Raw genomic sequence first — 61,475 nt, 5'->3', positions numbered from 1 at the left:
GTTAAAAATATAATAAAAGTACACTCTACCATTAGTCCTTTTCAGATGTTTGATACAAAGCTGATTGTATTATTAGTGACTGTAACTCGTTAAATTCGGTAAGACGATGTCATATCTGCTTTCAGAATATTTAATTAGGTATCGAAATTTCATCCGGGTAAGATCTGGATCTAATTGCTTGACAACATAATTGTTTAGTATGGTTTTTGCCAAATAAACTAGCACGATTAAATCTGGATAGGTTGGAAATTGAAATCAATGTGTATTTCGCCCCATTGAGAATGGATAGGGAAAGGATTTTTATTAACAAGTAAGAACATTTATTTATAAATTGTTGTTATCTAATTTTGTGATTGTTTTTGCTATTTAAAAAACCATCTGCTGTTGTAAAACTTTGAAAATTGTATCTTTCTGACTTTACGATTGCCACTTTCTAATACAATATCTTGTGATAGTTTATCCTATAATTATTTTTTTTTGTTAATATCAATATTTTCCAACGGTGTTTTTAATGAAGTTTATACGTTTTTTGACAGAGCACTCCACTATTACTTGTGAGATAAATCTGGCTGTCTGATGCCTACAACAATTCTTGATTGTAAAAACTGACACGCTCATGGAACGTTAAAATAAACAAGGGAAATCAAATTTGGTTTTCATTCCTTTAACGTTTCTTTGTTTTCTCTTTTTTTGATATTGGGATTAAAGGTAGGCCATTTTTCAACATATTTCCCATTATGTAACAGTCGGCAGGTCCAAACCTAACCAGTGTTCCTGATTCTTAACCAGACAAAATGCTTGTTCCCCGCAAGTACTGCCAACTTCCTACATGAATCAGAGGTGGAGGTCTAATGATTTCAGACAACAACTATGCTTCAAAATTAGTAAATTCGGTTTAAAGTGTAGATACACCCCAAATTATTTCGTAATAACTTAAACTCGATTTGACAGAACATGCAACTTATTGCGAGAATTTTATGTCCCCGTAATTGGATTCAGGTCGTAACGTTTTCTCGTGTGGTACATTTATCAAAGTCGATCAGCTATTTATTCTGCTTGTTTGTACTTTATTCTGACAAAAGAACCCCAATTCATATATATATATATATATAATTTTTATTTAACAATTAGCCTGCTAAATTTCTAATGAACTTGTCCATCCATATTTTAATTTGGATAGTACCATTTATGATTGTTAAAGGGGTGCTTGTTATAAAATATACTGACTGGATGGCAAACAGTGCATACCATATCAGACGGCACTGTCACAAAGGGCAGACTCATTGCCGCACATTCTAAGGGTTAATGTAGTTTATAAGGGTAAACATATGATATCCATAATAAGATCAATACGTTATGTTAAAATGTTTAAGAAATATATCTTGCTCGGTTTCCTTTATTTAATCGGACTTATAGTGGGAAATAAGCTGGATAATACTGTTATCTGTAAAGCCTGTTCATATACTGGTTGTCTGTAAACATAAAAGTACACATAACAGACTAAAACTAACATCACTGATATACTATGACAGACAGTGTTTTCCAGTGTGACACAATCTAATGTCAATCCAAACATTTTTTTTAGCAATTACATATCTAGACAATTCTCAAAGAATAAATCAACGTATACCTGAAATTCACAATGAAAAAAAATGCTTCTACGTATTTCTCAATACAATAAGCCATAAAACTGAACCAACAGTATAACTTTCATATCCTCATATGACCCATTACACCAGATGTTCACATCAACTGTATGGAACTACATTTTGACAACTTCGAACTCTCGTAGTTCCACTTCTGTTTTGTGTAAGCAGTAGCAGAAGTGGGAATCTTGTGTCCAAGAGATCACTTCACCAATAGAAAACATTTCGGACACCAAGTTTTTCAACTATTTCGTCGTAGTATAATTTTTGGTGGCCGTAACTTGCAGTCGCATAAAATTTCGAAAAAATTGTAATGTATCAATTTCAAGTTCAAATATGATCGACACAAACCTTCTATGTGTCCCCTCCGACTCCACACACCCTCACCTCCCTCATTAATAAAAAGAATAAAAATTTAAAGTAGAAAGGTTTTTAGAGGAGGGAAGATGTCACTTTGATTAAAGTACCATTAAATCCTCCACCTGATTCGTGTGGGGAAGTTGGCAGTTACATGTAAGAACAGGTTTGTACTGGTAAACTGCCGCCGTACATGAAACTGAAATACTGTTTTGAAAAACGGCGTTAAAACCCAAAACAAACAAAGAAACATTGATTAAGTCGCCGTAGAAACCGGCGGACTAAATTTGATACGTTAAGTGTAAGGGCCAGATTCGCAATTGTACGTTGTTTTTAAATATATAGACAGATGCACTTTAAAGGCATTTATATTCGACTGGTTATTTATGATGTTTTATAAACTGAGATTCTTGCGTAACCAGTAGTTATTGTGAAAAGTAAATATGTGCTGAATCGTTTTTTCCTAGCTCCGTGTAGTGGCCCGTGTCTAAAAGTTGTTACCTGAGGTAACGGAATCAGACTAAACGGAAACAGTCATCCATCCTCCAGAATTCAGCTCAAAATTGCGGAAAAAGTTTATGATACACTTTTCTATTTCTATTCCATCATTATTTTTGTCTGCTGGCCACAGCTTTAAAAAATATACAGTTTTTTAGGTCATCATTTGCAGATAACACGTACAGGTCGCGCACAAAAAAAAGTGTACATAGGCCATTTTTGCCCTCAAAATTTAGTGGTCTCTGAAACCTGCGTTTTTACTCGTTTTTAACACAGAAGCAACAGAAATCGCAGACTGAAAATGTTGCATAATGAGGGCGCTAAGTCTACGCAATACATGCTTAACCATTTCATTGAATTTACAAAATTAGATTTTTCATTGAAATTTTTTTTCGCGACTGGTAATCAGCGCAGATTTGTGGAAGTTTCCAAATCCGTTTATCCTTTGGCCCCATTTAGGATCCTGCAGCTGGTAAGAGAAGTTATTAAAATGTGACAATAAAAAATGAAATCTAACATAGCGGATGCACAGACAGGTCTTGATCCATGCTGGTCACAAAGCTACTATGTTGGTTTTTCACAGGCGCGGCTCATAATGTAAATAAAAGAAAACAAAGGAAGCTCATGATAGATTTTATATAATTACATAAAGGAATTAGAGTCGGAAAAATTGCCTAAATTTTATATCAGTCAATATGTAGGTTTTACGAAAATAGGAAAAATGTATAAAGAACTTGTCCCTATATTCCATAACAAAGCCCTATCACGTGCTCTGAAACATACGCATTCTCACTACACTGCAGAGAGAATGCTTTACAATGGTTTACAACCATGTCAATTAATAACCTCAGTTATTTATTTTCTTACTTTTTCCCCCCCCCCCTTTGGCTTTTAAAGATAATTAAACAATTAACCCTCAACCTACAACAAAAATCCTATTTTTGAATTTTATTGGATAATTGTGAATGTTTTTCATCTGTTTTGCTTCTTTACATTTCGCCGAACATGTGCACACTGCTGTTGATTTCTGGACCGGATGTTCATAAGGGAGAGTTCCACGCAGTTTTTTTTTCCTTTATCTTTGACGAATAGCATAAAATATGTGAAGTCTCTATGCAATATGAAATATCGAACAAGTGACTAGTGCACAAACGGAAGATTTAATTCCAAAGGTTAAAACAATGCGTTTTACATTAATGTATTATTTTAAAATTGAATTGAATACTAGCAACCATCAAATAGACAGTCATGGTGCTACATATCATTAACTGTAATGCCGACCTTTCTAATTGATATATAACCATGGTTTCCTATGTTAGCCTGTGAATGTCAGTCTCTCTATATTGAGATCTAAAGCCGTTAGCTGCCTAAGGCCTTAGTTATTTTTACATTATCTTTTATATAGACAATGTACATTATTGCAATTCTGCCTGCATTCTGCCCCGTGAGCCCCCCCCCCAATAATAATAAGAATAATAGCAGAGCTACCGGCGCCCGTAAGCGTTCGCATTACGGTAGACGTATCAAAAGATTAATGAATAAAAGATCTAACTGTGTATACTCTCGAGTTGAAAATCCGTGGTACTTTGGAATCGGTGCTGTCCGATTTTTTTCAAGTACACTATGCACATAGTAATTAATCAGTAAAGACGTCAGTATCCGCTTACCCGTTTACGGTTGCACAAAAGCGTCCTCAGCTTACAGCTTTGAATATGAATAGAAATGTAAATGAGCGTTTTGTTAATAGCGAGCTCGAAAGCAGACCCGAAGGGCCTGCCGGAATCGGAGCTTTACGGTAACGCAAATTTACTTTCACACTTAAAATGGATTTGAAAAGTTTTTCGTCGGAAGTTTTAAAAAAGCGCACCCTAGCGGACTGGTGCTCACAGAAGGACTTCTTTCCGGAGTGAATACAGAACTTCATTCAATGCTAAAAATTATTCATCACTCAACAATAATAAAAGAATGATTTCCAGATGTTTGAAAAAAAAATAATATGAAATTAGGCGCTACCTAAAAGGCAGAGCTCCCTTGAAAAATCACAGTGTCCCCTTAAAAATTAAAGAAGTCGGGTATGGAATTGCTGGAAATTATGGAACGTTTATGAATTTTATGTTCCATTAGACTATTAAATTAATAAGTATTAGACTCTAATGAAATTCTTAATTTCTGAATGCATTTGTAGACGCATCAATTTAATTCTTGACATTAATACTCGAAAGATTTTGTATATAATTAAAAGAAAGTTGGATATAGATTAAAGTATCTGCACCAAGATATATCTGTTCTAGTTCTGTGTGTGTAACCCTTTTTTTCTTTTTTTTGGAGTTAGTTACAGAATGCTACATGCTGTGATGCAAATGTTTCCTCAGCAGTATAAATGCTGTTGTAATATGTGACTCTTCTATTATTTTTTTTTGTAGTGTCAGCTAAACTTGTTTATGTTGCTTTAAAGTGTTCCTATCTGTATGTGGGAAAATTGCTTTCCCCTTTTCCTTTAATTTGCAGTACTATGTGCTATTTGTTTAATGTGCTGTAACATGTAAGTGATAATTTGTGATTTGTTTATCACAGATGCACGTTTTTTGTTTTAATAAGTGCTTTAAAACAATGTATCTTTTTATACAGCAGTTTTACTAATTTGGCTTATTTACATGTGTTTGTCGTATAAATAGCTTTAGCAGGGTTCTATGTTTTAATACTATCCGACGTTAAAAAAATCTTCTTGTATCTGTATCTAGAAAAAACAAGTTTTTGAGTAATTTCTGTTATTCTAATTAAAAAAACGTACAGCATCAACAATTTTACATAAATTATTATCATAACTGGAAACCAGCCACAAATGATAACTCCTTTCAAATCGAAAACTCAAATTTAAAAACCTAACAGAAGCTCATTAGGCCTATACCGAAGAAATTCTGTCTCTTTATGCGTGTGAATGTTTGGCAAATAAGGACTTAATGTAAAAAGTTAATTGCCAATTCCAAGTTTAATAAAAATCAGAATTTACGTAATCCTGGAAATACTATTGTAATTCTTTTAAATGTCATTATTGTCAAATTTTTGGTTTCTTTCTGAAAGGAAGAAAGATTGTGACCAACTTTTCAAGTCATAATACTGCTATTGAATAAACGCCTGGTATGGGAAAATTACAATCATTTAACATGACTGTACAAAATTGTTTTAAACGCAAAAGACTAGCATTTTTTAAAAGTTAATGATCAAAAGAATTTTAAGACCTTGAGAAAAACAGTGTTTGCCACCGCATTCTCGGAAACCTGTTTATTTACTGAAACTTCTAAGTTAACTTTCTATGGCTTTTTTTTAAATTGTTAATCTTTTAGCACTATAAAATAGGGATGGTAGTAAAACATTTTTGATGTTTTATTGATAATACATCGCCAATAGTTTTAGGTCTTTTTTGATAAACTTGTGGTCAGTGATTTAAAGCTAAAGGATGAATATACTGCCACGGGAAGAAGAGCATTATTTGCTTTTCACAGTTTAAATGGCGGTATATTTTTGATCCTAAAGCCTGTAGTTTTAAGTTTTCATCTGCAATCAGCTCTACATTGGAACCTGAACAATCAAAACTAAACACTGTTTAAATTTCACATGAAATGACTTTAGTTACGAACAATATTTTCAAAAATAATAATCATACAAAAAAAAGCTGAAATAAAAATGGAATTGGAAAAAGCGGTCCAAGTGAGGTACGAACTCACGACCTCCTGGTTTTCCAAACGCTAACTCGCTACGACACTACACCACTGTGGACTTAAGACGTCATCGTTACAAACAAAGTATATTATTAAAAAGTTTCTGGTAATGGCAGCGTGACGAAAGGTCGTTTCAAAATAAAAATCTTGTATTTCATTTCTTTTTCTCTTCTAGATAATGTATTTACACTAATTTTTTTATTATCAAACGCGCATTTACATTTTTATTCAACGCAGTAAGCGGACGCGTTTGTCAACTGTAAACAGTAAGCGTCTACTGACGTCTTTACAGATTACTTACTATGTGCATAGTGCACACGGAAAAAATCCGAACAACACCGATCCAAAAAGTACCAACGCATTTTCAACTCGATAGTATACTCATGTTAGATTCTCCTCTATTCGTTTCTTGTTCATAGAACGTCTAAACCGTAATGCGACGCTGTCGGGGGCCGAAGCTCTGCTATATATTGCAATTTAAAAATCAAGCAATCGGCCAGAAAAATTGGAAAAAAATGTCATTAATAAGCAGAAAAGAAACCGGAACGCGAAAATGGCGTCACCGTGACACTGGCTTCCATAATATTTTGCATCGTATGATATTTAGTATGTGAACACTTAATGTAGAACATTTTCAAGTGATAGTCTCCTGAATATCTTGTGACTAGTGAATAGTTTCTTTGTGACAAATAAATGAATACATAATATTTTTTAGATAAATCCGATTTCTTTGACTCGCTTAAAAGGCTTTGCCTATAGTTCATATTAAAGAAATTAGTTGCTAAAAATACATTTTTTCTACGAACTAAAAAAAAAATAAAATTTAATATTTCATCTTGAAACGACTTTCGTCACGCTGCATACTGAAATTTATTATATAACTTATGATTGACACCCCGATGACGGTCAAAAGACCACAAAGGTGAGAGTTTAGCATTCGCTTGAATCCAGAGATCGTGAGTTCGAACCTCACTGACCAGATTTTTTTTTTAATTCCTTTTTTAATTCATTTTTTTTTCTTGTATTATTATGGGTTTAATGAAAATAGGTTAGACACTAAAGCCTTTATGTAAATTTTAACAAGTGGTTTATAGTTTTGATTCAGTAGACCAATGTAGTGTCTGTGCAGTAGTCGAGACATAACATTTAAAACAAAAAAAGCTTTAGATCAAAATATACAGCATTGAACTGTAAAAAGGCATATAATTCTCTTCTTCCCGTTCACATATATTCCATCCGGTAGCTTAAACTCATAGATTGTTGACACATTCTTCCTTCCAAAAAGAACCGAAAATTTACATAATGAACAATTAAAGAATTTCAATTTAGTCATTTCCAGGATAAACGTAAATCATTTAACTTGGAATTGCGGAAAATTAACATTTTACATTAAGCTCATCATTGCCGAACATTCAAACGCAAAGGCTGTTAGGTTTGAAAAGTTCAAGGTTCCAAGCTTTTTTCAATGACGGATTTATCATTTTGTGACTGGTTTCCAGTATGATAACAATTATGTAAAAAACATTATGCAGTACGTTTTAATAGAATAACAAAATTCAGATACGTTTTGCTTCTTAATCTTGTGCAGATGTTTAATCTATATCGAAACTTTCTTTTAATTATATACAGAATATCTTTCGAGTATTACACCTGTCAAAAATTAAATTGAGCAGTCTTAAACATGCATTCAGAAAATTATGGATTATCATTAAATACTATAATTTTAATAGATCTAATGGGAAAACAAAACTTCCTAAACGAATCCATAATTATTCCAAATAATTCCAACACCACTCCTTTTAATTTAAGGTCACTGGTGATTTTTCAAGGGAGCTCTGCCTTTTAGGTGCCCTAATTTCATAATAATAATAACCAATAATAATAATAATAATAAAAATAATATTACTAAGTATTGCATCCAAATCAGACCTACTCAAGAAGAAAAAAAACAATGCCTCAATGGACATCAGGTTGACCACGTTCTTTCCAACTTCTTGAACCAAGTCACGTGCTAATAAGCGAAAAGCCTCTAAATGGCTGCAAATTTACAACACGTTGTTATGCATCTTCATGTAACTGCTATTTCATATCTCCTATACCATATTATGCAGTTTCATGCAGGTATATAAGTAAAATGTTCATTTTATTCACCATTGAAAAGAGGAACGATTTTCTACGTCATCACTCACTTCCTTATTGTGTTTAACCGAGGGCCAAGGACTGTGCCTTGTTTCATCTTGTTGACTGTTAAACGTACAAATCAGATTTGGACTACATACATTAATGTCCGTAACTTCCCATGCTCGTAGCGGCCATTATGAAGAAGAAGCTGCGTAGTGAAATTTTGCATATAAACACCATCAGAATGGCTAATCTGATAGGGTTCAATAAATAGTCTACCTCATTCATCGTCGCTTTCACATGCACAGTCATTTCTTACTCTATTGTGTAGGACATCCAAAATGTGGCCGTTTCACAAGTGGCGAAGATGTTCCTAGGGTGGGCATATTTCTGCAGCTAATAGCTTTTGCCGATACTAAAAAAGAATGTCTTGAAGGAATTTTACTAAAAATATGACCTCAATAGAAGAAATGAAAGCTGCCATTGAAATACCTTTTGGACGTAAAAAGTTATGTATGGTACATTTTAAACAGCGACTCGTGTATATCCACATAGACTTTGATTTTAACTGAAAATTTTCGGATATAAGTGCTATTAATTTAAGCTCAAGCATTGTAGCCATTGTAGTTGTATGAGATAGATGCAAGCACAATATTATTACTAGCTAAAATTAATTCCATTTGCTTATCACGAAGCCGCATGAGGATACTATAGTAGCAGGTAATTATCACTAAGTTTGCTATTGGCTCATTGATCTAACTCGGCCAAGCATTAAGCTCCTGCTGTTAATACACTGGCTCTACAATTCAGAGCTCTTAAATAATAATATTAATTTTTAAATTTTCTTAAAATAAACGGATCTGCAATTTTCATACCACGCATTATAGCATCGTATTTAACTTGTCGCTAATTGACTGCCTTTAAAAAATAAAAGTTCGGTAATACAAGCAAATTAAAATCTATCCTCTGGATGTCATTATACAGATATATCTCTGTTTTATGATTTCCTTTATATTAAATCTCAAATTCAGACAACACAGTAAGGAAAGAGCCGAATATTTGCAATCAGTACTAGAACGCATGTTGCCTGCGTGATCAAATAAATTCCAGTAACGATTATTGAATGAATGAGAATCCCATTCTAAATAGTTGTGTAGTAAAGTAACGATAGAAAAAGTTTTTGACTTGTCTAATTAGAATAATATAAATCTAATGTTGTTTTTGCGACGAGCCTTTCAGTACTTTGGTATACTGTCTATTTCATAAATCACGGTGTATATCTCTTAAACAAATCATATAAATAGTCGGTTCATCTGCAAATATATTTCTATGGGACTATGTACTTGTTTATAATCGAATTTCATTTTGATAGACATAAATCCTTCGTCAGGTTTGACCTATAAATTGCACAGTTTAAATCTTTGAAATAGAATGTATGACTGAATTATTATAAATGATTATGTTCGAATAAAATGTGCAAGTTCGAATGAAAGGGCCCAATACAGATTGTATATTACGCAACTGAAAGACTATTACTGAACATGTTTTAAAACTTTACAATAAATAAGTCTGCCAATAGGGTAACATGAATTATAATCTAAGTTTTTGCCAAAGAGCAAGAAAAATAAATATATTTTATAGTTCTTTGGGTTTTTGCAATTACTTTTGACATTTAACGAAAAGTAAATTGTGTATTATAATTAACCTGAACGCAAATGACCTTTGCCCTTGGCGAATAATAAGAAAAAGATATACCTTTAAAAAAATAATTGACAATATGCCAACAATTTCGTAGCAAGAACAACACGTCTGATCTGAAAATAATTTTCCCCATGCACAACGATATCATTTTGCAAATGTTATAGCTGAACGATGTCTTTAAACAAATTGATTTCATTAGTTTAATATTGCCGATATTTGTATATTATGTTCCTCACGTTATGAATAAAAAAGAAATAAGCTATTTATCTCTGTTTGTGGAGAAGTTCCTTTTGGTAAAAAATCCCGCCTTGTCCTGTCCATACGTCTGCTGTCCGGTCAGACTTTGAAGTCTTTTAAAAGAAATATAATTTCATTTGCTTAAAATTGGCCTTGTTGCACATTAGTCTCTAGCATCAGAACTTAACGGAATGATTATGTGACTCCGAAATCTTTCTAAATTGTCGCGCTTTTTTGTGATGGATACGGGGGGGAAGAACTCGTTTGGCACCCCCTTAAAGTCTGCGAGTGACCCTGAAAATATGCAGACAAAAGCAAATTAATATCAATTTTAAGGGGTTAAAGTATCGCAGATAAGTGCAAAAGGATTGAAACCTGTTGTTAATGTCTTTAGGCAAAAGAACTCATTAAGCATCGCCTTTTGAAAGTCTGCGAGTGTTTTTGAAAATGTTGAAGAGCTATGCAAATGACTTGGAATCTGTCTTGAGAGGAAGAATTTGTTTGGTAACGCCTCCTGAAAGTCTGCGAGTATTCCTGCAAATGTCGCAGATCAATGCCAATGGATTTCAACCTTTTGGTGATGGAAACGCTAGGAAGAAATCGTAAAGCTCGGCCTCCTGCAAGTCTGCAAGTGTTTCTAAAAGTGTCGCAAAACATTGCTCTTCTCTTAAACACTTGCAGGAACAATCGCACACTTTCAGGAGGCGATACCAAATGAGTCTGTCTTGCTAAAGATTTTCAAAATAGGTTCCGATTCATTAGCGCTGTTTTGCGACTTTTTCAGAACACTTGCATAACTTTCATGGGCTTATTGAAATCGTCTGTCGCATATTTATCTACATATACTGAGCAAATAGAGATTTTGCTGTTATCAGAATAGTGGGACACTGGTGAGATATTAAACTCACAACAACTCCTGAATTTAATAAGCAAGTAGAGCACACCTATGACAAATATATGTGGGCAACTTATAACAGATACGTAGAACTTTGACATTTAAGAAATAGACTTTTATACAAGATTTGAAATATTAACTAAAAGTACCAAATTTCTTTTGGCCTCAGGTTTGCAATACATGCTAGGGTCATAATTGGCACTATCTATTGGATTACTTGATTTTTTGTATGAAAAAATCTTCAAAGATCTACCTCACCTTAAAATAATATAGGGTACAATTATTGCTGCATGCGTCCACTGTAACTTTGTAGCGACAATTTGTGTGTGAGAAGACCGCGAAAAAGCGATATTTAACAAATGGATTCGGTGTAATTTAAAGCAAACCTTGATATTTTGGTTAGCAGATTATTAGTACTTAGAGTTATGTGGAGTAGATTTTAGAGCTTCTCTGCCACCTATTCTGAGTTAATTGTATCAGAGTTCTCAATATTGTAGTTCGAACCTCGAACCATTTTTCACTTTTTTTAAGATGATGCATCTGGAAGCAGCATTTTCGACCAATCTTTTAAACTATGAGGCTGACATTTGTCGCACCTGTATGTGACACAGTGCAAATTCTGTATTCAATGATATACAATATTTCGTATTTGTCTTTTCATAATTGTTTTTGAATTTGATAAACTCGTCGAATAAATTAAGAAAGTTCGCAGCTCTCCCGAGCATTTTATTAATGTTATTTGATGAGTTTAATAAGTCAACATGGAAAGACACAAAGGCAAAAATTCTTTTTATCAAAAGTTTACTTTTCTGCTGAAACATCGAAATTTCTTCTGTAATTCGTGTCAAAGACAGTCAGTTCTCCAATACGTAAAACCACGTCAACGTCAAGGTGCTAATATACCATCGAAAAATTAAAATAATAAGATGATTTTATTTCTCTTTAGATTCTATTTGCATACGGAAGATCTCAAAGTTAATGGGACAATTGAGGGACAACCATGTAACATATTTCACGAAGTTTGATTTTATCTTTTGTAATTATTTTCTAGAAACGCTGGTGTCGAGAAATTTTACTTTTTTTCTAAGAAACACTTAAAGATTTTTATTTTACACCTGTCCTTTTAACCAACTGGAAGCGTTTCTTTCTATCACGTGGCAATATAATATAAACCAGTATTGTACTGCGTGTCACATTTTTAGTTTCCTTGTTTATAGCGACAGCAGTAAATTGTTTAAATAAATGCAATAACTTTCTTATTTTTGAAGAAACATGTTGTTGTAATCACTCAGTTTCTTAGTTAGAACTTTTCCTATCCAGTAAGCATGGTTTCGGCTCAAAATTTCACGAAAAGTTGATTTCGAAATTTTTTGTACTGAGCGTATATAGATCTACATGTATGTGTTATCAGAGAAGAACATATTTAAAATTACTATGTTTTGTTGTTTGCAAGTTAAAATGTATAAAGTATTGTTTTCTTCATCTCTATTTTTACGGTTTGAAGAAGAGGTAATTTAACAGTGTAGAGTACAGTAATAGAGAGTTTGAGATTTCAACCTTCGCCTTCCCCTTCAACGTCTCTCATATATATTTGGGGTAACACGTCACCGATATGCGTGTATTTTATTTATATCAGACGTTGCAACTAAAGTTTTTACTGTAATAAGAAGTAAGTCTAAGACTTCTTTTTATTACTTTGTGAAATAAAAAGCTTTGTTTCAGATTCTGCTTATAAAGTTATTCATTATCCATAAGTATAATTAGAGACTAAAATTAGATGCGAAACATCACCATAAGTATTTTCTAGAATAAACGAAGTTTTAGTAGGCTACTACTTGTAACATAATGCATTGCACGAACCTGGAAAAAAAGTTATCAACTGATTTTGGAAGCATTGAGAGTTTGTACAAAACTAAACTTCTTCGGCTAATTGTGTCCCCAGGCGGAATTGATTATACTAGATGGGCGATTTTGTCGTATGAATGAAGTTTTGAACGTCCCAAAGATGTGAAATCACGAAAGTAAAAACTTCAGTATTTTCTCATCTACTCTGTCCACAATATCGCATAAAAAGACTGAAATCTGGAAGAGGCACATGGCAGGACACATCATTTACATGAAAAATAAATATATACGCGCGATTATCATTTGTGAACTTTTTAACATTCACTTCCAGATTAAAACAATCCGTTTCTGTCTGACACTTTACACGACAGTTTTCCGTTTTGATTATAAAACATAAAATGGTACTAGTAAGACGGAAATTTCTTCAGAAGTATCAGACAATTTCAATCTATAATATCCTGATGCGAAAAGTTTCCTGTTATCCATATTGGATAACGCCATTCTTCATATGCACGGACCCAAGCCTGCAGAGGGGCAATGTGGGTCAGTCCCCCCACGATTTGGTATGACATGGAAAATCGTCTTGTAAACTCGGCGTGAACCCATTCCCCCACCCTGCCGGCTCCACCACACACACACTTTGGAAATGCGTGATCTCCTCATTAAAGTTGGTGCCACACCACTCCGGTAAGTGACAAAGCAAGTGACCAACCCCCCCCCCCCACCCCCCCCCCAAACGAAATTCCCTAGATCTGCACATGAGTTACTTATAAAGTAGTAATTCAAACAAATACATGCATATGCCCACGTTCGGCTAGAAACAGGTGACCTGACACGTCCGTGCTGGTCCTTAGAAGTTGGCAATTATACAGAGTCATGCACCCCCCGCTTTATGGTGACAAAGCGTTTGATATCATGAGAAATATATCTTACATTTGTTCAATTCCGCTTGATAAATGTAAGTGCATAACTTTGTTTATATTGCTCATGTTATCAACATATCTTTTAAAAGGTTAAATTTTCGGCAGGTTCTTTGTTTATGAATGTCTACAAGTACAAATTCAAGCTGAAAAAAAAACTTCAAGAAAAACTATAAAATACTAGTCAACAGCATATCGGATGAATCCTGTCCTTTATATTTTATGGTCATGCCTTTTGTGTTTGCTTTATCGCATATATTAAACTTAATTTACAAAGTTCAAATTATTCAAGCATTACAATACCGTTTTATAACTGTTGATATCAAAATGCACAATAAAAACGATCATAATTACGGATAAATTGAAAGGGCGATTATAAGAAGTAAGGTTCATGCAAAAGATTGAAATCGCAAAGGAATTTATTAATCCGAACTTCAACTTTATACGTTAGCCTTCGCAAGAGACGCTGAAGGGGAAGGCGAAGGTTGAAATCTCAAACTCACTAACAAATACAATTGACTCGTTCACAGAGGTAATACCTATATTTTGGACTGGCATTCACCTGTATTTTAGATAACCTCATATTATTCGACATATCGTACATCCTGTTTATGGACATGCCCTACTGAAACCTGAAGTCACTTTAATGCTTATAATTTGAAAGGCACGTTTGCGTGACTGTCAAATGGATGACCTAAAATATCTCATTCAAATCTGAGCCAATGCACTTCATTCGGATCCTGTTGGGGCCATTTATAATGTTGCTTCGCGTTTGTGGGGTCGACATCACAACGAGCGAAGTGCCATCAGCTAATACGAAGGACACCCGACAATCGCAAACGACGCCGACAATAGCAAAACCCGTCGCGATATCCACTTTGATATCGTCGCCTTTCAAAAGCACGATATATCGCGATGTCACTTTGCGAGTCGAGCGTCATATCGCATTGACTCTATGTCACTTCTTAATGTCGCGATGTCACTTCGGCGTTGTCGTGTGACGAACCTTGCAAAACGCGACGGCGTACCAATACAATGTTATCAAAACGACATGCGATAATCTCAAAAGACACTCCGACAACAAGAAACGAATTTTCCTAATGTCGTTATCGTATTTCGCGTGTCGCGGGTTTAAACTCTGTGTGAAGAACTTTTTAATATTATTTCCCACTACTTGGATTCAGATTTGTATACATTTTTTCAGGTCGCGTTTTGGCTCAGAAATAACTTTAATATGTGAAATAGAATCCGGCGTGAAACCGGGTGCTAGGTTCGTGAGAGGTATTGCACTTTCATTGCCTCTCAGAACAGACTCAATCAAACGTGGTCCGTATATTTATCTGCTTGTGGCTTCTATGTTTCCCACAGGAATCTTACTGCAGATTCTAAATATATTCCAAATAATTTTAATTAAGGTTCAGTAATTATTGAGTCATTTCATAAAAGAAATGGTAAGTAGACTAATTATTAAATCAATGCTGATGGTCCTTACTTAATGTGCACGTATAGGTTAAATAAGTTTGATATACTGTATCTGTTACATAAAATACACTTACAGACTAAACCTACCGTAATGTTGTATACTTTAAAGGATAGCACAGTCAAATGTTAAACAGGTTGGCATTTTAAGTGATTCCATGCTCATATATTATTCAATCATCATACAGTAACTAATTCATTACATATGTTGGGGGTACGGACCATAGATAGCTACAGCAGACATAGTGAATGTCTAAGATTTACTACGTCCACCTACTCTTTCAGACACAGTAAAGCAGAAATGCAGAAATGTTGAGTATAGACCGCCAACATGTCCCTTTTTATGTTTTTTTTTTATATTTTGCTTTGCCAAAATAAGGATGACCTCTGCAAACAAAAGGGAGTGTAGCCCGAAGAATATTATTTTGGTTGCCTTATAAATACTGCGACCTATGAGACTTTGAAGCACTTTAGGGGCGGTTTACAAACTAAACTTTTTGTATGTATTTTACTAAATACTTCTCCATGGTCGCCAACAAAAAGAAAAACTATTTCTAACTTCACAACTTTCTTATTGCGGTTAACTAAGGGCAAAAAGTGTAGTCTTGAGCCATTTTGTGTAACTGCTAATACGTTTAACGCACAGGTCAGTTTACTTTCATTATCTGTACCACAAAATCTGACTTTATACAAGTAATCCCATTCTAATTCAGATCATAGTAACATAAAGTAGAATTACAAAGTGCACTTTTTAATCAATTGATATAGTAGTCGCAACTTGACCGCGATGGTTGACCTTAGGCTGATTATTCATATCGATTATTTCATTATAGAAATCAAGGGAGCTTAGGTAGCCCGTGTATTTTTATATGGAATATTTTAGTAAGCACTGCAGTATCACGAATATATACTTTACATTTGATCATTTAAAACCTTTCAATACAATAATTTATATTTACACAAATTTTATAAATCTTTATCTCGTGCAGCTCGTTTTTAACGTACACATCCATTTCAATAATAGGTGTGTGCCACATATGTATTAATAATAAAAAGGTCAACCCATCCGAGTCAAGTTGCGTCCATTATATAAATTCCCAACTCTGAATATTGACCAACACAAATACAATAATGCATCAGAAATATATGGAAACCCTTTTGCATGAACAAGTTGAAACCGGAAAATGTAAATATTAATAGACACAATGACCGCTTTGTACAACAGATATGGTATTGTAGTTTCAAGTATTAGACTGTTTATGAAGACAGGAAAAAACAAACAATCAGCACCACAGTGTATAACATTTTGTATATTAGTAAGTAAAACTAGACAGATTATTTTTCTGTATGAATATATCAGTGTGGTCTAAAATTTAATTTTTCTCAAGGCTGTCTTTACTGGTTATGTTTATTGACAATTATTGACACAACAGTACCATAACCCAGTTATGATCGTAATAATGAATTTAATCTGTATATGATCAAACGATTCTTTTCAACCTCAATATTTTTAAATCTAATTTACAATAATCGTTGTTGAAAATAGATACATATACATATGTTTGAAAGAAACACTGATTTTACTTATAACTGAAAAATATAAGAAAGACATTTTATGTACGTAGGGAAATTTGAACATTAAGATTAAGTCATATTGTCGGTGATTGCCAAAATGCTTGAAACATACCTTCAACATTATAACCCACTACAGTTTTCTAAGAATGAGTACGTCGAGATTGAGTTTGAACTTAGTTTCCTGTGAATTGTTTTACCGGATTTAGTGTCGCTGTATTTCTACTCATGTTATATTTTTGTTTTCATCTGTATTACCATGCGTTGAGATATGTAACTATCTCTGTCTCTAAGTCACTATAACTATAGATAAAGTTTACTATTGTTTTTTTTTCAATGACAGTAACGGCATTATGATGAATGAATGCAGTCAATTTTTCTTTTCCACTTTTTACACCATGCTTAGAGATATGTTTTGTTATGCATGATATATATTTTTTTAGGAACTATTTAACTTCAGCTCGCATTTTAAGCTTTTTGATATGTTGTGCAATTTCCCTCTAGTCTCGTAGTTGTTTCAATTGATAGGGGGGGGGGGGGGGGGGGGGGGGGGGGGGGGGGTGGGGGGGGGGGGGGGGGGGGGGTGGGGGGGAGGGTAATTGGTGCCGATTTCCATCTAGTCACATAAATCCTGTAACGTTCTGATATGCCTCTCTATGCCCGCCATCAACAAAATGAATACAATGGCTATAAGAGTTTTCTATTGTCTGTGTAATCCTTGATGACGGTATGCCTGTCGTGGCTATTCATATCTATCTATCCATCCGTCCGTCCGTGCGTCCATCCAACCCCCCTCTCTCTCTCCATCCATCCATCCATCCATTTTACTTTGGTTAGCATCATATCTGTTTATTTGAGTGACAGCTCTTGCACCTTTAAAAGATATATGGAAATTATTTTGGTATTGGAAAGTGTAATGCATACCTAAGGACTGTGTTTTTATTTAAATTCTAGTTTTATCTTTTTATTGGAGTTATGACCCTTGAACTTACTATGTATTGTTTTCCATATTGATATCACTATGCTTAGAGATATGGAACACTAATTTGTATTGTACCTGCATACTCTGTTCGGATGTGCTAAAATGTACTTACTCGACGAGGTTTATTTGTAAATAACGCTTAGATTGATCTGTTGTTTTCGTTTTGTACACATTTGTTAACATGTTGAGCCATATGGAAACTCTTGTATTTAGGTCTTTGATCTGGTTTATACTAAAAGATCGATTATACCTTGGTTTCAATAGGAGAATTTTAGCAGAGTATTACCCCTTGTATTTATCACAGCAACAACAACAACAATAATAATAGATCCAATAATAAAAAATAATAATAATAATAATAGTAATAGTAATAGTAATAATGATGATAATATTTGTTGTTGTCGACAAGACATGCTCAGGACATGAACAATAGTACTGGTTTACTAGAAAACCTTAATTAACGACGCCAAACTGAGATTTTCCATGTGGCTATGTGCACAATCAAATGTATTTGTTCAAAAATAAAATACACTGCAAATATCAAATAATGTGTTAAGGTAAAAATCATCAGTTAAAAGTCCTAAAGGTAGATATTTTATTTAATCAGTGTGCCGTCGAAATGCTGTATATCTACTTTTTTTTTTCATTTCAAAGAAGCGAAGAAGTTCTCCTAATCAGATGTTAACGGAATTGTATCGACCCATTTTTGTTCAAACTAGGGAAAAATTAGGATAATTTTTCTATGTCACCGACATACATACTGCAAGCTTTTGGTCCAGGAGAGATTGCGTTTTGCACTAATTTACAGTACGGACTGTATACCATGAATATTATATTTGCAAATCGATACAATTTGACTAAAGTTCATCTCCTTTTACGATACGCTAAGGATCTGAAAACGAGCTATCGATAGCCTCGTACTGAAGACCCTTTCGCTAGCCAGTCAGAGCTTAACTAACAACGTTTTTGCAAATCTATATTTAAGCCAAGATTATTTTCATACAATGTATTTAACAATTCTAATGACATAGAGAGTCAGATTAGCCGTAAGCTCAGACGGTAAGGGCAACTTGCTTCTGAAGGAGGCGTCCCGGGGTCGAGCGCCGAACTGACTGCACATTTTCTTACTCTCCTGATATGCGAACATGCCGTCTGATTGGTTCAAATAAAAATAGATTTGAGAAAATAAAAAATAGCAATATTGGAATTCCAAAAATATACAGAAGACAAATGTGAATGGGTCATCCTCAGATCTTCGTTTAGAAGACCAAATACTTCAGTCAGATTGCAAATCGATGTTAGTTTTCGAAAACTTCACGAAATATTCACGTATCATATATGTAAAAATTTGGTAAAACGGCTGTTAAATACCAGTCATATCTGTATAAATAATTGTGCCTTTTCAATAATATCTTTTTTTCATGTTTCAGATGTTGAAAGCATGAACAACATTGACTGAAGTCTGTAGAAACAAACATATTCTGGTAAACAATGACAAACACCGATAAGATAAAAAATAAGCCGTACAGGAACTGGGTGAGAGGAGCCCTTGGCTTGTTCTATCTTCACAAAGGTCTCTATCGCTTCACTGACCGTGTTGTTAAAGCGGAACATGCGAGAATCATTCAACATCTGACGCCATGCACAGGTTGTGCTATAGAAAACATTCTCCCAGTACATGCCGCAAGTGGAAAAGGCTGTATTCAGAAGAATAAAGGAAAGTGTAACTGTAGAAAGAGGACAAACAGAAACTGCCCCACGTGTAGCCAGATCTATGACGATATAGTACATCAGCACCGTTTTAAGGAGCCGCATTGGGTGACTGATTGTTCTACTTGGTACAGTGACCATTGGCAGTTTGCAAAATGTTTCTTGACAACCACAATCAAGGGATCGAACAATACTGCTGCCGACACGGATGTTTCTGGGTTACTCAGCATTATCATTAATGGCGAGTTCTTCCAGTCAGAACTTCACTGCAGTATTGATCCATATACTGGTACTGATATTTTTAGTCAGGTAGGAACACGATATATTATTATAAATTATGAAGTCAGTTTCATAATGTTATTAACTTACATTTTCTATCTTTCAGTTAAAATGGATTGTTAAGCTATTGACCGCCAGACAGTGTTGTTGTAGCTGTCAAAGGATGTTTTCAAATCCATAAAAACATTTCTTTTACTTATATTTTATTAGTAACTTTTATAAGGGCCATAGAATAAAGTATAGAAGTCGGATTTAATTAAAGGCCTAGATTCACTACTATATAAGTGTCCCCACCCCCCAAAATCCAATATACAACTCCTATCTTATCTGCTGCTTATCAGCGATTATGTAACAGTAACTGATTAGAGGCAATTAGCACAGCAGGGGTCCCAACTAGACCATGAAGATGTGTGCAGTGGAGTTGAAAGAAATTAATTTTTCTTCAGTGAATGTGGAATGATAATAATAATAATTATTATTTTGATATTATATAGATGATAATAACTATTACTTTAATGTTATAATAATAATACAAATAATCATTATAATTATTATTATTATTATATTACATATAGGATGATAAAAGATACAGTAATAATAGTGAAAATTTCATGAGTTCTTTGTGCTGACAAACAAATTAATATAAAATTATTGTGTTCCATCTATACTCTATTTTCATTTTCAGTATGTTGCCAAAAGTGACTTTTTTCATGCAGCTTTGCTTTTCAACTTTGAAATGCACATACTGTTTTCAATTTTAGACAAATGTTATCTACAGTATTCTGCCAGCTTTAGATGAGTGAAAGTCACATTTTTCTGAAATATCACAATTCTCCACACAGAATTTGAAAAAAAAAAACTTGCATATTTCTTTAAATAAGTTTCTCATTATTTTATTATTGTGAAAATAAATTTCTGATTATTTTATTATTGTGTTTGATCAACAATATTTTTCTTTACATAGAAATGCCCCAAAAAATACTAGTATAACTTTAAATGTTATTAATTGTTCCTTAATTTAAAATAAATTACATTGTTTCCCCTTCTCATTAATTGATACACTTGAAAGGTAGACTGACTCTCCAATAAACAATGACCCTTGTTTATTGGACCCATACTGTGATGGTCATTAGCCCCCAACTGTGCTGGTGAAGACAGAAATCCCTTGGCCCACTGCCAAAATCTAGGCCTTTAAGTCTTTACAAATATGTAATTTTTAACATAAATCATTTAGGACAAGGATATTATCATTATGTAATGTCAAAGGTATCAGTATTGTTAGGCACCCCACCTTGTTAAAACTTGATGTTATTTACCGTTTAATTTTGTGTCCAAGATTTTAGATTTTCACCGGCAGACTATACAAGTCCGCCCCTCTTCGTTTTCCCAGCTTATCCATGGCTGCTGACGGTGAACCTTACCAGTTTCAACTGGTTGTCAACTTCCTAACCAAACTAGCCCGGGTATTCCATAAAACTTGGCCCCTAGATCCTTATTTGTCTTTGAAATCATAAAACTGAAACTGAAACTAAAACTGTTTTATTTGATTAAACGCCTATTTTTACGGAAAACATATACAATGGCGTTTTACAAATACATAAAAATACGACAAAAAATTAAGATATTTAATGACATATAACATAAATGAGCATAAATATCATTGTGAATAAACTATTTAGTAAGCATTAAAAAAAAAAAGATCAGACGTCAGATAAGATTAATAAAATATTAGAACATTAAGATACGGTAAGACAGCTGTTTGTTATCAAGGTAAGAATTCGAATGTATTTACACAATAAAATCATCCAGTTCACGTTACTTCAATCTCTTAAAAAAATACAGTCACAGTTTCTAAAAGAGTGCATAGTAATTTCCAAAATAATGAGTTTTCAACTTCTTTTTGAAAACATCTATTGTGTCTGAGTTCCTTATTTCGAGAGGCAATTCATTCCAGAGTTTAGGTCCAACAGTACCAAAACTTCTGTCGCTGAACGTTTTGCGCTTGTTGAAAGGAACAACGAAACACCCAGTAACGGAATTTGAAGAACGCAAGTTCCTTGTCTGTGTTTGTTTTACGAGAAGTTCAGAAAGATATTCTGGAGAGTTTCCAACTGAACAATTATACATGTAGGTGAGCATTTTGAATGTGATTCTGGCTTTGATTGGTAGCCAGTGAAGGTCATACAGCGCTTGCTTGGAACTGTCATATTTTCTTCGATTTAGGACAAGTTTTGCACACATGTTCTGAATTCGTTGCATTTTGTTTACTTCGCTTTGAGCAATACCATATAGAATGACATTACAGTAATCCAAATGGGATATCACCAATGACAGTACAAGGGTTTCGGTAGCCTCTTTGGAAAGATATTTCCGGATACATTTTATTCTGAAGTAGTTGAGCATTGCTGTTCTACACTTTCGTTTTACATGCTCTTTTAGATTCAAGTTTTCATCCAGGAATGCACCTAGATATCGAATAAAGCTCACTGATTTCACTTCATCACCTACAATACATACTTTGTCAGTTGAACACTTAGAGAGCTGTTGCCTACTACCAAACATGATGAACTCGGTTTTGGAAGTGTTCATTTTCAGCTTATTTTCATTCATCCAGTTGTTGATTGTTTTAGCACATTGTTCAAGTTCTCGTATTGCCTGGGATTCTACTGTTGGAGATGATGGTTTAAAGCGTTTATTAGCAGTGTGGTCATCCGCAAAGCCGTAAACTGAAATCGACGGCGGAATAACATCAAACAGTGTCCCCGCATATGTCAAATATAGCCAAGGTCCTAAGCAGCTCCCTTGTGGAACGCTACAATTTAATTCGCGTGGAGATGACATGCTTGAATTGACACTTACACGACAACTTCTGGTGCGCAGATAGGAATCAACCCAGCTCAGTGCTGTTCCACGAACGCCATACTGCTTGTTTAACACATCAACAAGAATGTCATGATCTACAGTATCAAAAGCGGTACTGAGATCGATGGCAATTAGCGCCGTAACTTCTTTCTTCTCCATAGCATCCAGTAAATCATTTACAAGACGTAACAGTGCTGATTCGCAAGAATGGTTTTTCCTGTAAGCAGATTGGTTTTTTGATAGAAGATTGTGTTTGTTTACATGATCATTGAGCCTGAACAGAGCTGCCTTTTCAATTAATTTTGACAGAAACGATAGATTACTAACAGGCCTGTAGTTTGCGAAATCAAGTTCAAGTCCCATTTTCTTCAACAAAGGTCTTACAATTGCCTGTTTCCAATTTGTTGGAAAGATGCCGTCGCGCAACGACAAATTAACCAATTTAGTAATAACAGGCAACAGCTCATCCAAGTATGATTTTAGCACTTTTGTTGGTAGAATATCAAGTTCACATGATTTTGTCTGTAGTTGGTTTATAATTTTTCTAACTTCTTCCTCGCTCAGATCTTTAAAACTGTCAAAACAAGGAATATCTTTTTCGCATGGTTGAAACTTATCGAAATGTTTCAACGATTCTCGAATTTTTTCGATTTTATTCATGAAATGATCTGCAAATTTCTCAGCCAGTGTACTGTCATGTCCAGTTGGCATAGGGTTCTCCGACCTGGTGCCTGTTGTCTCAGATACAAATCTATAAAGCTTTTTCGAGTCACCTTTTGCATTAAGAACTTTTTTACTTAGAGATGACTTTTTCTCATGTTTGAGTTCTTTTTCGTAGTTTTTACGCGTCTCTACATTGCTCTACCTAGTTCTGACGCCATTACATCTTGATTGTTTACTTCGGTTGTTTCCGGTTGTGTTCGATTCTTTACAAAATTAAAATAAATAGAATTCGATGTCCTCGGAAACACCCGAAAGGCGTTCAGAGATCCTCTGCGTCATCATGTTGATAACGTATGCCAAACATCTATGACGGGTACAAATACCCTGGTTTCCGTCTCTTCTTTGACAATCAAATCTCCTCTCAAAGTGCAGGTAACCCTTACTAAAGGTCAACTCAAAGCTCAACATCATAGAGATATGTTTACATTCTATTTTTAGAAGAACTACGTAAACGTATTAGTGCCTAGACCGAAATTACTCCACCCTGAGAACTTCTATAGATAAACTCTGTAGAATTTACACTATACCGGTATCTGCTTATACCTACATGACTTAGAAACTATATTGTGCAAGAACACTGTGAACTTATACATATATATTCTTATGAATATATATGTACTCTTGTTGATTACACTTATATAATCTTTTCACTACTGTACATTATATAGAGCTATCATGAAGAAGTTAAGATACACAATAAATAGAGCTACTACGTCTATGAAGAGCTACTTATTGATTTATTAAAACTAATATCCTTGACCTGGTATTGTGTTGTGTTATATAGTGTAGTAACCACGTACTTGTATTACACACCCGAAAAAGTCCTCCCTATGAAGTAACTGTGACGCAGAAAAGAAATGTACAGTCTGACCTGGACTCAAACTCAGGCACACCGAAAAAGTCCTCCCTATGAAGTAACTGTGACGCAGAAAAGAAATGTACAGTCTGACCTGGACTCAAACTCAGGGCCAGACCCCAGACTGAGTCACCCGGCCTCTTACACTTCTATACCCTGACATCTACATACAGTAGAGTTATAGGCTTACGTAGAGCAGGTACAGATCGCTTCCTTCAGATTTAAAACATGCTAGCGCCAAGAAAACGAAGTCCAATGTTCGCGTACAAGGGCAGGTGCACGGCCAAAAGAGCATGCACATTTAATTTTAGTTAACATTTTAGTGTTACTTTTCCATGAATCATACATTTTAAGATTGACTGAACTTCAGCCGTCTGAACTATCTTATGTGTAGTAGTGGTCATCATTATAATGATACTCTATCGTTTTCAACCGTATTTATACAACGATTCTAACGTTGATCAAGATGTTGTCAATTGAATAAAGACGGAGGTCCAGCTTTGTGGATAACGTGAATAATAACGGTGAGGTACTGACCGTTGAGGGAATATAATTAATGACGCAAAATCCGACGTTGAAAACCCGCATGACATCCGGTTCATTGCTACTCGAATGGAAGAAGTCTGGTGTAATTTTATAATTTATGATCATGCTATATTGTAAATTAACAATGCCATCTTGCAGGTTATCCTCTGATCCACCAGGTTCATCCCAAATCCGACATTGAAAAGCCGCAAGATCGCCGGTTCATTACTACACGAGCTGATGAACAATGCCATCTTGTAGGTTATCCTATGATTAACCGATTCACTGGATTCAATTATTGAGTATCTGAACTCTGAATTGTGGTTAATCAGACAATAAATAACGCAATAGCCTTGACTTGACTGATTGATAGACAAATTAATATCGGAAGTTGATAGTATGCATAATTTTATTATTATTAAAGAGTGTGAGAGGATGTAATATAAGATAAAAATGCATAGCTATGTTCTGTGACATAAATACAAGGAATTTAATTGCTTTCCTTGTACAGGTACGAGAGATAAGGAATGAAATTCTACACAATTCTGAACAAGACTTGATGGATCAAGATTTAACCAGATATCTACAATCAATGATAGCAGTATTAGAAGACAAGAAAGTACTCAGCACTGATCCAGTAGCTCAAGCAGCAGCAAAGAAGTTAAAAGAGGTTTGTTGAAAAAAAATGTCAAAGTAAATATACTGGGAAAAACTGCAAGGCTTACGTGTTTAGCTCGTCAGATTTTGTTTTAAAAAGATCTACGAGGCATTGTGATTTCTCTTGATCGTCGAAGTAGGTTTATTTTTTGTTTATTTCCACCCTTTCTCGAAAAGCTATGAAACTTTGCACACTTGTTTATCATCATTAGGTAACTAAGTAGGTCCAGAAACATAACTCTGGTATGCATTTTAACAAAGACATTTTTAGTTTCTTTGTTAAAATTTTTGTTTGCGTCCACCTTTTCTCAAAATATATAAGAGGTACAGCTTTGAAACTTTGCACACTTGTTTTTAATTATTACGTGACTATTTATGCCAAACCAATAACTTTGGTACAAGTATATGTTTTGTCAAAATCATGGCATTATTTTTTTACTTATGTTGTTGTTGTTGTTTGCAAACGTTCTGTTAAGATCATGCATTTTTGTTTGTGATTTTGTAAGACAAAATGAACCAAATTGATCAAAATTATTTAAAACATCTTTTGAAACCTGTTTATGCTTAAATACAGAAAACAAATGAATAGTTCATTGGTTACATGATGTCAGCCTCGTACACGAGTCTTGTAACTAAAAACTAAACGACAAACAGACAGAAACAATACATAACGGATATCATAACACATTCCTAAATTTATAATCATGTTTGTATGGAACGCCGTTACTGTCTTTTGTAATCATTAAAATCTTTTAAATGCATATAAATTATGTTATTATGTAACGTAACCGCATTCTTTACATATTTATATTGTATCGTTATACGTTGTATTTTTGTATTTTGACATTTTTGTTTTATTATGTATATCTATTTCAATTTCAAGTTAATCTTGTTATGTTCATATCTTTCATATACTAGTAGTTCCCGATATATTACATAATGACATGTATCGATTTGATCATGTGATTTGTGTATCTTTTATAATATCATGTCCTTAATTTTTTGTATTTTATTCCTCATATATTATGTAATATTCTATAGTGCTATATATGTTATGCAAACTGTTTTATGTAGTGTAAACATAATTATAATGTAGTTGCTATTTAAAGCAGGATTATAGTTTTCCTCGACACTGGAAAATAAAAGCACTAGCATGAGATAGAGAAAAACGGTGTCTGCTGTCGTCGACGCGACTGACAAAATTGCTTCAGTCAGACAATAAATTTGTTAGAGCTGATAAATATTTTTTAGAAAAATAAGATAACCTTTGACTGTACTAAGATAGCACAGAGGAATTAAAACGTACACCACACAATAGAACCAAAATTGTACTATATTTTCATTGCTGCAAAAGACAGTGTCAGGGGGCCAAAATTCTGCATTAAAACCAGCATGACTCCCCAAAAGTCGTTGAAGTACTCTTATAATGGCGACGCATTTGATTGTATTATCATGGCTTACTGGTGAAGAGCTTGCTAATTACCTGCTTACGCTTAAGCTTTCTTAACCTTAAATTGGCATTTTCTAAATAAAGATATTAGTTATTACTGCTGTTATTACTGCTGTAAAGGGGCTTAAGCTAGCGAATATCTAATAAGAATGTTATCTGGTACTGCAGATTTTGTATTTGTTTTTAGGGTATACTTTTTATACAAATACAGACACCTGAACATTCCTGTGTCAATATGTAAGAATATGTTTTAAAAGGTCAAGAAATATTGGAATTGTAGACGTATTAAAAGGTCTTAATAATTTGAATACCAGTCGAATGGTTAGAAATGGTGTTCATTGTATCGTATAATCACACAAAACGTTGTGTATGTACACAGCAACAATATCACTTACACATTGATTAGAATTAATTCAGTGTTCATTGTGTCATGAATTATTTAAACGATTTTAACTCCACCGGCAAGTTCCTGATAACATGCAGACCTTAACAAATGTATTCCTTGATTTAATTTTACAGCTTCTCAAAGATGAATTAGTCATAACAATAAGTGAAGAAGCTAATTTAATTCAAACTGCGCTAGAGGCCATCAAGGCAGCTAAAGAACAGTCTGAAGAGAGTATAAGGAAGCTAGCAGAAGAGAAACGGAATACCATCAAGGCGTCGGAAGAAGGTATTAGAGAACTAGCAGAGGAGACTCGTAGTTCTTTACGGAAGCAGACATCGGACTTGACTTCAGAAATAGACAGTGCAAAGGAACGGGCAATGGAAAAGGTGACATCTGCAGTGTCTGCAGCAAAACCGGATCTAAATGAACTTAAACATGGACTTGCAGACCATGAAAATGTATGTATTTGCGTTTCGTTATTACCATTAAATATGAATGTTTTATTTTTTGCATACTTAGTCATAACCATTGACAATCACTTAGTTATTTGGTATTATGTGCCAAAATTGTCCGAATATGTTAACTCTGATCATTTATGAGAAAAGTTACCAGCAATATGCGTATGCTACTAAATATTTATAACAGTTGAGGAAGTAAATGAATTACTGTTAATTTATATATAAAAATGAATTAACTTCAGAGATTAAGAGCAGTTGAAGCAGAACAAAAAAATTTGCAAAGGAAACAGCTTGAATTGGAACAACATGTTGCCAAACTGAAAATAGCTGAAGAAAAGCATCATACGAGGATTGAATACCTAAAACAAAAACAAGGTAAGAATGAGCTTATTTGAATTTATCATTTACATTTATACACCGGTATATGAAACCCTGGAATATGGTAGCTTCTGACACACTTTTTGCAAAGAGAGACACCTTCAAATATGATTGCTGAAGAAAAAAATTGCCATGTGTGTTTTATTTCTTCGATACTGTCCGTATCAACTAAAATTTTCAAATATTACTTGCTTATTTAGAATACTTATGTTAAAAAGTTTAAATAAGCACCATTTCATAAATTAAACGAAATGTAGGTGCCGTTGCATAAAGTGCCATGTTAAAATTATAGTCAAAATCATTTATATCTTTTAATTTAGAACGCGTCTGTTCTGTTTTATGACGTCACTGAATTAGCAATCTTTGAACTGTTCAGCTATTTGCAATTAATTGACTTGTTCAACATTCAAATTATCATAAATACTTTAGGAAACAAATTTCTACAATACTAGGTAAAAGATACCCGATAGAATAAAGAATAATTGTTATTGATTTCAAGCCCAATAATTCGCAAGTAAGAAATACCTCAAATAAATATCCATTGCAAATTACCAATTAGTTTAACTTGAAAGATAAATTATATTTCCCATTGATTTAACGCCTCGTGCGCAGAATCTCATTTTTTTTTTATTATTATTTCTTGGTGAATGTGATATGATCCGTTATTTAATATCGCATACGCAGCAGCACTAACTTGGTTTTGGCGCATGTGATCTTATTTTTTTGCATATCTCCCATTTGAAGATATGATACTTCCGCATTGATGAAAAGACTGCAACGATCAACTTTGACTGGGCTGTTATATTATCAAAAACTAAAAGAAATTGTTTTAAGTTCATGCATGTGTATTGTGAAGTATGGAACTATTTTTGTATAGTCATTCACTTCCCCTATCTGCCCCATTTTTCCCCTTACAATATCGCTCCTTTGTTTTGGTACCCCCCCCCACCCACCCACCTTTACTTTGAGTTACCTTTCGAGTCTGCCTCTAGTTTGGCACCCAAAATTTTGCGTGAAGACGCCTATATTTCAGAAACCGCCAGATAGCTTTTTGAATAAATTTGAGCAAGAGTGCAAAATTTCAATCGCTATTGATTCCGTAAAAGAAAAATGGGGGTCACCGTTTTAGATTTCGCTCTATTTACCGTGGCAATTCCCCTACCCCCAGTAATAAATAACGAAGTCTTTATACTTATTTCGTAAATTGTCATTAATTTTCATTCCGTTTCTGTTTCTGTTGGTGGATATAATGCTATTACATTCCAGTAATGATAAAACGAAGATATGATTTAATGAAATTATTGAAATAAATGAAAGATTTCAGGAAATTGCTCTCCTATACATGACACAGAAATACAAAGAGTCCTTATTGAAACAGGATTTACGTATCGGTAAAGTGCATTTTAGCCAAAAGTTGTATTCACCTAGAATACGCTGATTTTTGAGTCGCCTAAACGCTTTCAAGCGTTTGACGAGTCCTTGCTATCGCCAGATTTCTCATTCATTAAATGGCCTCACAACACAGCGAAGTGATGTAGTTCCATTAGATTGTCTCTAATTTCAAAGAGTTCATTGATCGAATGAAGTTCAGTTATGTCAATCCTATTTGCTATGACCAATATACGTTGTAATCTGTCAAATTTATGACTTGTAATTGTGCAATACTCAAATAAAGCCACGTATTTTCTTCCGCGGTAACTCATTAAGCATAAACACGCATAACGATTCTGCGGGATTTGGTAATACATTTGCACATATGATTATGGTGACGAATTTTGTGCCCTTTTGTCACAAAATAGCAAATATGATGTTTACAAATTCAAATAAAAACTGCATATTAACTTATTAGCCAAAGTATCCATTTGTTACCCTGTCCGTTTCAAAAAATAATCTTTAAAGGCATTGCGCAAATAACAAATTTATTGCGCTGTGCATTTTATGAATTGCACAGGCTTACCAAGCTTGCGTAACATCCAGCGAAAGACAAAATATAGTTCCAGAACATACTGCTAGTATTTTATTGAGTCGGGTACCTCTGAAAGCATTGTAATGTCTCTTATCAAAGAGTTTACCACATCATTGAAATTAAATTATGACAGCTTCATTTTAAATGACCCGAATAAGATATGTGCAGTACGTTAATTCTTCCGCGAGACTTCGCGGATGAATCCTAACTACATTCTGGACACTTGCCGGCGAACACGCGTGACCTGTTTATTACAACGCTTCTACGACTTTGCGTGGGTTGAATTTTGCAGTCAGTAAGCGGATAAATTATCGGAAGTAGAAGCTCTTACTGGTTTGTTTAATTACTACTGATATTAAAAATGATTTTATTTCTTATTTTTCGAGAAATAAACAAATCGGCGAAACATTTAATTGTATTTTCTTGTAGTCTTTGAAATCGAAAGTAGATCGTCTATGTTTGGCTGCTTTGACGAAACGAAATAACTTTTTAGGAAAAGATTTCAATAAGAGGTAATTTAACCGTAAACTTCAATGTCAGATACTGCCAATTGCTGCTAAATGTCTTCGTATCATCACAATTTGTAAAACATATTGTTGAAACTGGAGATTTAGAAAAGTGTAATCGTATCCGGATATAATATTTTGGGTAAATATCGAGCTGTGTTATGAAATTTTAACATTCAAGTAGCAGACATGATAGATATTATTGTAACAGAAATGATTCTTGAATTTATTTTTATAACACCTAAATAGAATCTATATCAGATTCTAGTCCTGAGGCATGATCTGAAAGTAAAAAGAGGAAGTGACAGTCATTCTTCATACTTTGGATACTGTAATACTAAAAAGAATCTAGGTAATATTTAGAAATTGAAACATAAAATTTTTAGTTAAAACTCGCACCAAAGGCTGTATCAAGGGTCTACATATTCAAACATTTCCTGTGGTGATACCCCAAACCCTTCTTACAGGAGGAGGTATCCTCCCACACACTTCCCCCATATTGCCACTTTACAGTTTGATACATTTGCCTTTTTACCACCTGCCACAGTGCCCATTTCAAACTCTGACTGCAATTTAAAGCGGGAAGAAACACCCCTCCCCACATCCACCCTGCTACCGACCACGTAAAAATGGCTCAAACATTTTTCAGCCCAGTCTGGGCCTGTCTGTCTACATGAATCAAAATGGATAATTGACAGTGCATGGACTTCGGGATTACAAACATGATTTTGAAGGGGTTAACAGGTCTGAATTAGAATAAATGATGGTTTTAACTAAAAGAAAATTGCGTTTATTAATATCGGTTACACTATTTACTATACATAGATGTATCTCTAAACGCAAAAGTAAGTATACTTTAAATTGACACCACTTATGACATGATTGAACAAGACCTAATATATGACATCGTTATCGCCAGGCCCATTATCTGTAAAATATCTGAACAGTTCTTTTGTCCATCCGTTACAAATTGTATGTGACAATCCGCGCTGAAAAATTTTAATATATAAATTGTCATATTCAAATTTTATCATGTGCGAATATATACCAGCCGATAATTGCCTCTTTTTGCAATGCCGGAGGCAAATGTTTACTGGAAAAATATATATAGTCATGGGCAGTATCTTAGTGTCAGCTGTCAAATTGTAGTTTGTACTTTCAACATTTTTATTTCTGCGAACCACTCTTCAATTTTAGAGAAATATATTGGCTTTAAATACTTGTATAATGTCAATCAAAGTTTTACTAGGCATCGACTGAATGTCCATTTCATTTAGTGTACAAAATCTCTGTTTGTCTAAAAACAAACTGAAACTGGTAGACTATACTACCATTACATCAATCATTAGCCGACTCTCAGGCCCTTCAGGCCTTTGTTTATTTGTAGTTGCAGCTTCAATTCTTAAGCAAACTTTGTTTAAATTTGATAAAATTAATAATATTTGTCAAAACGCTAAAACCTTAGCAGAAAAGTGAAGGACATCAAATGTTAAAGTTCTAAGCAAAATGTTTGTAGTCAGTCTTAAAGAGATTCTATTACCAGATATTTTGGTGTTCATCTAAGACTTCGTTTTAGTTTATACTAATTTGTTTTAGCTCGATTTTGATGAAAGCTTCAAGCTTTATTGGAACCACTCTCGAGTCCGCTTCCTGGAAAAACCAGTACTGGTGTCATATGAGAAGTCATGGTCGTGACCCTAGTGGGGCTCGAACCCATGACCCCTGGATTGAGCGGCCAGCACCTTAACCACTAGACCACCGCTCCCCGTTCGTTTTAAATTTATGTTCACGCAGGTATGATTCATGCCAGTACTGGATATTCCCATGTCAGTGTATTTTTATCTTCCTTTGGTATTCTGCCGAACGCATGATAGGGACAAAAGGAACCGTTGTAGAAAAAATACTGCACGTGACTTGTGTGCACAAACCTCGCCGGAAGTTCAGTTGCCCAGTTCGTGTGACGTAGACAAGATGAATGGTTTATAATAAAACGCGGAAGACGGTGTGGTCTTAATAAAAATAAAGTTATTACGATAAATGAGTGCAGTTTCTACATAGGGCCTATTAAAACAATAGATTATCGGGGGCTAAAAGTGCAGTTTGGAAATATGAAGACTGATTCTTTGTTCTTACACATTCATTTTTTATATTTTATTTGCTTTGTCATTCATGTAACTACAGTAACTGTTCAATATCTCTCACTTAAACGTCAAAACATAAATGAGCCGCGCAATTAGAAAACCAATATAGTGACTTTGTGACCAGCATGCGCATCCGCGCAGTTTGGTCAGGATCTGTGCTGTTCGCTTTAAAAGCCTATTGCAATTAGAGAAACTGTTAGCGAACAGCATGAACCATGACCAGACTGAGTGGATGCGCAGGCTGGTCTGGGTCCATGCAGGTCGCAAACGCACTTTGTTGGTTTTCTCATGGCGTGGCTCAAATGTTAAGAAAATAAAATGGAGACTTTGTAAAACATGACGGCAGTATAAAATTAAATTATAAAATACGTTAATATATAAAGCCGTGCTCACGTTTTGTGAGTATGTTATGCAATTTACTGCTTAATTTCCAGCAGACATTTATATTTTTTGTCGGGATATATAGCACATGTACGAACCTGCGTCTTCTGATATCAGGCACAAACTATCCTCGGTGTTGTTTGTAATTTGTTTACCGGGATATATAAACAAAACAAGTATTTTGTTAAAGTACTCAACATTAATCAAAAGTACCACGAGTGAAACTTTGCAGTGTGAACGTCTTGGAGGTACATGTGATTCTTAACACCCTAAATAAACTTATGGGACAAATCCCTTTCTCTCCTCATTAGAGTACTGTATGCGTAATCTAAATTACTGTAAACTGTTTCTATGTAAAGATGGAATCATTAACTGCGCACTCTTCAAAATACTATATAGAGTTCGAACTTTTTATTTTATTATTGTAGTGCTGGTGTTCCACTGAATTTTATATACATGCATTTCAAAAATTAACACGGCGAATAAACTAAATAGTTAAAACTGGTGATAAGTACTTCAAAAACAACGCAAAATTCTTTCATTTAAGAGAGAAGTATTAATACACTTTGCACAGACACTTAGGCAAAATTGTCTGTAATAAACATGCCTGTTTGTCATGTATAGAACATTTTCTAGAAAGCATTCATCTGTTTGAAGAATAATATAAAAAAACGTATTCATTTTATCATTATTGTGATATCATTTCATTATATCCACCAGCAGAAACTGATATTATTTTATTATATCCACCAACATAAACAGAAACTGAATTTAAATTAATGGAAATTTACAAAATAAGTATAAAAACGTCGTTATTTTTACTGGGGGTAGGGGAAGCGCAACGATAAATAGAGCGAAATTTAAATCGGTGACCCCCATTTTTCTTTTAACTCATTAATACCTGCAGCCATATCGCCGCTTAATTACTGGCATCAATTTTCCGATACATTCCTGAGCCACTTATCAATTTATCTGCTTTGTATGCCTATGGATTTTCACTGATAATCAATAATCGATAAGAGCTAGGCATCCTTGATCAATTTAGGGACAAACATCTGTTTATAACAGATTAATAAAACTGAAATTTTCACATCTGATACTACAATTTATGATTTATTCAATAATTTTAAATTTACTATTATTTTAATTTGCATAATTGTCACGCGGCATACAGTTCTATCAGGCAGATAGCGCATTTATGCGTTCCTCGGCATACACGCCTGTTATCTTTTGACGGATTAATACGACATGCGGTACTCGATAAGAGTTAAAATGAACGCATAAATGCGATCTGCGTCCTTAATGAGTTAAGGAATCAATAGCAATTGAAATTTTGTACTTCTGTTGAAATTTATTCAAAAAACACAGTTTTTAGATATAGGCGTTTCAACGCGAAATTTCGGGTGAATCTCATGGTGAGTTTTATGCGTTTTGCGTTCATAAATCGCTTGCCTCTGATGTGACGTTGAAATAAACATGACAAATTATATATCACTGGAGAGAATTTTAATATAAACATAAGAATAAAGTATTTTTGCCGTAGTTTAATTGTATATAAAAACGATACTCGAAAAACCAGTCAAGTACGTCATTTTGCGCTCTGCTGAAAAAATGACGTTAGTGGTCATGTTTGAAGATTTACAGCAGCAAAATAGAGAATAACAGAAAAATTGAAAAAATACCAGTCAATCGGAAATATCGTCAATTTTGATTTGGCAAAATTTCATTCGGGTCCGTTTATTTTCGTTAGGTGGCGCATATTACCTTAACTTTCATCATCGGAAAGGACCGGATTTAACTAAAACAAAATGAGTATTCACATAGTTTTTCTTCAGAAATAAGAACATCACCACAGTTTTTCGAACGTTACTGCTGTTATATCGGCATTAACATAAAAACCAGGATGAATACCAAACAGGGAAAGCCTCGTTCAATAAACGCAGCCGCCTGAAATACGCGCATACATTTCGGGTTTTATCATTACGTGAACGTCCTGGCTGTGTCTATCATATTGCTTGAAAATGCATGAAAGTTCTTTACAAATTAGAAGCGATCTCTTGTTTAGAATCGTACTGTTTTTTTTTTCTACTTTTAATAATTATAAATCAATTAACTCATTGTATTGATTTTCCAGTAAACGGTTTTACCCTGTGTATGTTTTAGTATAATAATAAAAAATATTGCATTCCTGAGAGGGTAATATGAAAAATGTTCTTCCCTCGAAATATATATCGAGGTGAACATTATTCATACCATCCTCTCAGGAATGTTCCTATGTGACTTTTTGTTGGTCTGATGGTCTTACGAAGGGTATTATTTTAGCTTCACTATAGGTAAATTCACTAAACTCTTGGTGGATTTTAAAAGGGATTTTTGAATAACAAAATAAGAGAGTTTGGCTCTGCGAACACAACAACTATTGATTGTACTAGATAGTTTGGTTTCAATCATTTTCACTCCCCAGTGTACATATCAATTTTATAAACTTGTATTTTCTGGAATCTGGAATAAAAACTGAAACAGACTGTTATCATTTATAATTCCTAATTCCTAGTGCACACTTAAGGTACAGTGAGATCCTCATGACGAAACTTAGCAGAAAATGAGACAGACATACCTTCCTATAGAAACCGGTTAAAGAAATAAATTTACTAAACAAGTGTGCTTTCAGGGATTAAAATTGCATTGGCAGTATCTGTATACTTGATTTTGATGGTTCATTTTTAGCTCACATGTGCAATGCTCAGTCGTCCGTTGTCTCTGTCTGTCTGTCTGTCGCCTGTCTGTCTGTCAACATTTAGCTTGTGTATGCAATAGAGGCTGTATTTTTCAATTGATCTTCGTGAAAATTTGTCTGAATAATACCCGTGATGCAATCTAGGCCAAGTTTGAAAATGAGTTATCTGGAGACAAAAACTAGGTCACTAGATCAAATCAAAGAAAACCATTGTGTATGCAATAGAAGCTGTATTTTTCAACAGATCTTCATGAAATTTGGTAGAAATGATTGCCTAGATAAAATCAAAGCTAAGTTTGAAAATGGGTTATCTGGAGTCAAAAACTAGGTCACTAAGTCAAAACAAAGAAATACCTTGTGTATACGTCAAATCAAAGAAATACCTTGTGCATGCGATAGAGGCTGTATTTTTCAACTGATTTTCATTATACCCCAACAAAACGAGGTTTGGTGATGGAGGTGGGTGTGGGGGTGTATAATGGAGTGAGCTTGCCTGTTAGCCGGTTGGTCCATTGGTTTTCATGTTTTCCGGATGATAACTCATGAAAGGCCTAACCGATTTAAATAATGTTTGGTACATAGGTGTAACATCAGAAAATACAGGTCAGCTTCGAATTTGGAGTCAGTAGGACAAAGGACAGGGTCACAGTAACCCTGAACAGTTAAACGGTTTCCGGATAACTTGAGAACATTTGGGTCTAGGATCATACATTTTTGTACAAAGGTGTAACATTATGAAATGCAGGTCAAGTTCGACGTTGAGGTCTGTAGGATAAAAGTCAAGGTCACAGTCACTCGGAACAATTAAACGGTTTCCAGATGATAACTTGAGGATAATTGGGTCTAGGATCATAAATTTTTGTACACGGGTGTAACATGATAAAATTCAGAAATACAGGATAAGTGTGGCTTTTAGGCTAGTAGGTCAAAGACCAAGGTCACAATAACACAAAACAGTTAAACGGTTTCCTTGATGATAACTTGAGAACGCTTGGACTTAGGTGAAGGCAAATTGATAAGAAGATTGGTTATGTCCAGCAGATGAACCCTAATGACTTTGAGGTCAGTAGATCACAGATCACAGATCAGGGTCACAGTGACCCGGAACATTTAAATGATTTCAAACAGTAACTTCAGAACGCTTGAAACTAAGATAACGAAACTTAATAGGGAAGTTCTTCATGACCAGCAGATGACCTGTATTGATTTTGAGTTTTAAAGGTCAAAGGTTAGAGTGACCCGAAACATTTAAACCTTTTCCGGACAATAACTTGAGAACGCTTGGGCCGAGGATCATGAAACGTCATAGGGAGGTTGATCATGACCGGCAGACGACCACAATGATTTTGAGGTCAGTAGATCAAAGGTCAAGCATGTTTAGCTTCGACATTGCCTTAAATCTGTGACAAGGTCATATTGTGGGGGTATAATTCGTCACTCCTGCGACAAGACAACTCTAGTTAAATTTGGCCAGAAAAATTGCCTTGATAAAGCTAGGCCATTTGTGAAATTGGGTCATCTTAGGTCAAAAACTAGGTCACTATGTCAAATCAAAGTAAAACCTCGTGTATGCGATAGATGCTGTAGTTTTTAATTGATTTTAATGAAATTTAGTCCGAATGATTGCCTTGATGAAATAAAGGTCGAGTTTGAATATAGATAATATGGGTTTAAAAAGTAGGTCACTAGGTCAAATCAAAGAAAACACGTTGTGTATGCGATAGAGGCTGTATTTTTCAATTGATCTTGATGAAATTTAGTCAGAATGATTGAATTGATAAAATATAGGTCGATTTGTAAATGAATTATCTGGGGTCAAAAGATAGGTCCCTAGGTAAAAAAATAACCTTGTGTATGTGATATAGGCTGTATTTTTCAATATATCTTGATGAAATTTAGTCAGAATGATTGCCTTGATAAAATCTAGGTCACTTTCGAATATGGGCCATCTAAAGTCAAAAAAAGGTCACTAGGTCAAATCAAAGAAAACCTTGTGTATGCGATAGAGGCTGTATTTTTATCGATCTTCACAAAATTATGATAGAATTATTGCCTGGATGAAATCTAGATTGAGTTAGGATATGGGTCATCTATGGTCAAAAACTAGGTCACTAGGTGAAATCAAAGAAAAGCCTTGTGTATGCGATAGACTGTATTTTTCAATTGATCTTCATAAAATTTGATTAGAATGTTTGCCTTGATAAGATCGAGGTCAAGTTTGAATATGGGTCATCTGGGGTAAAACTAGGTCATTAGGTCATATCTAAGCAGGGTTGGCAAAATGGCAAAATCCCGGGTTTTAAAGGCCTAGATTTTGGCAGTGGGCCAAGTGATTTGTGTCTTCACCAGCACAGTTAGGGGCTAATGACCATCACAGTATGGTTCCAATAAACAAGAGTCAATGTTTATCGGAGAGTCAGTCTACCTTACAAGTGTATCAATTAGTGAGAAGTGGAAACAATGTAATTTATTTTAAATTGATATATAATTGATAATTTTTAAAGTTATATTAGTTCTTTTTTTTTTGCATTTCTATATAAAGAAAAATATTTGTTGATCAAACACAATAGTAAGATAACCAGAAACTTATTTTCACAATAATAAAATAATGATAAACTTACTTAAAGGTGGATAATCAGATTTTGGCCATGTAACGGATTTGTTCGAAACTTTAGCATCTGATCATTTACACTCATTTATGTTCACTTAACACTTAATACAAATTAGATTTTCACTGGAGGTATTTTTAAAATTTCATTTTCCTATCCTGGTTGCCCAACCAAGATAGAGTTATTTTATCATAAGTATAAATTTGATAAACATACTTTGCCTAAGGAAATGTATAAATATTAGACATACTGTAATATATTTGTAAAATATTTGCATTAAAAATTATGTATTTAGATGGAATTCATTAGAAACGCAAGTTTGAAAAATTATTATTACCTCCCTTTGCCTATCTTGGTTGCGCAACCAAGATAGATTGGAAATAAATGAATTCAGAAGCTACACACAGCTTTTAAACTTGCATTTTAGTTCAGATTGTTCAATCGTTGATATGTCAATCAAATGCAAATGTAAATCTAGACATTGTATCGAAATAAAAAGAAATACCCAGCTTTTTATATACTTTCATATTAAAGGGGAGTAATTACAAAATTTTATAAAAATAATAAAATATACATTTCAAATAGGAATCTAACTCTATGTAATCGGTCTTTTTGTTCCTTAAATAATTCTCTACCAGAATATACAAAAAGTAAAAAATGTCATTAAATGTTGTTTAAATGTGATTGACCACCTTTAAAGAAATATGCAAATTCTTATTTTTTCAAAGTATGTCTGGAGAATTGTGATATTTCAGAAAAATGTGACTTTCACTCATCTAAAGCTTGCAGAATACTGTAAATAACATTTGTCTAAAAATTGTAAACAGAATGTGCATTTCAAAGTTACAAAGCAAAGCATGAAAAAAGTCACTTTTGGCAACATACTGAAAATGAAAATTCAGTATAGATGGAACAAAATAATCTGAAGTTCAAATAATGTTGACTACATGAATACAAGAAACCCAGTTTCCAATTAGAAAAATATTGTTTGTCAGCACAAAGAACTCATGAAGTTTTCACTATACTTGTGTTTTATTATCATTATTATTTTCAATATTATTACTGTATCTTTAATCATCCTTTATGTAATATAATAATAATAATAATAGCATTATTATCATTATTATAACATTAAAGTAATAGTTATTATCATTTATATAATATAAAATAATAATTAATATTATTATCATTCCACATTTCACTGAAGAAAAATTAATTTCTTTCAACTCCACTGCACACACCTTCATGGTCTAGGGGTCCCTGCTGTGCTAACTGCCCTCTAATCAGTTACGGTTACATAATCGCTGATAAGCAGCAGATAAGATGAGAGTTATATATTGGATTGTGGGGGGACACTTATATAGTAGTGAATCTAGATCTTTAAGCATATTGCCTACCCCTGTGGGTAATACTGGGAAAACCCAGGTTTAAAAACTTAAGGACCCTGTGTAGAATTGTTTTAATGTTACTGTGGATGATTAAAAAAGATGGCACTGTTGTAAGTGCCAAAGTTGACAGTCTGAAAGTTCAAACACTGAAGTGTTACACTGTGTTAGTCAATTGAAAGGGTGTTTTCAAATTTTAGTATTCTTCAGACAAAACTCAGTTACAGAATGCTTTTTGATAATGAAGAACTAGACTGGTAGACTATCTTTTCAGACATAAATTGTTAGAAAACCTATCATACGTTAAGCAAAATCTAGTTGTGATCTAGCGAAATCTAACTATAAATGTTGAAAGGTGTTTACTTTCACATATAGATATTTTGTTGTGTTAATAAACCATAATTTTGTTAATGAAACTGTTCTGTCAGCTACCTATCACTTCACCAATGGTTTCCAAGTAAGTTAAAGTAAAACTTAATGTAAGAATTAGCTCACATTTTATAAAATAGAAACTCAATTATTTTGGTAAAACAACAAAAAATAGAAAAACTGCTTATTGCCTACTATTGCCCACTTCATCTATTTATAGGAGTATTGCCCAACCCGGGAAAGGCGGAACCAAGGAACACTGGTTAGGTTAACTGCCCGCCGTTACATGACTGAAATACTGTTGAAAAACGGCATTAAACCCAAAACAAACAAACAAACAATTGCTAAAGTTCATACAGAAATGAAGAAGGGAAGCATATTCAAGGAAATGATGGTGGGAAGATAAAAAAACTTATATTCCTAAATTGATATAATATTGATGGACACCTGTTGTATTCAGTCCTTTGTGGATAAGGATTGATGTGGTACTATGAATGTAGTAGGAAAACAGAGGTCTTTGTGAAAGTATATTCAATACAAAATTTTAAGCTTTTGTGTAAGGAAAAAAAATGTTTTTTTACAATACCAGTGGAACAAATAATGTTGTAGGTATGATATTTTCTTTCTAACGCACCAGGTTTGCTTAAACATGTAAAAATTTAACGCCATGTCATTTCAACTCGAGATGAACGCCATCTTTCTCATTGATTAAATAGGTAAACCAAAAAAATAGAGTGGGATTAGCATTGCAAGGTCATAACATGACATTTTACACAATGAATACCTTGGTACAGATATATTAGATGCTACACAGGTCTGGTGGGTTAAATGCATAATTTCGATCACCTGAAATTGATCTTGAAAAAGTGGTTAATTTTAGTTTATTAACATGGTTTTTAATTTTCCCACGACTTCTCGGCGATTCACTGCGCCCGACGAACGGTAACTCTAATAATCAACGGGAGACAACTTAGGGCTCAGCACATGTATGACTTTTAGCTCGACTATTCGAAGAATAGGGGAGCTATCCTACTCGCCCCTGCGTTAGCATGGGCGTTAGCGTCACACAAATGTTAAAGTTTGCGTAACACCCCAAATATTTTCAAAGTCCATTGAGATATTGCTTTCATGTTTTGCATACTTGTTAACCATCATGACCCATTTTGTAAACAGGAGAAGACAACTCTATCAAGCATTTTGACTGAATTATGGCCCCTTTTCGACTAAGAATATGCTTATTGTAATGTTAAAGTTTTACACATAACATTTATCAAAAAATACTACTTACAGTGGTCTATTTTGCGATTCGAACTCATTTCCGCTTTCAGTTGTGAGGCACATCCGTTATACCTTTTGACAGCAATAACAAAATACAAAATTAATTAATAAGGTCACATATAAACCGTCTTCTACTCAGATCAGTTAAAGTGTAATTGTTTTCATGAACTGCATTATCAATCAATTACGTTTAGATGATATTGCATTTACAACTTGTCTGACCCGTTTTTAGGTCACCTGAGCCAAAGGCTCATGATGAGCCTTTGTGACCGGTCAATGTTCGTCGTCCGTCGTGTGTCCGTCAACATTTTCTAAAAAAAAATCTTCTTGAAAACCACTGGGCAGAATTACACCAAACTTCACAGTAATGATCCTTGGGTAGCCCCCTTTCAAACTTGTTCAAAGAATTGAATTCCATGCAGAACTCTGGTTGCCATGGCAACTGGAATGAAAAGCTTTAAAAATCTTCTTGTCCAAAACCATAGGACCTAGAGCTTTGATATCTGGTGTGTAGCATCACCTAGTGGTCTTCTATCAGAATTGTTCAAATTATTGCCCTAGGGTCAACTATGGCCCCGCCCTGGGTGTCACATAGTTTATAAAGACTTACATGGGGAAAACTTTGAAAATCTTTTTGTACAAAACCACATGGCCTAGGGCTTTGATATTTGGTATGTAGCATCATCTAGTAGTCCTCTACCAAGATTATTCGAATTATTTCCCTAGGGTCAAATATAGCCCCGCCCCGGGGGTCCCAAGTTTTACATAGTCGTATATAGGAAAACAAATTAAAATCTTCTTGTCTGAAACCACAAGACTTAGGCCTTTGGTATTTTGTTTGTAGCATTGTTTTATGGTCTTCACCCATAATTGTTCAAATTTTACCCCTGGGGTGAAAAGAGGCCCTGCCTTTGGGGTCCCGTGTTTTATATAGACTAATATAGGAAAAAACTTAAAAAAATCTTCTTGTCTGAAACCACACGACCTAGGCTTTTGATATTTGAGGTGGTGCATTGCCTAGTAGTCCTCTACCAAAATAGTTCAAATTATGCCCCTTGGTTTAAAAGAGTCCCCGACCCTGGGTCACTTAATTATTATATGTGTTATATAGGAAAAATAATTAAAACATTATCGGATCCTATTTCCAAGTTTACTAATAATTACCTGATGACCCTTAGTAATATGATGCCACTTGATTGTGATCTTGGCCTGCTGACCTACTTTCTTGTTTTTTGTGGGTTTTTTTTTTTTTTTTTTTTTTTTTTTTTGACAGACAGCTTTGAAATTTGGATGACATGTACAGTTTTGCACACCGATCCTAAAACTGAATTTCATTGACCATGAATGTGACATACTGACTTTCTTAATATTTAAGCATCAGTTTAACATTTGAAATATGTAGCTCATATTACTCAGGTGAGCGATCTTGGGTCATCATGACCCTATTGTTTACGTGAATGTCAGCAGTCTCGTGCAACTCGTGCAAACAGAGTTATGAAAGTATGGTGGAGAATTCAAGGACACATTATAAATGGGATTAAAGTGAAAATTGTATATTTTGTCCAGTTTTGACAATTGACTTTCCTTCTGTGTATTAGTAAGTTTTGTGAATGAGATTAGAAAGTTGCAGTTGCAAATATACACATTGATTGGACCTCTCAACTAAATTCCATACCTTATTTGAGGGATTTTTAAAACAATACATTTTCAAAAGTTTGTTCAATGTGTTTTGATATTTAAGTGCATTGCAGCTCATAAATACCAAGTTGAAAATTAATAATGGAAAAATTTCTATGCCCTTATTGCAAGTCACTCGACTTCTGTAACAATAAATATTAAGGGGAATATACTCCTTTAGTTTTGGAATGTGGCCTTCCTTGACCAACATTCCGTTTCTTTTCATATGCACTACTTTGTAATCAAACTAAATACTGTGTTTTAGCTTACATAGCAATGATCAGGTGAGTTTATCTCATCGCTCAATGTCCCGCGTCTGTCGTCAATAAACATTTGGCTTGTGTATGCGATAGAGGTTGTGTATGCGATAGAGGTTGTATTTTTCAACTGATCTTCATGAAATTTAGTCAGAATGATTACCTTGATAAAATCTAGGACAAGTTGGAAATTGGGTCATATGGGGTCAAAAACTAGGTAACTAGGTCAAATCAAAGAAAACCCTTTTGTATGCGATAGAGGCTTTATTTTTAGCTCACCTGTCACAAAGTGACAAGGTGAGCTTTTGTGATCGCGCGGCGTCCGTCGTCCGTGCGTCCGTCCGTCCGTGCGTCCGTCCGTAAACTTTTGCTTGTGACCACTCTAGAGGTCACATTTTTCATGGGTTCTTTATGACAGTTGGTCAGAATGTTCAACTTGGTGATATCTAAGTCAAGTTCGAAACTGGGTCACGTGCCGATAAAAACTAGGTCAGAAGGTCTAAAAATAGAAAAACTTGTGACCTCTCTAGAGGCCATATATTTCAAAAAATATTCATGAAAATTGGTCAGAACGTTCATCTTGATAATATCTAGGTCAAGTTCGAAACTGGGTCAAGTGCCTTCAAAAACTAGGTCAGTAGGTCAAATAATAGAAAAACCTTGTGACCTCTCTAAAGGCCATATTTTTCATGGGATCTGTATAAAAGTTGGTCTAAATGTTCATCTTGATGATATCTAGGTCAAGTTTGAAACTGGGTCACGTGCGGTCAAAAACTAGGTCAGTGGATCTAAAAATAGAAAAACCTTGTAACCTCTCTAGAGGCCATATATTTCAGGAGATCTTCATGAAAATTGGTCAGAATGATCACCTTGATGATATATAGGTCAATTTCGAAAGTAGGCTACGTGTTGTCAAAAACTAGGTCAGTAGGTCAAATAATAGAAAAACCTTGTGACCTCTCTAGAGGCCATTTTTTCATGGGATCTGTATGAAAATTGGTCTGAATGTTCATCTTGATGATATCTAGGTCAAATTTGAAAGTGGATCACGTGCCATCAAAAACTAGGTAAGTAGGTCAAATTATAGAAAAACCTTGTGACCTGTCTAAAGGCCATATTTTTCATAGGATCTGTATGAAAGTTAACCTGAATGTTTATCTTGATAATATCTAGGTCAAGTTCGAAACAGGGTCATGTGCGGTCAAAAACTAGGTCAGTATGTCTAAAAATAGAAAAACCTTTTGACCTCTCTAGAGGCCATACTTGTGAATGGATCTCCATTAAAATTGGTCAGACTGTTTAACTTGATGATATCTAGGTCAAGTTCGAAAGTGGGTCACGTGCCATCAAAAAGTAGGTCAGTAGGTCAAATAATATAAAAACGTTGTGACCTCTCTAGAGGCCATATTTTTCATAGGATCTGTATTAAAGTTGGTCTGAATGTTTATCTTGATGATATATAGGTCAAGTTTGAAACTGTATCAACTGCATTCAAAAACTAGGTCAGTAGGTCTTGAAATAGAAAAACCTTGTGACCTCTCTAGAGGCCATACCCTTGAATGGATCTTCATGAAAATTAATCAGAATGTTCATCTTGATGATATCTAGGTCAAGTTTTAAACTGTATCACGTGCCTTAAAAAACTAGGTCAGTAGGTCAAATAATAAAAATAACCTTGTGACCTCTCTAGAGGCCATACTTTTCATGGGATCTGTATGAAAGTTGGTCTGAATGTTCATCATGATGATATCTAGGACAAGTTTGAAACTGGGCCAACTACGGTCAAAAACTAGGTCAGTATATCTAAAATTAGAAAAATCTTTTGACCTCTCTAGAGGCAATATTTTTCAATGGATCTTCATGAAAATTGATCTGAATGTTCACCTTGATGATATCTAGGTCAATTTCGAAACTGGGTCACGTGCGGTCAAAAACTAGGCCAGTAGGTATAAAAATATAAAAACCTTGTGACCTCTCTAGAGGCCATATTTTTCATGAGATCTTCATGAAAATTAGTGAGAATGTTCACCTTGATGATATCTAGGTAAAATTCAAAACAGGGTCACGTACCTTCGAAAACTAGGTCAATAGGTCAAATAATAAAAAAAAAATCTTGTGACCTCTCTAGAGACCATATTTTTCAATGGATCTTCATGAAAATTGGTCAGAATTTTTATCTTGATAATATCTAGGTCAAGTTCAGAACTGGGTCACATGAGCTCAAAAACTAGGTCACTATGTCAAATAATAGAAGAAACGACGTCATACTCAAAACTGGGTCATGTGGGAAGAGGTGAGCGATTCAGGACCATCATGGTCCTCTTGTTTAATTAATCTTCATGAGTTTTAGTCAGAATGATTGCCTTGATGAAATCAAGGTAAGTTCAAATATGGGCTATCTGGAGTCAAAAAGTAGGTCACTAGGTCTAATCAAAGGAAAAGATTGTATCTGCGATAAAAACTTGGTCAGAATAGGGGCTGCATTTTACACTGGAATTTCATAAATCTGGTCAGAATGTTTGCCTTAGTGAAATCTAGGTCATGTTCGAATATGAGTAGTCTGGGGTCAAAACCTAGGTCACTAGGTCAAATCAAAGAAAAAACCTTGTGTATGCGATAGAGGCTGTATTTTTCAATTGATCTTCATGAAAATTAATTTGGTCAGAACGATAGCCTTGATGAAATCTAGGTCAAGTTCGAATATGGGTCATCTGGTGTCAAACACTAGGTAACTAATCAAAGGAAATACTTACATATACTCAAGATTTTGGCTCTAATTGGTCAGATTTTTGTTCCCATGATGATCAAATCACTAGGTCAAAGATGTTTACACTGTTATGGTGTGTTGTGGTGTATTTCTCAGGTAAGCGATCTAGGGCCATCATGGCCCTCTTGTTTTTCTTTAAATTAGAATCTGTAGGATATTGATAAATGTTTGGACAAGGTAAAGCGCTATTATTTTCGCACAAAAAATATTAATTGCTGACTTTGAATATACACAAGAAGTCGTATGTAATTCAACAGTAACTTTCTTATTTGAGGGTTTTTTTTTTATTTCTATTTAAGTGAGCAATTCTTTGCGTACTTATAACAGTTGAAACAGTATCCATTTCATGCACCAAAACTTTGTAATTTTTTGCAGATAAATCATATCCCACCCACTTTTTTCTAACTTCAAAGTCTGCGTCGTAGGTCATAGATTCAAAATGCTTAAAAGGCCTTTAATCTACCTAATAATTTGAGTGTGACTAGCAGTCGATCAAATGTAGAAGGTGGAACACAACACGTATTTAGATAGGTAAGATTTAAATGTAAAGAGATACGGTCGTCGCGTCGGCAAGGTCTATCCTATATCAAGAAATGTAATGACATCATAAATTAATAAATATCTTGAAAAGGTCAAGAATTCTAGATTCTAGAAGTGTGAGTTATTTTTTAAGTTGCAAAGCGTTTCCAGTTGCTCTGTTTCGCAGTATGTTTGGAATTCTTTTGATGTCTTCCTTGTGCAAAAACAATTTATTTGGGCTTATCAGTGGAATTACACGCTTGTGTATCATTGAAGGTTCCATGTGCACCGCCATATGAACACACTGTGGATTTTTCTAAATTGTTTTTGTTCTTGTAGCATGTTCAAATGTTGAGTTCTGTCCAACCCGGGGACTGAGGGCGTGGATGGTAGCATGCACTTACTACTATTGTCCATGAATATGCTCAATCAAACTGAGCCTGCTACATTTTTGTTTTCGTCGTGTTCAGTTGCCTGTGGAGTTTATACTTTTTCTATTTAATCTATGGTCGCATAATGACGATTCAATAAAACATATGTTCATAACGGAAAATTGTGGCAGTCACTTTATAAACCAATGCATTAGAAACTTTTAAGTGTAATTTTACGTAGAATTAATAAATCTGTGCTAGATATATTCAGGATATATTCACATGTAAACATTTGCATCAGTTTATATTGTCTTTCATATTATCTTTTATTAATTAACGTATGGGTTGCAGTTTCAATAGCAATTATAACAGTGATACATTCATTTATTTTTTTTCAATTTTTGAAGAAATATATTAGTAGTTGCATTCGCTTGTGTTGTAATTCATTCATGTTGTAATGTGATACTATCGCGTATTAAAATAGGGATATATGTGTCCATGGAAAATGTTTTCTGACAGTTTGACATAGTGTCTTGCTCGATGTAGACGGAAACGTGAAACAATTTTATTTACAGTTCAGCTCTTTAATGTCGGTTTTGTGTACTTATACAGAACAATTTCTTAAATTTTATTAGGTTTTACAGAATGTCAGTATTACATGTAAATAGATCCAAGGTTTTATGTTTTTCATCATTTTGTATGCGACTATTTATTCTTAACACACTGGTTGCAGACATTTCTGATCAACACATGTTAAAATATCTATGAATAAATAATACAGTGTATAGAATCTAAATTTATACAAAGCCTAAGATCCAAATGTTTGACTTGTGTCTAGTTCTGTAAGTCAGTATTGAACAATAATCACTTTCAGATCTCCAACAACACCTGGTGGATGAATATCAGAAGGAAGATGTAAAGACATCGATTTCTCCTCTAAAGACGGAACAAAATAACGTCAACATCAGTGATGTTTATGCATCACCTAGAATGGTTGTCGGAGAAAACGACAAGGACGGAAACACAACTGAAGCTGGAGAAATCAGGGCAACAAATAACAAACATATAGAAATAGGCGACTTATTTGGCACAGTCGGAAAAAGAAATAGGAAAATTTTTATCGTAGGAGACGTGGGAACTGGAAAAAGTTCCCTTTGTAAAATGATGATGCAACACTGGTGCAGCTCCATTAAAGAAAGAAGAAACACTGACGATTCAGTCGTTATGGACGAGGAGGGCGTGACACAAGAAAAAGACAACGACACGTACGGTATGAATCAGTTTGATTTCTTATTTTATGTACCTTTACGCGAAATGCAGGAAGATACTGATGACATTGTAAATATGATAAAAGGTCGGTTAAAAATGTATAAGACTCTAGTTGACGATATATTCACAAACGATTTGGAGCGTGTTCTCATTATTGCAGATGGTTTAGACGAGTTGACACCGTCTAATTCACGGAGACCACAATGGATACCGAAATCTTCACAGGCAGGTGAATCTACAATACTTACAACATCTCGGCCATCATCTCGCGGTATCTTAAAAATGAAGTCCTCAGACTGCGATTTGAAAGTAATTCTCTTGGGTTTAAAGGATGGAAACTCTGTCCAATATATGATAAAAAAATACATGAACTTAATGGATAAAAAGTCAGATTACGCAGCCTTTAATGACGCACTTTCAGATTTACCATTCAAAGATATTGAGAATGCACCCATGTTGCTGCAGCAGATAATCTGGCTGTATTGCAATAATTATGATATAGGTAAATCTAGAACTTCTGTTTACATACACATTGTCAATGCTATACTTGGGTGGGAATATGAAAGACATGGGGATTATCCGAAACTGCAAAGTAGTAGTTTTAAACATCTTTCACTTCCAACGTCAGTTGCTGATTACCCTAGATGTCAGGAAAATCCAGAAATGCTACTTATTTTAGGTAAAATAGCACACGACGTATACATAAAGGGTAATGACTCATCATTTGTGTTCGGTCAGCACAAATTGCGGCCGTTGGGTATATCAGCTACGGATATTGATGCAATTTTAAAGACTGGTATTCTAACTGAATTCAACTGTGCCGACCCGACATACGAGAAGTCACAACTTTCATTTATTCATACATCTTACATGGAGTTTTTTGCTGCTTTATACATTTGTAGCTGTTACCTATCGGGAATTTCTGATTCCCATTCCTCGGTTACTCCACTTACTATACTCGAGGGTCTCATTGCAGTATCTCCAGAAACTTCTGTGACCGAAATACTGCGATTAGAAAATGTACTTACAATGATATGTGGACTGGTTCCAGGTCTTGTAGAAAATATTTGTGAATGCATATATAAGTTGACACCAAGCGATGAGAACATGGACCGTTGGGTAAAATGTCAGATACATGATTTGACTTCATATTGTTTATCAGAACATTATTCCGTCGATCAAGAAACCGCGGTTAAGTGTAAACTACGTCATTTATATCATAACATTATTTCTCCAGGAATGTTATCTAAGCGTTTTTCTGATTTAGTTCCTACTAGTGTCGAAACATGTTATATAGACATGAGTTCTAGTATGCTATCATATGAGGAGTGTTTGTCGTTAACATCATTCTTGTCACAAACAGTGTCATTACGAACTCTTATAATGAAAAGCATCAGATGTCGTGAGTACGGATGGGATTATACTATTGATATAACTAATCATAAAGAACTGCAGAGTGTAAAGTTATCAGACAGTAAAATATCGGTTTCCGGTATAGACCATACTTGTCTCAAGTCCTTTAAAATGTCAGACTGTGAGTTGTCGCCCGAGCAATGTTCACTGTTATCATTATACTTGTCACAAACAGTGTCACTACGAACTCTTGAAATACATCACATGGACACATCATATCCTAAGTTTCAATTGCAGTGTCTTACTATTTATTTGACTCATCATAAAGAATTGCAGAGTGTAGAATTATCAGGCAATGCAATATCTGTTTCCGGTATAAACCCTACTTGTCTTCAGTCCTGTAAAATCTCATACTGTGAGTTTTCGCATTTGCAATGTTCACTGTTATCATCGTGCTTGTCACAAGCAGTGTCATTACGAACTCTTGAAATAGATTGCATCACATGTCCTAAGGACGAATGTGAGGGTCATACTATTGATTTGACTAATCATAAAGAATTGCAGAGTGCAGAGTTATCAGGCAGTAAAATATCAGTTTCCGGTATAAACCATACTTGTCTTCAGTCCTGTAAAATCTCAAACATTGAGTTGTCGCACGAGCAATGTTCACTGTTATTATCATGCTTGTCAAAAGCAGTGTTATTACGAACTCTTGAAGTAGATCGCATCAAATGTTCTAAGGACGAATGTGAGAGTCATGCTATTGATTTGACTAATCATAGACAATTGCAGAATATAAAGATATCAGACAGTAAAACATCAGTTTCCGGTATAAAGAATACGGTTCTTGAATCATGTATACTCTCTAACTGTATGTTATCACACGAACAATGCACATCATTATCATCATGCCTATCACAAGCCACATTATTAGGAACGCTCAGATTGTACAAGGTTATATGTATTAACCCTGAATGTGAAGGTCATTGTATCGACCTCTCTGGTCAGAATCAACTGCACGACATAAGGATATCCAGCTGTGACAAAACGTCAAATTCTGAGCTACATCGTACTTGTCTTACGAATCACAAGCAGCCACACAGATTATATTTATCAACCTGTAGCACGATATTTATCACCGGCATGAATCCTATATGTATCAAGCGATGTGAAATCAGTCACTGTAATCTATCGCACGAACAATGCACGTCATTATGCTCATTCCTATCACAAGCAGAATCTTTACACAAGATTGAAGTAAGAGGGGTCAAATGTATTGAGGATGCTTGTGAAGGTCATGTTATTGATCTTACAAATCACACACATATAAAGAATGTATTTATATCAAAATGCAACACGATATCTATCACCGGTATAAATCCTACCTGTCCTCTGACTGAGTGTTACATCGATTACTGTAATCTATCACACGAGCAATGCACGTCATTATGCACATTCCTATCAAAATCCATTAATCTAGAAAGTATATACTTGACCGCAGTCAAATGTACCAAGGATACATGTGAATGTCATTATATTGATCTTACGAATAGCAAATTGTCAAGGGGATTATTTATATCAGACTGTAACAAGATATCTATCACCGGTATAAATCCTACCTCGCATGGGACGTGTACCATCAGAAACTGTGATCTATCGCACGATCAATGCGCGTCATTATGCACATTCCTACTAAAAGCTAATAATTTAACACATATAAAAATAACCGCAGTCAAATGTACCAAGGATACATGTGAAGGTCATGTTATTGATCTTACGAATCACAACCAGCTAACGTTATCTATATCAAACTGTAACAAGATATCTATCACCGGTATAAATCCTAACTTGTATGGGAATTGTGACATCAGTAACTGTGATCTATCGCACGAGCAATGCGCGTCATTATGCACATTCCTATCACATTCCAATTATTTAAATTGTATAGACCTGGCCGCAGTCAAATGTACCAACGATACATGTGAAGGTCACGTTATTGATTTTACAAATCACAAAATGATATGGAACTTATCTATATCAGACTGTAACAAGATATCTATCACCGGTATAAATCCTACCTTGGTTGGGAGGTGTGTCATCAGTAACTGTGATCTATCGCACGAGCAATGCGCGTTATTATGCACATTCCTATCAAAATCCAATATGTTACGTAATATAAAACTGACCGCAGTCAAATGTACCAAGGATGCATGTGACGGTCACGTTATTGATGTTACGAATCACGAACCGAAATGGGAATTATCTATATCACACTGTAACAAGATACATTTGTACGTATCACCGGTATAAATCCTACCTTGTATGGAAGGTGTGACATCAGTAGCTGTGATCTATCGCACGAGCAATGCGCGTCATTATGCACATTCCTATCAAAATTCAATAATTTTGATAAATATATAAAACTGACCGCAGTCAAATGTACCAAGGATACACGTGAAGGTCACGTTATTGATCTTACGAATCACAAACAGCTATGGAAATCTGTAACAAGATATCTGTCACCGGTGTAAATCATACCTGGTACAAGCTGTGTAGAATCAGTGACTCCAATCTATCGTATGAACAATGCACGTCATTATGCTCGTCCCTATCACATGCAATATCTTTAAAAGAGACTTCATTAAGACAGATCAAATGTATTGAGAATGCTTGCGGAGGTCATGCTATTAATCTTACGAATTACAACCGGCTTATAGAGTTATCTTATATCAGACTGTAACATGATATCTATCACCGGTATAAATCCTACCTGGTCTGTGAGGTGTGACATCGAACACTGTAATCAATCGCACGAGCAGTGCACATCATTATGCACATTCTCATCAAAATCCATTAATTTAAGTTATATAAAACTGACCGCAGTAAAATATACCAAGGATAGATGTGAAGGTCATGCTATTGATCTCACGAATCACAAACAACTACACGGCTTATCTATATCAGATTGTAACAAGATATCTGTCACCGATATAAATCCTGCCTGTCCCCTGTTAGTGGTATGCTCAGTCACTATAATCTATCGTACGAGCAAAGCACGTCATTATGCACGTTCCTATCACAGGCAATATATCTAAAACAGATTTCATTAAGACAGATCAAATGTTTTGTGGATCCATGTGAAGGTCATTGTTAGTATTGATCTTACGAATCACAAACGGCTTATAGATATATCTATATCAGACTGTTACAAGATATCTATCACCGGTATGAATCCTACCAGTCCCCTAATACTGAGTGTAATATCATAACTGTAGCCTATTGCACGAGCAATGCGCGTTATTATGCGCATTCCTCTAAAAATCTATCAATTTACGTAGTATCAAACTGACCGCAGTAAAATGTACAAAGCAGAATTGTGAAGGTCATTTCATAGATAACTCAAATAAGAAACTGGATTTGAGCATTCGTGACTGTGTAAATATTTTCAATGGAAGTTCAACTGAATGATCAAATACCATAATCATTGTTGTGTAGATAGTATAGTTTGATTTTGACACATGAGAGTTCAATTTCAAGACTCATCTGCCAATTAGGGTAATTAGCATGATATTCTGTACTTTATTGAAATAAACCAGCTGAAATGTAATGAGTAGGAATGGTGTAGTGGTAAATTTATTGCCTGTCACTCGAACGCCCAGGGTTCAATATTCAGACGATGCCTTTTTTCAGTTAACATTTTTTAAAGTACTTTGATTGCGTGTAGTTAATTTCATTTCACAACATTGATATTTTTTTTCATCTTTTCATTTAATCTTAATTATATTTAATACAAATCAGTATCATTCTGAAAAAAAGAAACATTTTCCTTTCTTAACACTGTGAAGCACATGTTTACCGAACCTAGCTTTACAGATAGTATTTTAGAACATCTTAATTGAACATACATACAGTTCCATTAACATATGTAATACATACTGTATTTGAAAAATGATATTACAGTGCACAATAGACTTCTATGTTATTTTAATTTATCTATTTCGCTCATATATATAAATATTAAATATGATGATTAAAAAAAAAAGCATACCGATAAAGTTCAATTATTACATACCTTACATGCGTACTGTGACAGCTGTTGAGGCCGCATTTATTTCATCGCTAAACTGAATAATTATATCTCTCACAAACTCTTTCAAATCAGATTGTACGAACAACATCCTTAAATATTGTACAATTTATTTCACCTGTCAAAACCTGTTTCCGGCTTTCAGTGTTGTCCGTTCTGGCCAATATACAATTAACATGAAAGCCAGAAACATGTTTTGACAGGTCAGCTAAATAGTACAATAACAGACTAGTCCGATTATCGAAAGTACAAAAACATCGCTGACCTCAAAACCGTACCATAGATATTCGCGTCCATTCATAAACAATAGCAGACTTTGAATACTTATAGTGCTTTAAAATCTGTTCTACGTACCTGGCTACATCCTGATTTAATATAACGGGATTTGGACTATAAGGCATTGTCATATATTACAGCCATCATTATATAATAGGGTTATTATAACAGTAGCTTGATCTAGGATGCTGTATTCGGCTCGAGTGGATTTTGCCAGATCGGATCTCTCGAGGCGCTCAAGCGCCGAGTGTGATCCGTTCTTGCAAAATCCACGAGAACCGAATACAAAATCCCAGATCTAACCACTGTTGTAATGGCCCTTTTATTATATATCCCCATCTTTTTGTTTGTTTATTTGTAATCGAACGAAATCTTAAATGTTTATTGATGTTAAAATGAAATGAGTGATGTTTTTGTGTGTGCTATTTGTATAAATGTGTCAGCTCATGCATATTAATGAAAGAAGTCCTGCATTATATAATACGGAAGGTACAATACGGGATTTTTTCAGCCTGTTCTTATTTCCTTGTGAAATGCAAGCTGTATTTTTGACAGAATTTATAATGGGTATATAATAAACAATGTGTTTGTGTTTGGTGTAAAGATAGTGTATGTAAAATATTTTTCTATTGTCATTGTAAATGATCAATTTAAAGTGCTTAGATATATAATAACCAAAATGCAGTATTATGTATAAATTTTAGCACGTTACTGCGCATGTGTTTGATTATATTTTCTGCATCATATCTTGTGTTTAATTTTATAATGTTTATATTCTAAGTCAAATTGTATGTACTTAAAATCAGATGATAAAGAACTATTTCTTGCCTATCTAGTGAGAAAAGTACACATTTGTCCGGGCACGCGCCCGGGATAAATATTGTTGTCTTTCTAAAATAGCGTGCACTAAGCTGACGTCACAAAGTAGATCCTGACATCATTAACTATAAAATAATGCTCCTTTTAGTCACAATGTTCTATTTTGAACGTGATAGGCAAGAAAAAAGATTTTACATATCTGCCTGTGTAAGACACCTGTTTTGTCCATCCCTTGGACGGCTTGGATAAATGCTCGTTTCTTTCTTTTTTCATTCCATACTGTCCCTCGTGTCGAGGACAAAAACCGTCTTACACAGGAGGCATGTAAAATGATTATCTATAGGCAAATATTTTATGCAATAAACATTTCTTAATTTCTTATGGAATGTCATTGTATTTTATGGAATATTAATATTTATTAAATAAAATTAGAAAACAACAATAGTTACTGTTTTTGGCCATAACATCCCAACGATCTCCTAAATAATTAATTCAATTACTCATTATTATACGCCTGACTCTGAAAGAGCGGGGCGTACCCTTGGCGGGCAAGTGGTCGGCATCCAAAGCATGTCAGCTCTCTAAGTCGATCGGTTTTCATCCGATTTTCACAAAACTTGCTGAGAATGTTATTTGGCGTAATATCTTGGCCAAGTATAATAACCAGCCAAATCGCCCAATGCACTCTTGGATTATGATCCTTGAATTAAAACTGCGAACTTAGCCTTGTCCGCTCTCGTAAGGTAAGTCAAAGAGTTTTCATCCGATCTTCACCATACTTGCTGATAATTTATGTGGGTATAATATCTCGGCCAAGTTTAATAACCAGGCAAATCGCCCCAGTAGAGGTAGTCTTGGAATATGGCCTTTGAATTGCTCGAAAAACAGCGAATTTAGCCTTGTCCACTCTCTACGAGCGTATTTTGTGACAGTCTGGCACTCCTGTTGTACATATTGTGGTAAGACCTTCAGTAAAGCCCTGGAAGAAACAAAAAATGAAAGTTTATTTCCCATGCATTTTATCTTGTAACGAAAAAGACTTTGCACTAATTAACTCAGTACTCAGAACGCGCTTAATTCGCAAAAACTTTAAAATCCGGTAAAAATTTCTCCTTATACTAGTATATAGAAAAAGAAGCAGTATCAAAAATATTAAATTGACAATAGCAGTGGCAGTAGCAGCCGTAGCAGACTTTTAAATTGATAGTAGAAAGAGTAGTGCCAAAACGTAAAACTGACAGTAGCATTTGAAATGGCAAATTTTGGAATTGGCAAACGCAACTGCGTGCCAGATTGTAACACTATACGCCGGTCATAGCAAATTTCGTGTGGATTATTTTGGCCAATAAAGAAAAAAAGTTATAATATATGTTATCTATAGCAAATCAAAGGGAAGTTAATTCTAAAAAATCTGTATGTAAATTATATATTAAGTCCGCACAAAACTCCTTAAACAGGTAGAGACATGTCATAAATACCTAAAAATGGAATGTAACATGCATGTTGTACCCTAGGAAAGTGGTCTCATTGTTTTCACTTCGGCCAGGAATAAAAAGTAAAAATATAAGCAATTTACAGACAAAATCAAAGGGGAGTAATTCTAAAAGCAAGGTTGCCTCACGTAACATTTATGCCAAGTAATATCAAACTCCCTCCATGCATGAAGAGGATATGTTCCAGGCAAAGTCGTTCTTGAATTTGACCTTCGACCTCAAAATGTGATAATGACCTTAGACCTAGGGACCTTGTTGTTGCGTATAACACTCCGTCACAAGGCGGCGAACTTAACTGTCAAGTTACATCAAAGTCCCTTTATGCATGAACACGAAATGCTCCAGAAAGAGCCATCCTTGTATACATCCGACTTTTGGCCTCAAGTGTGACCTTGACCTTCGATAAAGGGATCTGATGCTTGCATATGACACTCTGTCTCATGGCGATAAACATTTATGGCAAGTTACTTCTACTTTTTTTAAATTTTAACTTTGACCTCAAAGTGTGGCCTTGACCTTAGACCTAGGGACTAGTTCTTACGCTCGACACCCCGTCTCATGATGGTTAACTTTTGTGTGCAAAGTTACATCAAAATCCCGCCATGCATGAAGAAAAGTTACTCCGGACAAGGTTTGTGAACGCCGCCAGCCCGGCCAACCTTTCGTCCGCAAGGGACGTTCCAATAATACGATTTTAGAAGGTCGAATAAAATTGGTAGCAGCAGTATAGCAATTGTAGCAGAATTAAAATTTGAAGTAAGACTTGCGAAAGTAGAAACGTAAAAATGTCAATAACAGCAACAACACAAGCCATAGCAGTTACAAAAATATTAAAATAGCAGCAGAGGTAGCACAATTGGGAAATTGGCAGTTGCTTAAGAAGTAGCATAACATATGTAAGACTGGTTGTAGCAGTAGCAATAACAGTAAACGCTGTAGCAGTGGAAGCAGATTTCAGTAGCAGGCTTTTGAAACAAAAGAAGAACAAGCGTTATCAAAAACGTATAACTGACACAAGCAGAAACTGAAATCGCAGTAGCAGAAATACTGTACTAGAAGAAAATACGACAGATTGGCAGCAGCTGAAGCAGTAGCAAAATTTTAAATAGGCAGTTAAAGTAGTAGCGAATATATAAACTTTGAAGTAGCAGTTGAAGCCTTGGCAGTAGTAAACATTTTAAAATTGGCAATAGCCTTAGACCGTAGTAAAAGTGACAGTAAAAGTTAACATTGGCTTAGCAGACGCATAGTAGCATAGACAAACTATGATAACAGCAAGAACAGGGGCAGCTAAAGCAGGGCAGCAGTAGCAAAAGCAATTATTCAAAATTGGCAAAAACAGTGATGTAGCGGAAGCAATACTTTGAAATTGTATATTGCAGCAGTAGCAGCAACATCATACGTAAAACCAAATGTAAAAGTAACAGCAATATCAGTAGCAGAGGTAGCTGCAGCAGTAGAGGCAGGGAGAAATTTCATTAACAGCCTCAAGCAGAGAACAGTTGCTGTAAAAGTAGAAACTGAGGCATTGATCAGTAGCAGTAGAAGCGGTTACTGTAGTAATACCAGCGATACCAAGAATATTGAAACGGCAGTTGCATAAGCGTCAATAGCAGTAACATTAATACTAGTAGAAAAAAAAATTGAAAGCAGTAATAGCAATAGCCAAAATACAAAATAGCGAGTAGCAATAGTAATAATAGTTGCAAAAATGTGCAGTTGGTAGAAACAGTGGTAGCAGTAGCAGTAACGTACAATATGCAGTAGTGTAGCAGTAGTACCATTATCAAAATCAAGGTTACCATTATCATATTATATTATAGGCAGTAGTAGATGCAGCAATAGCGGAAGAAAAACGTAGTAGCTGTCGTAGCAGTAGTACAAACTTAACATTCGCAGTAGCAGACGAAGATGCAGCAGCAGCATAAGCACACTTATAAAACTGGCAGTAGCAGCAGTTACGTGCTGTAACAATAGAAGCAGAAGCAACAAGAAAAGTTTGAAACTGGCAGAAAGCGGTGAAAACTATAGAAGTAGAATCATTTGAAATCGGCATTAGCAATAGCAGCAGTTGCATTAGTACACGCGTTTCATTGGTAATAGCAGTTGCAGTAGCAAAAGCCTGAAATTAGCAGTCGCATGAGGAATTAGCAGTAACCGTTGCAGTTACAGCAGGAGCAGTAACAACAATAAAAGGTCCAAAGATGAGTAATCGCCAGTAGCAATAATAACAAAAAATTATTATGGCAGATGAATAGCTCTATTTTATGAATAATTCTATATCTAAATATTAAAGGCCAAAGTAAAAAGCTTTCCGTCACTCTCAACGTATGAAAGGATGGTCTCGTTGCTCCTTCGACTTTGACTTATAAGGCCTTCGGTCCATTATATTTATGTTCAGACTTTCCCTTTTCGGTAAAGTGTGATTAAGGTCAAGGTCATGACCAAAAGTCTAGCGTACAAAGGTAATTTGTGAAAAAATGTTTATTATTTGGTGTTATTATTGTTACTTTTTTCGTCCGGACAACGACCTCAAAAGTACTGTATCCCTCATCTTTTCACACATGTTGTTATAAAACTTATTTTAACTCTGAACCTTATTTTCTTCAATCTATGCCAGCCATGTTGTTAGGCATTTGCAATATGGTATATCACAGGTTTTATATGTCAATATTCGATCAAATTGTCTTAAGAAACGTAATAAAAAACTTGAAATAACATTGACTTTTGAAATTTCTTATTGGCACTGTGCCATATATATGTGCATCCGGCTTCTCCATAACAATGTTTTTCCCGTTTGACAAGAATAAAATTTGTAAGAAGATCCTTTGGAAGCATAAAATGCAACCAAGCAAAATATTAGCAAATTCGGTTTGATTGAATCTATTTATGAAAAATAATGGAAAGTGCAACATCTCTAACGCCCCTGCCCCCACCCCCACCCCCACCCTCAAAGCACCGGCTTAAGCGGAACTCTATTATACATGTATTGAATGGACTCCATAATCCGAAAGTACCAGAAAAGATAAGTACACTGAATCCAAGTACGGGAATACATTTTACAGCCGCCATACGGAACTTAAAGATTGCCGTTGTGATAGTTAATAAATCGGATAGAAGATCCTTTGGAATTATAGAATTCAAAATAATAGCAGACTCGGTTTGATTGAGTCTGTTCATGAAAGGTAATGGAAAGTGCAACATCTCTGTAACTGAAGGTCAGTGCCATAGGCCAGGCCCAGACATCATCTTAGTTGCGTATCGCAGATATACAGAAAGTAAAACGTATTTATTTTTGCAGCAAATCTTCCGAATTGCTTTTACACCCATAAAAATAATACTGGGGAATATCCAGTGTTTGTAACGCGAAAGTATTTATTCAAATAAGAATCGCTGATTATAAAGTGGAATCTATGATATTAATTCGCTTTATTGTCTAGCATAAATATATTTTACAGCCAAAAATATAATATTTTGATTATGTCTGTTCGTTAAACGAAAGGGAGGTAATTCAAGACTCACTTCAGTTTCCAATAAAAAACGGTTATTTACCTTTATCTATCAAAATGTATTTAACAGCTGCTACAGATCTTTCTATTAGGTCAATAATTTAAATCCTTCTTTTTTTTCATGGAAAAAACAACAACAACTTCTGGTCGTCTTTACTTATTTTTTTAGAACATCACTCTTTTCCTACACCTATTTTTCATGAATGTTCTATCACAAATTAACGAAAAAATGAAAAGAAAATAGAGGGTTGGGTAGTTCCTAGCGAAATGCCAGCCAGTTGTGGTCTGCTACCCTAAAAATGGCGCATTTTTGCATGGCGCATTTTTGCTCTAGTCCATGCAATAAATACCTACTTCCGGTTTCGATCTGCACAGCTTGCCTTGTGGGATTTATGAACATAAAAACCGTCTCATTTCATGCAGAATGTATTCTAGTAGTGATTAAAGCCCTCATTCTTTATTAATTTGCGCAAACAATGGGAAAATTAATGGATCTATTTATTATGGACTTCTTTAAATTACTACACCACGGAAGCACATTTACGACCGAATTACTGACCTTATTCTTTTATGTAAATGATGTTTCTCAGAAATCATTTTAACACTCTTTTTGCAGTTGTCCTGGTATTTTTTTTTGAAGAAAAAATTGTGCATCACTCTAGGAACACATTCCGTATTGTTAAATAAATTTCCCCCAAGGACATTTCTAGTGTTGTGTCAAGTCCTTTAATGACACATCGACACAATTTTATGCTAATATGGCAATGCTGAAGTCTGCACAGCATGGTAGGGCGCCAGGATAAAACAACCGAATCGACGGATCTTCTGCAGACCATCTGGATAGCTTCCTTGCACGTAAGCGTTCTACAACATAGACGAGGTTCTGAAGCCACATTTAGGCGACTGGTAACTGACAGAACATCGCAGATACCTTAACCACACGATCCACATAAACAAATATCAATCGTCTTAAAGTATCCGGTGTTAGGTCACATTTATATGTTGTGATAACGCATACGTTTTGTGTTATAACATTTGCGTAATTTAGACGGAGAAGTTGGTCACGGACGAGCTGAGGAATTCAGAAATTGTTATAACATGAAATGAACATGCGCATACGCTGTTCTAGCATAAAACGTGCAAAAATGTAATTGAATACATTGTCCCTCTGCGTCATTGAATCTCTATGAAATGCGCGGGAATGTCATAAAACATTGGTCGCTATTTGTATCAGTTGGGTTATTTGCATTTCATGTGGGTAATTACTGATCACAAATTCTTTTCAAGTTTTGTATTTAAATGCCAGAACAAATATTTATAAAAATGTATATACGTTTTATATATTTCATAAATGTATGAAAGAACTTTGTATAATCATTGATGTTGATGTTTTATAAGAAACATTTCTTTCTACCAAAGTGTATATTGATTGTAGCTTTACATTGCAT

The 61,475-nt window shown here is 34.7% G+C and overlaps 1 protein-coding gene across 1 annotated transcript; it reads left to right on the top strand.

The window, feature by feature from the left end:
* Window positions 1-19,405: 19,405 nt before the first annotated feature.
* LOC128553773 (uncharacterized) lies at window positions 19,406-58,446 on the top strand. Its single transcript, XM_053534949.1, has 7 exons — window positions 19,406-19,991; window positions 25,439-25,597; window positions 27,554-27,880; window positions 28,123-28,255; window positions 48,096-50,714; window positions 57,901-58,025; window positions 58,342-58,446. Exons 1-7 carry the CDS (start codon window positions 19,464-19,466, stop codon window positions 58,444-58,446), a joined length of 3,996 nt encoding a protein of 1,331 aa, XP_053390924.1. The 5' UTR covers window positions 19,406-19,463.
* The last annotated feature ends 3,029 nt before the right edge of the window (window positions 58,447-61,475 follow it).

The sequence above is a fragment of the Mercenaria mercenaria genome, unplaced genomic scaffold (assembly GCF_021730395.1).
Source record: "Mercenaria mercenaria strain notata unplaced genomic scaffold, MADL_Memer_1 contig_4307, whole genome shotgun sequence".
NCBI lineage: Eukaryota > Metazoa > Mollusca > Bivalvia > Venerida > Veneridae > Mercenaria > Mercenaria mercenaria.
The sequence above is the reverse complement of the archived record's forward strand: the minus strand, read 5'-3'. Positions and strand labels throughout refer to the sequence as shown.

Bases quoted from the DNA above. Each gene is read 5' to 3' on its own strand.
- LOC128553773 (XM_053534949.1), top strand. From the start codon at position 19,464: ATGACAAACACCGATAAGATAAAAAATAAGCCGTACAGGAACTGGGTG. The intron at 19,992-25,438 runs GTAGGAACACGA...TTCCTTGTACAG, and splicing joins GTACTGATATTTTTAGTCAG to GTACGAGAGATAAGGAATGA. The intron at 50,715-57,900 runs GTATGTTATCAC...TGTATATTGCAG, and splicing joins ATCATGTATACTCTCTAACT to CAGTAGCAGCAACATCATAC.